The sequence below is a fragment of the Platichthys flesus genome, chromosome 10 (assembly GCF_949316205.1).
Source record: "Platichthys flesus chromosome 10, fPlaFle2.1, whole genome shotgun sequence".
In the NCBI taxonomy this organism is placed as follows: Eukaryota; Metazoa; Chordata; class Actinopteri; order Pleuronectiformes; family Pleuronectidae; genus Platichthys; species Platichthys flesus.
Window position 1 is genome coordinate 9,994,124 of NC_084954.1, and position 72,089 is coordinate 10,066,212.

The following is a 72,089-nucleotide window of genomic DNA, read 5'->3' on the forward strand; positions in this document are numbered from 1 at the left end:
CTTCTTAACTAAACTATACGGATGTTTAAAAATCTCAATGACAACACCAGTCTCTCTATTAGTACAGAATCTAAAGAAATTTGAGATGCATACATCACTGGCTCTACTAACAAATATAGAGTTCAACACAACCTCAAACAGAGTGAACTGTGAATTGAAAAATCAAGATGTGTCAATCCTCCAAATGTGATGTTATCTAAGCTTAAAACCGTCCTCCATTAAGAACTTACTATAGCTCTATAATGTCGGTACAGAGAACAGAACGGGTTCCTATAAAGGTTCGTGTAAATCATGGGGAAAGTTCCTGCGATTAAAACAGGGCCATAACACTTTAAATCTTTCCTGGCACTGTCATAGATTTAGCAGATAGTCTTTTAAAATCAAAGAGAATGACAGAGACAATACAGCTCCTGTCTCAATTTACATTATAAACGTAGTAAGAGACTTTAAGAGCAGTGGTAGACCAGTGATGTGGGGCACATTTCACCTCAACGGACCGCGTTGTCCCTTAAACAACTTTTCCCCTCTGCTGTCACCCTTTTGAAATAAAGTGTCTCACCCCCTCTCAGGAGAATATAGTGTAAGATGAACATATTCAATGAAAATGCTCCCCGACGAAATGCAGCCAAATACCTGTGCACAGGAGAGTTCTTCCATAGAGAACAGAGATTGAACAAGATAACAATAAAGTGAAAACAAAAGTCGTTAACCGAATCTAAACCATCATGACCTATATTAAATAAAAAGCTTAATTTTATACTTCAGGCAGCTGGAGCTCAGGACATTGTAGAGCGGACATTCCAGTAATCAGAAGGCCGGTGTGTGAATGATAGAAATTAAGGTGGTAGTTCTGTATAGAGGTTTGTATTGAAAGGGGAATGTAATTTAAAGCACTGTTAGGACCAGAGAAGTACTTTATGAATGCAATTCCATTTGCCATTGGCCTGTGGCCTGATTCTCCTCATTCCTGCTGTGTTTCCTATAAATTTACATTTATATTATTTAAATCCCTTTTCTCTGAAAATCAGTTATCGATGTTCATATTAACTGTGCAGCTCATATCTGAGGTCACTGGGATTTCAGTGGAATAAAGGTAAATTCACATGGACCAAGTTTTTTCTCAACTACACTTCTCTTCTACATTATACACTAATGTTCTGCAAAGTCACTGTTGCATATTTCTTGAACCTTATCCCCAGTTACTCATCAGAATATTTACGAACCACCAATTTATCAAACTTGTCTTTTTCTTGTCTTATCTTTAGCGTAAATGCAGAATCTCTGGGTTTGGGTCTGGTTGGCAGGACAGAAATCGACATTTGCAGTTTTGTTGGTAACGAAAAGAGTCATTAGCTGCAACCCTAAACCTTATTGTAAACCTTACAATAAAGCTAACAGTCAATCCCTCGGTCAATGGAACTGAGTCAAATTCATACTGTACCTCCATATTTAGTTGACGGCTTCAGATGCAGGCAACCTGTATCTCCAGGCTGCCGTTCCTGTTTGTGAGGATGGGCGTCTAGTACAGTAGTGAGATATACATAAATAGAGAGAGGGAGAAAAAGATAGAGATACTGATTGATTGATAGATCTCATAAGGATGTTAATCTGGAGTTGTTGTAATCTCTCTCGTGAACCACAAATCAAAATCTTTTTTGCTCTTTGTTGGGAAGGTTGGAAATGTCTCTACACGGTATCCAGACAGACGGCCGGGGACGTAGCATTTTGTCAGTGAGTCGGCCCTGGCTGTTACCGGCAGCCTGCCATGCTCCAGATGGTGACAGGTTTCCCCTCCAGTAGCCTGCCGGCCTTGGCCCTCCGCCACCTGTGAGTCAGGTAGGGCAGGTGAGGACGGCTTGGCAACTACACACTGACTGAGGCACACAAGCCCAGGTGATGCTGTGCGATCTGAGCGAGCAGGCTGATCTCTGACCTGGATCAGCGAGAATTAACGTTGGTATCTTCAGTTTGTGTAATGTAAAACTGTAAATTTAAGGTTGTATACCAGCTTCTTTATTTGTGTCCCTCCAGGACACTGCGTGTGTCCTTCCAGCATATAGTCAGTACACATTTACGACACTTTCTCCTACTTAAAATCACTTCACTCTGCAGGAGGATTTAAGTGTCATAAAAAGTGATGTCTTCCGTTTTTTTTCGCCTCCTTTAGTGCTTCAAATTATAGACCTTTCCTCGCTGGTAAAGTGAACACCTGGGCCTGAACACTCGTGCTGGCAGATCTCCAAGAACATCAACAGTTCCGCCTGTCAGGTCCTGATGAGCGCACATCGCTGCACCGTGGTTCACTCCAGGTCAGGGATAATGTGCATAAAATGAGAGAGGCAGAAATCGCTGTGATAATCTTTCAATATTACCGAGGTCACGGCACATTAAAGCATTCTACCGGGAGCAGATTGACAGCTGCTCTATAAACAGTCATTGTCACACTAGCTTTTATTTCATGTCATGGCATTATGTTGGTGTACATACAGTGTATATGCATCTCACGGCACTTTAAATCCTCACATTTAGGCTCTCATCTTGTATCTGATCTGGTTATAATCTCTTTGCATTACTTTTGCGTAATGGTTTCACTGCTGTGGGTGTTTTCATACATACATCGTTCTTCCTGTTTAAACATACATATTGCATCTAGTCTAAGTTTAATTGTTTGACATATTCTGATTGTACACTAATCTGAATTTGTCTTACTTTCTGTTGTTGTTGCTTGTTTTGGTTCTCTCTTGCAACCTGAATGGGACTTAAAGATAGAACGTGTAGCAATTATTCATTAAAATGTCTAAGAACGACGAGATCTATGTTGTGTATTTTGTTGACAATTAAATTTAAGTTATTCAAAATGTTTCCAACAATGTTCAAATCCACAGAAAGAAAAGGGGGTGCTTTGTTATGGTCGCCTATGAATTGCATCATTTCTGCTTAACTCTGGTAAAATGATTTTGGACTCAGGAAACTCACACTTCTGGCCTGTTCGTCTGTTAGCCTGTTAGCCTGTAGTCATAATAGATCAATATTATTATCATTATTGTAACCGTTTAGCTGTGCAATGTTAAAAAAACGTTAATACATGAGCTCATCCATGACCATGGTTCATGCCAGGTAGCTTTGCATCAACAATGGAGGTGAAGACAACGCCTCCCCTGATCCCACACTCCTTCACAACATCAATGAGGGCGAAACGTTGAATTATCCGTTGTTGATTTAGCAGGGGGTGTAGACATCTCCAGAGCTGAGTGCTCAGAAAAAACTTGTTTGCATACCTCCACAGTCTTGTCCTCTTTGTACATAGCATACTTTTTTTGTTGTTAATGGATTGAGGTTTACTATACTGGGACTTCGAGCCAACTGTGGATTCCACGCCTGATTTCCCTCAGCAGTGTCAGCTCAGGACAGAGCAACAGATCCGGCTGAAATCTCCAAACAACCATGTCTGGTTTCGCTGAAATCGTTCCCCATTCCCAAAACAAACACTTGTTTACAGCGGTCCTTGGTGACTCACGGCTCCGCCTTCACCTTGTGTAACATCAAGATTTAATACTCTCTGTGTACCGGGAGATAAGCTACTACAGCCAACTGTTACTAGGAGTACGAGGCCAACCACATCAAAACAAAAGCACTCATCACTCAAACAGGAAGTAATCCATAAAGCACGTGTATTTTTTTAGGTTGACCCTTTTTTCCTGCCCGTCGAAGAACAATTTAATTCTGCGTCTTTTCCCACAAAGGAGCTTTGCACTCTCGTACCCCTTCCCAGATGTAATCGGCTCAATGCAGAATAATGAGAATAAAGTCACAATTAACACAAGGAAAATAAGGGTAACTCACAATAACCCAACATAAAGTTCAACATTAAAAAAAGATATGTATAATAAAGAAATGTTATATGAAAAAAATGTAATTAAAGTAAAAAATTAAAGTAAAAGGGACAGCGTGGCCTAGGGGATAGAGTGGGTGTTCTGCAACAAGAAGGTTGCTGGTTTGAATCCCACTCTTTCCCATCTGCATGCCTAAGTGTCCTTGGCAAGATACTGAACCCCTAAAATGGCCCGTCATAAATGCTGAGTGTTCTAAAAAATGTAAGTCGCTTTGGACAAAAGCGTCAGCTGAATGTAATGTAAATAAAACTTGAACATTAATAAATACACAAAGTTTTTTGTTCCTTTTATTTTTATTTTTAGATTCCCTGACATTCCGACAAGAGAAGCGCTACTATGTACACGTGACCACTGATGCTGTGTAGCCTCTATACTTTCTCATAAAAGTGATTAAGTTGTAGTTTTGTGTCTTTTTTAGATTTATTTTTCCTGCCATTTTCCAGCTGCCAGCAGCAGACTGAGTCACACGGTGTAAACAGAAGCCATTCCTGCTGCAGCCAGGGCTGTGGATAGATCTCTAGTTAACGGTGGATCGCCATGGAAATGATAGGTGGCAAATCAAAATAGCTCTTGTTAATCCAAGTTGTTGTAAATATAAAATAAATCCCTTTGTACTTCGTGAAGTATCCTCTCACAGTCATATTAATGAGAATGTGAGAGAAGAGGGTTTCAATGAGATGAAGGAGGTGTCAGTTTGTGAGATGGAGGGGTGATCGAGAAAGAGGGAAGGAGGTAGGGGGGTGGAAAGAGAGATGGTTTCACACAAGAATTCACCGGTGCCTTCACCAAAACACACACACACACACATACACACACACACACACACACACACACACAAACACACACACAAGGGAGAAAGTAAGTTATTACGGTGCAAATCTTTGGGGTCTGATAAACATTGTGCTCCCATGTGCAGCTTGTGTCACACTTTTCTGTGTGTGTGTGTGTGTGTGTGTGTGTGTGTGTGTGTTTGCACTCATGTGGTTGCTTCAGTTATTGGATTGAAGTTGCAAGATTGGACCAACAAGCTAGTCACCTACCAGTTTACAAATCACATCACGCTACACCTCGCTGTTCACAAACAACCCTCCTTTTCCCCCTGTTTCCCTCTCTCACTCTCACACATGCACATAAACACACTCTCAGTTGGGAGATTCTGTATTGTGTTAACTAAGTGGGAGGCAAAGTAGGAGGAAACCCGAACAACAGGAGACTTAAACAGAGGCGTAGAGAGGAGCAATCTGTATAAAAAGCGCAAACACAAGAGAAACAACATTGTTGTTAAGAGAAAATAGTTTTTAATGAAAAGTATTTGGAGAAGCAAAAAAAGGAGAAAAATCCACAGGAACTTGCCGATCTTTGAAGGGAGATACAATATATACTTCCAGTGCTGGGTCTTTCATTTCTAATTCCAAAAGCATACTTCCAACACCGTGCCACTTTTTGCAGATATTTGTGAAAATGACTTTGTCAAGGCGTTTCATCATATTTGGGGTGATCTCAAAATCTTCATCCTCGATTTCGATCCATATGTTTTCTATCAACGCTGAAGCCCCCTAAAATGTTCTTCAGCCCCCCCAAATAATTATTGGGATTTGTTTTTTTTTTAAATTAAACTATTGTTTTACACATGGACAAGTTATTTATAACTATAACATGCTACATATGTGAGTGTGTTTCTGGTTTGTATGTTTTCTCCCCCTTCAAATGACAATAAGTTTGGGGACCTTGGGGAGTCTACATCGCTGCTGCACTGGCTTTCTAACTTTGCCAAGTAACGTCTCTCATCAAGACTGCAGGATTACAGCCAAGGAGTTTAGCTCATAGTAAATGATGCACAGAGTAAAATTGTAAGTACAGGTAGTTACAGAATGTGGCTATCTGTAGTTGTTAACGATTGTTACCTGCTTAAATGTAAGTTTACTTGAGGCAAATGAAAGGGAATATTGTAATGAGCTATGTTAACACTAAGCTAGCTAGCTAGCTATATTGATAGAAAATGTCTCCAGTGAGCAAGAGTGTGAACGAGCAAATTTGAAATAACTATTGACAGCTCTCTATTCTTTGCATTAATATCTATCTCTAGTATTTTAAAACAATAATATCAGTGCCTATAGAATGTTGTTGTTTATAATCAGTTAATGCTAGTGAAAACTAAATGTCATAGTGTCCCTCATAACGCTATTGTACCGGTATATCATCCAATTCATTGACCACTTGGATATAAGAAGATTCTTTAGCAGAGGTGACAGCTTCGCCCAGTCAGATGCGAGAGAGAAGCAGCAGACTGACATACTAGTATATCCGTCTTTCCTTTACAAGCAGGAAAAATATTTCTCTCAGGAAAACTAAGTTCATATTTGTGTTGTCAAATTTCACAATGACCCTGAAATCTGTCTCTTCTGTTATCTCATACTGAATGAATGCAAGAAAAGATACAGAGAAAAATCACACTCTTTCTGATTGAACCAATGTGGGAACTGTCTGAAATAATGTTTGCGCACATTGCACATTGAACATTGCACATGTATTCAGCATCCTGAGGGGCTAAGCCCCCCCTTTCTTTCAATCCTAGAAACGCCCCTGCTCTCACCCAACACATCATCATCTTTATCGTCATCCTCATCATCCCCTCCCCATGCAGCACCACCCCTTCACCTACTTAGGTTCCTCTGATAGCAGCCCAGTGGACAAACAATTCAATATGCACGAGCTTGACAAGTCGCATGGAGTAGAGACAGGAGTAGCTGGGCGGCTGTGGTGTAACATGCAAGCAGGTGAAACCCAAGACAGAGCCATCACGTTCCAGGTTCACACTCACACTCTCTGCCAGCTCCTCAATGTTGCTGTTTCACAATGTCTGCATCACAAAGGAGGGACAGATATAATAACTGCTGCCATAAAGCTGTGCAGCTAATGGACTTCAACAAGTATCTCTGACCATTTGAAAGTGATGGGTGTTTATTTTAAATGCATTTTTTCCAGCGTTAAGATCATTCTTTGAAGAGCCTATAGCATTAAAAGATATAAAGTGCGATTTGAAAACTTAAACAAGTGGACTGCATGTTGTTGGCTGTTGAAAACTTACTGCTTAGTGAAAGTTGTGCCAATACTCCATCAACCTGTCCTTAACACTGCTTATCCTTTGAGGGTCTCAGGGGTGTGTGTTTGTGTGTGTGTGTGTGTGTTTGTGTGGGCACGAGGTGGTATGCAACGTGGACAGGTCGAGAAATATCACAGGCCTTCTTCTTTCCAGAGACAGTTTTGTGGAACATGACAATTAGATGTACGTCCTTTTTGCAGATATAACTCTCAACTTTAATACTTTCACATGATTGATAATTAGCATAACAACTCTGACACAAATGGTGAATTCAGCAGCTGTTTGAAAGTAACTTTGTGACTTTATTACCTGTGATAATTACCTGAAAGTGAATCAGGAGATTGAGAATCAACTTGGAATATTTGTTTCTGAATAAGTCATGTCTGCCATCTAGTGTTTGGAATGAGGAGGTGACACATGAGTTCATAATAAACTCTTAACTAGGCTGACATCTGTCCAGTGCAGTCTTTACTGCGGGACTTATAAAATAATCTTATACTTGTTGGTCTCTCTATGTGCACCAACAACTAAAAATACAGCCATTCAACATACAGGTGGTAAATTACAACAAAGACAACAACAACAATCTAATAATGTCGTTTATTCAATTGAAATAAAAAGGCTATTATCTAGCATGAGATAGAATCATTTTAATCCTTTCTAGTCCAGTATAATACATTTCAGCCCATTAATTAATTGGAAATTCTATGGAATGCTTTATATATAGAATTATATATCAATATAATAATTATATAGAATTTCCAATTAATTATTTTTAATTAATGGGCTCTAAAGTATATGTATAAGCATGTATATCGTGATAAATATATGTTTAATTCAAGGATGTTTAAATGTACTTTTACTCTGACAGTTGGTGCTAAAGTGTTTAAACGATCCTAAATGTACTGTGTGGGCGATGTGGTCTAGTGGGCCAAAAAAATGAATGTAATGTGACATGTAATTATAATTGTGTTAATGTAAGTATTCTACACCCATCAGGTCTTTTAATGAAATTAGACTCCTTGATATTCTTGATATACAGCACACAGCTTCCTTCAGTGTCTAAACATGTTCAGAGAAAGAAGCAGTTTACTTTCAGTAGTTAATAAGAGTTTAAGATTTAGGGACAGAATACTCTTAGTATTACTACTCAGCCTACTCTACCAGTTTCCCCTGATTTTGTTCAGTATTGACTAACTGACTGTTGGTCGGTATCTTGATCAACTGATATTACATTTTTTCTATGAAATACAAGACAATTTAACTCTAACCCTCTTACATTTTTTCAATCCAAATATATTTAGTCTCAGGGGTTTTGATTATTATTAATATTTTCAGTTCATCAGTATGTGTTTATTAATCCAAAAATATCCTATAAAAAATTGTGTGAGGGCCATCTAAAGGTAAAAAAAAATATATATTTCGAAACTAGGTCTTAATATTATTAGAATAAAGTTGTACATTTATGAGAATAAAGTTGTAATATAATGAGAAAGAAAGTCATACATTTACAAAAATTAGGTCATAATATTACAAGAAAGTCATACTTTTATAAGAATAAAGTCATAACATTAATCATAATATTGGTATTTGTTGTATAAAGAAGTTTGTGATAATGATATGAAAAATAAAATGTGCAAAATTGTGCCTTACACGTGTTAATGTGTAAATGCGTTTCTACTCGATTCTGCACTACATGTATGAACAGTTTTGATGTTTTTGATTTTGTTGAACGTCACACATACAGGAGGGATCATCTGGTAAACGACTCATAGGCCAAGTTATAACAGTATATATTTGGTTATCAAATGTTTATCAAACTTACTAAATTATATATTGATAAAATGATTATTAAAAACCACAACCTTCTCTCAGGAGTAAAAATCATTTTCAAAACAGAGACATTTATTATTATTATTTGTGATAATTATTGATTTTGACTGAATGAAAATGTATCTTGATATAGTGTATAGACATATCGCCCTGTCCCCGTTTCTGGTAGGAAATCAATAGTCGCTGATCATAAACATGTGTTTTGATCCAGAGAAGAATCTCACCAAATTGGATCAGTTCAAATCATTTCACTTTAACTTCACATCACAGACGAAACATCAGTTTGCTGCTGGGGAAACCTGGGGAATGCAGATCTACAAGAAATGACATTTCTTGTAGATCTGCACTAACAGTTTAAGCTACAGACGTTTTTTTTCTCCCTGTCCTAACACACGACTGTTAGTAAATGTCCATTCACAACTATCTGGCTCCCCCTTGTGTTGAAAACAGTGCACTGCCATAGCTGCTGCTCGCCACTGAATCGAAAACCAAATTAGTTGAACACAGAACTCGGAGTTCAACCGCGTGTTTGATTCAAATTGGCTTTACCTCATTTCAGGGCTTAACTTCACAAACACAATGTTTATAAATAATATTTCAAAATGTTGAATTTTCCCTTCATATAAATGATTGCCTTTATTCTTACTTACCCCCAAATATGTTGTTTTAATAGAGAAGAGTAATGATAAGATATTATGTATAAAATATTAAAAAGTAATAAGTAGTTTTATAGAACAAATTATGATTTTCTTTTTTGATGTGGTATAAGGTCACAGATGCATAAACACAGATCTATTTCTATTTGAATGTCTACTACACTGACACATCATACAAAACATGTATTCCCTTCACAGATGACCAGTTATTGAACACATTTACTCAGTTCTTACCTTTAGTTTTCGTAGTTAAAGAATTGTGCAGAGTAGTTCTGCTTGTCATTTGTTTTTGGATAGTGTTTTGATTCTTAATTTATTCCTGACTACATTTCCTCTTACGTTGTGCTGCTGTTCCTGAAACAAAGTGCTCCTATGAAGAATCAATAAAGCTTCATCTCATCCACAAAGAATGAACAGTAAATAAACTATGTTTAAAGACATTAAGACCTCAAAAGGGGTGTTGCAGCATGGTTAGACAACGCAGGCACTTTCCTGGTTGCCGCCATTACATGTTTGTACTTAGTTATTTCGTAAATAGATTTTAAGATGAGAATAATGTGGTTTGGTGAAAGTAGGGGTTGAGTTTGGTTTGATACCAAAAGGGACCCGGAGGTACGGCCTCCGGGTCCCTTTTGCCGGAGTCCCTCCTCCCCTCCTCCCCACCCTTATAACATATCCTAGTGGACATGTTTGGTGTTTGTGAATGTCCTGGTACACAAATCAATTCTACAGCACTCACCGACAAAACGCACATGTAACCATGACTGGATGCATTATTTTGTACCAGGCCCCCAGAGGCCACACACAGAAGATCATTAGGTAGGAGAAGTAATAAACCCCAGAGGTTAGGGTAGATAACCAGCATCTTTGGCCTTGTTCCTTTAATGGCCGTGTCATTTCAGATGTCTGCCCTTTCAGTTAATTAAAGCCAAAATGGATGCATGGTTGAAAATATATATTCAAATAGTCTCTTTATTCGTTCTACATAGTTGTACACCACTAAAGACAGTGATAGGAGCACACAACGGGCTTGAACATGTGTCAGTTACTTTGAGGATGGAGGAAACTTTGCAGATTTTTATTTTTAAGAAAAATAAGAACATTTTCTAAACTGTGTAACTGAAAGTATCCGGCCGAAACAGGAGAAATCAGACAGTATGTGCCAGATTTACTTCTTTAACTTGCTATCGATGTTTTTTTTATTCTGTACAGAGGGACAATTTGTACAAAATTAATCTAGATATATATATATTTATATATAACACTACATGAAACAAGGTAAATCATATATACAATATTAAATGAATCATATAGTACAGGTCACATACAAAAGGACACTTTAAGTTATGTTTTGGAAATAATGTGTTAAAATTAAAAGATCTGCAAATATCCTGCAGAGTGACAAGAAGCCACCAAATCATCTTGAAATCATCTCGTTATTTGTGGACGACTTGTCATTTTTTTAAATAAACCTCTAACATCTTAAACTCATAAAATCCATAAAACATATTCTCCCAGCAAGCAGGACTGTTTCATAAACGCAATGACAGAAATCCGTTTGGTGAATGGCATTCCTCCAGGGTAAAAGGTACATGTTTAACATGGTAGTTTTAATTTACATATTTTTGCATTCAAGCAAATACAGTATTAATACAGTTAACAAGCCAAGTCACAATGTCAGTTTATTTTCAGCATCTATCTGGCATTTTGTGGCCATATTTGATACCAGTCTGTTTCAGCGTCGGGCATTCTGAATGGCCAGAGGAAGGAAAACAGAACAAAAAGAAAAAGAACACCTGACATCCACGCTACTCACCTCCAGAGACAAGACAAGGAAATACACCACGTCAAATATGAAGAGCAGACCTCCTCAGTTTAAACAATGGTACTGACTGGAAGATACTTTCAAACAAGCTCCTCACTGAGAAGTGTCCGAAACACGGAGCCCACGAACCAGGCAACTGAATTCATGAATGGTAGCAACACAAACATGCCACACGTCTTTTATATTGGTTGCTCTCAGCAAGGAATTTCACTGATCATCTAACGTGAGTATGTTCACAGCTACTATCTGCTCATATGTTTGTTAATAAATTAATTTATTTTTAATTTATAATGAGGATATTAAAATCTTTATCCCATACAATACTAATACACCGTCATGCTCTGTAGAAGGAGACGGTGAACAGAGGTTCTAACTCGTAACGGCTGCTTAAAACCATCGGTTAGTGAAAAAAAACACACGACGCTGTGTGACAGTACAGATCTGTGCCCCTCTCCCACCCAACATCAAGATTATATCTCCTGTACACAATCATTTCTATTCCTGTTTACAGGAAACATATTTTTTTATAAAACCCAACACTCACCTTAAACACGGCCATGCTCTCAGTCTTTCTGCTCATGTGCATGTTTTATAAAACCAGAACATTATCACTGCAACTTAGGTAGCAAATGCAGCTTTTCATCCAGGCTTACCCTCATCAGCTCAACTCAAACCCAGCGAGTACCATTGTTTGAACCGTCTCGGCATCACTATGATCTGGTTTTCTCAAACATCGCCAGTGAACATAAGGAAGCAAGCATATAAAAAGAGCGGCGTATGGCACAAAACAATAAAGTGGAAAAGTGTCAGATGTCCACAGGACAACTTCCCCATTTCCTCGCCATCTTTCCTGGACGTTGCAAGGCTAAGGACAGGCCTCAGTTTGGTCTTAAATGTGCTAAACTAAAATAACAAACTTTCAAACACCAGTGACCAGAAACAAAGGCAGGTGTCCCAGATAAAAACATGAAACAAAACCAACAAAAAACACAAACGTCTTGGCACTGATAAGATGTCCATCAGATTGAGCAAAAAAAAACAAAACAGAAAACATACAACAGGTGGCAGGAAAGTCTTGTCTTTCATTTGACCAACAGGTTCTGTTTTTGTTCCCTTTGACAGAAAAGAAAACCAAGCAGAGACCAAGAGACGATCCTTAGACAGTGAGTCAGTCGCTTATTATTAAACCACGTCTCATCCTCAGTGAACACGTTTGCAAAAAGGAATGAAGGAACCAGGTGAGAGGAACCGAAAAGGGAAAACAAAAGTAGAACACGCAGATTGTGGCGAGGGCTTAAAGACACACAAACACACACCCGCTCCTCTTCCTAAACTGAAAAACAAAAACCTGAGAAAGCAGAACTCTGAAGGAGGTGAATATACAGCTTCTGCACTGGGGCAGCAGGGAATGAAGGAGAACTAAGGATTCTGGGTAAACAGATGGGGGGGACGGGGATGAGAGCCCAGCGCGGGGGTCATAAGTGTTGTTCTGGCGAACGGGCCGAGTGGATGTCCATGGCTGTCGAGGGTAGAAGGGGCAGTTGAACCAAGAGCCGGCAGGTGGCGGGACCTAGAGTCCATCGTGGGTGGTCAACATGTCTTCAGCTCTGCGGTGGGACTCCAAGGCTTTTGTGGTGTAAAGATCCTGAGGCAACTCAGATTTACGTCGCACCATGGGTCGCTCTTTCCGCTGTTCATGCTGCAACTGTCGGAGAAGGAAGACGAGAGAAGGACGTTTCATTCACTTATCTATTTCACATATTTGTGGTCAAGCACAACAACAAGTTAGTCACAATCCAACAAAATGTAATAAACAGAGAAACGGGAAGGACTGAGTCAGTAAATCAAAAGATAACGTAACATTAAAACAAGATTAAATCAAATTAACACAACATCAGACCTGTGCTACATGTGTGGAGCCTCCATGTGTTCAATATTAAATAAATGAGACTCAATGAGATAAACAATCTAATTAACGACTGTGTGATACATATGAACCATGTATCTTTAATAATCCAGGAAAATATTGAAACTCAACTTGTTATCACATTTTTACTATTGTATTGATTAAGAAACTAACTCCAATAAAACTTTGAAGACAATTTAACATTGATTTTTAACATTGACAGCATCTGAAATGATGTAGCAGCCATTGAGAGAATGCAAATTGATTTACCGATCTGAGATTGTGTCTCAAGTAAATCGTTTCACGTGTGTAAAACTGCCATTTTCTCTTCGCCATTCCAAAACAGCAGTTGTGCCGTACTGCCACTGTCAAATACTGTTTTTTAGAGCGGCGGAGGAGGAGTGATTTCCAGTAGTGCGTCAGCCAGAGTTTGCTAAAATGTCAGCAATTTGGCAAAATGTCCCGCTGGAAAGTTCCAGGAATCAGAAGGCTTCATGTGCTGTATACTAGACTTCAACTTTGAGGGTCTTACAATTACTGCACTAGTAATCACATCACGCACGTGAAGAACCACGAGGAGTTCACCAAGTCATGACCAATGTGTTTAACCTGGACATACAACAATGATATCGATCATCACTTCCATACAGGGTCAGTAACATACAGCTGCTAAAATATGCTATATAAGTGGCAATATATTTTAAATGCACTGGTATCTGGATGAGAAAAAAAGTTTTTGAAATATCGAAATTGTTACATTTGTTATTGTTTATGTCAATTTCTTATTTATGTTGAATACTGAACACTTTGGGGCTCTGACCACTGAGACATCAGGCTGGGGACATAAAACAGAAAGCTCTTGATTCCAGTGTTCAGTCTAGATTATTTTATACTTGCTTTTATAAAAAAAGTCTATAACAAAGTCTAATATTATACACACAGTATAGAACTATTGTTGTACAAATAGATTTAGAGTTTTGGTCAAGAACAGATCTATCAATGTAAAGGTTTTCATTAGAAGAGGAAAGATAACAGAGACAGAGAAAGTCAGGTTTACCTGAGTCGCGCCCTCCTCAACTGTCTCTTTTAACCTCTGAACATCTTCTATCAAAGGGACATCCGTCTCCATTGCTACAGGACTATTGAGGTCAGAGGAATCAACATACATAGAGAACTATGTTGAAAAGAAAGGGAAAACAAAAACAAAAAAAACACAAAAGGATGGAGAAAAGACTTTCAGTCGCATGCAAGAAGAATGAATCTAGAGGCTCTGGATGAATTAAATCAAGCAGCTCTAATCTATGGCAGTTGTAAGCGTGATGTGCTTTAGTTGTGGTGTAGAAATAGAAACGATTAAGACACTGTATGATAACATTATTTGGTATTTATTGATTTTGAAACACACAACTTGTGTTCAATTATATTAAGTGGTTGTCAATTGCGAGGACATAAGAGCTGATTTCAGACATTCACTTTTGAAAATGTCATTTTCCTCAGTAGAATATTGTCCTTGACATTTCCAGAACATTCAGGCGAGGGGTGGGGAGGGTGGAGCATGCAGGGGGCAGGAAATGTTGTTTAATTTCTACTGTGGAAATTACGCTCTCTTACGTTTGTTTTTTAGAAGTGCCATTGAGATTTTATTTGGTTGAAAATATATATTTAAAAAATGTGTTTGACATTTTGCCACTTGGACAGAGGCGGGTCAATCATTCCCTTGGCTGAAGCTTTACATCTACAGTAAAGACAGTGACTTTACAGCTGGTCATCAATCAGTTAACAAGGAAGTGATTAAGGGTAGGTCAAAGGTTAAATAGGTTAAACTAGTATTTTTAAAAAATGAATAAAATAAATAATGTTTGACCCAGAATTAGGATACGAGGGGACCGAACCATCACAGCAGGATTTGAACCCGTGTGTTGCTTGTCGTCACATCACTGATTCCTTTCACCACAACTAAGCACAGTTTTAAAGCACTTCATTCCACCTGAACTAGGGACAAACAGTGTGAGCAAAACCTACATGGGATAAGATGGAAAGGGAGCCACAATTCAGCAACACAACTGGATTACAGAAAACCCAAGACACTTCATGCATTTCATCTATAGTCCTACACACACACACAGAGACAGAGAGACATGCGCATTGGTATGAAGGGGAAATATAGATGTGTTCCAGAGACCACACACACTGCTCACCTGTGGATTTGACTTGGCGAGGTTCTCAATCTTGATCCAAGCCTCCTCACGTTCTTTTGACTTTGCCTTCTCTCTGTTAAACGAAGCACCAGACCTCCACTCATTAGTCTGCTACACTGACAAATGTGAAAACCAACACAACTATTCAGTCGCAGTCTTACGGCCGATTGAAACAATGTGTCACTCAGACGTTGTGTATAAGAAAAGGATTTATCGAGTGGGAGAAGAGTCTGTCTGTGCTGCTGCCTACTTGTTTTTCTCAGCCCTGAACTGCTGCGTGCAGTCGTCAAAGAGCTTCTGATTCATCTCCATGAAGAGCTTCAGAGCGTTGTAGATGAGGCCGTGGATGGTCCTGTGAGCAGACACACACACAGTCAGGATTATCACAAATAATCACAGACAATAAAGTAATAAAAAAAAAGATGTCATCAACCCCTGACCATTTTTTGGTTTACTTGGCAGTTTACCTGGCAAAAACGACAACTACTGGTTGGATTTACGTACAATTTTAACTAAAATTGAAAGATCCTATAATATTTTTGGACAGATGTGGAAAGTCCCCTTATGAAACCACATGTTAATTCACTAGATCCAGATTTCGATTGGCTAAATTAAACACTCTCCTTAACAGGCCAGACTTTTATTTTAATTTTTAAATCTATAAAATATACGTACACAATATCAATAAATGTTTGTAATATGGTACATATGGAAATAAAAAATCCATACCCAGCAGATTTAATAGCAGTTTCAGAACGGGCAGGTGTTAGTCAGTTGCTGTATGTTAATGTATCTGGCATGGATCCAGAAAAGGAGGAAATGGTATCACGCTCTTTAACAGTATGAGAAAAGGTCCTTAATGGAAGTATACATATAAGTAAATTTTTTGTCACCAAAACCAATCAACTTTAAATCCCACATTAAAGGTTTATCTGGAGCAATAGGTGCAATAATAAAAGGAATTGCTGATGATTTAAGTGATATGCACGTTGTGTACATTCTGTGACCAAACCCCATCTATATATAAATGTTCACATGCTCACTTCAGAGTTCGGAATGTGTCAGCAGTTGTGTCAGACGGGTGTTACATACACTGTGAGGTACATACAGGGCGTTTGAGGACACGAGTACACGTGGAGCTTGACAACTCGAGTGTCTTACTTGTTCCAGTGGGTTTTCGAGTTGCGGTACAGAGCCGGGAACATGATGGGCAGAATCTTGGCTGCGTTGTCACTGATCAGACTCATGATGTACTCGTTGTTCCAGTAGTACAGAGCTCTCTCTGCCACCTACAGAAAACAAACACCTCAGTCAGACATTTGAATAACTTTTTGGTAGGAACAGTGTTCTCAAACAAAAACAACCTCTGTCAACAGTGTTTTGGCTCTGCATCAATTTTAATTCCCATCAAGACTGAAACGCCTGAAAACACATTTATCACATGACCTCTCACATACACTGGGCATGCTTGTGCTAATGTAAACAGGAAGCATTTGGTAATAAGTTGCAATTTGCTCCATAAATAAAGAGCAATCTGCAACTCCTACGCATGTAAGCAGTTGTATAAATGTAAAATGTGAAATTTAGCAGGACACCAACAGTTGGCAAAGACAACAGGGTCAGCGATACTTTGATTATATATCAGATTATTCGTGTTGGGTATTACTTCGGTAGTCGAGGCTTATGCCAGTTTTTCTCTTCTGGAAGGGGGTCATGTGATAAGAGCCTGACGGATCAGTGAAGGCTAATTCAGGATCGAACAGAACTAATCAGCAAGCGGATGTGAGGGTTTATGTCATGTTTCTGCTTGTCTGGACGTAAACGCTTCCCTGGAGTTTTCAAACTAAAATGGGATTAGCAATGTTTCCAAACGTCTCCGTTATAGCGGCTCTAAAACTTCTGGGGAGTGTGGACGATAGGTGTATCCAATGGTCTGAGTTAAGAAGGAAATGTTGTCAAAACACATCAGTTACCTGGAAGTGCGGACTGGACACACACTTGGCGAGCTGTCGGAACAGAGGCTCCTGCACCTTCACAAACTCAGACGGCTCGATGACGTCCAGGATCTCCTCCAGCTCGTTGAGGAACATCACTTCCTTGGGACTGTGAGTCTTTGGCCAGTACTTTAGTAGAGCCATTACCACCTGTTGTGATGGAAAAGAGAGAAAAGATGTAATGAATAACTGTCCTGCTAGGAGAAAAGGGGGAGCGCTGCTGTAGGGCTCAAAAGAAAAGTTTAATATCCGACCAAGAATGAGCCAAATGATTAATTCATGAACTTGTGACCTTGCAAGAAAAAAAACCAATGAAGGATTAAACACGAGCTTCACATTTTTAAATCAATTTTAAGCCCCAAATTTGAAGTTTCAGCAAGAATTAGAATGGGACGTACCGGCTCAGTTAGAGTGCTGTCCTTTTCCAAAAACTGCACCACACAGTAAGCCAGCTACAAAACAAAGAAGTACAAATCATTTCACTGTGAAAGCATCTGAATTTATCCACAAGCAAACTTAAGGTAACCGACCGACAGGCCCGAGGCTCCGACTGGCTGAAACATGCAATCACAGTTATTTTTTTTACAAAAGCTGCAGAATGTCCTGCTGCTCTTGTGAAGAAAAAGAGGTGTGTTCTTAAAGCAGGTTCGGGCACGAATAATCAAATACATTTTAAAAAGAGTTTCCCCTATAAATAATGTATCAATGTTAAAACTGCTTTAAATAAGAATGTTAAATCATGCTTCTCAGGGTTTGTTTTCTTCTCAACTTACCTGTGGATGGTAGACACTAAGTGATTTGACTTTGTGCAGAGGCAATAGAACCTTCAACAGGAATATTTTGTGCTCTTCTTTTAGTGGTAAGGCAAAACCGTTGATTATGCTGGAATATAAAAAAGACAAGAATTATCAGAAAACTTGAAAAACAATAAAAAACAAACCATCTTACAGACATGTATTCACTTAAAGAAGACTCTGTGCAAATTTTTACATTTGATTAAAAAAAAAAAAACTGCTTATTTATCCCTTTTGCAGCCTCTCAGTGGATCCTCTGACTGAAACAGTACAGCCAGCCCTTGTAAGCACCATCTCATCCTCTTAACGGTGGGAAGGCTTGATCGGTGAGCTCAATCAATTCTTAAAAAAACATCTCATCGTGCTGCGCTGCAACATCCTGCAAAGCCAACCTGCTGACTGCTACGTCCACCACTCTGCCAGCTTGCTAAAACAGGAAACCGTTCTGAGCAGTGACACCCAAGCTCGTCTCACAGGGATAATTACTGTCACATACGTTTACTTTGTTATTTGAAACCTTGTCTGTGTTGAACATGAACATCTAACATCATAACATCTTTCTATTAATTCCAGAAATCTCTGTCTATATGTGGCGCGTATATATCTAGTTAAATTTTCATCTCGTCGGCTTGACACTTGACATGTGAATTGTAAACGGGTCAAGAAAGTGCAGTATCGAAACTGGCGCGATTTGTAATGATAAGGCTCATACCTTCCAAGTATTTCCAATAGTTCAGCTATACCATTGTGGTGCTCCGTTTCATAGATAAACCTGTGGGGACAAACAGGAACTGGATTCAGTGGCTATACGCAGATTCTATATTTGATGATTCATTGGTCGACCATTCATCCTGGTATACATGATTAAGACAAACAGCAGTGGGAGGGCTGCACTGACCTATAGAAAATGTTATTGATCTGTTTTCTGATGTACGCTCTCAGCCCCAGGAACTTTCCATAGATCCGGTGGAGGGTTGTTTTGAGGAAGTCTCGCTCTCTGGGATCCTCGCTGTCAAATAGATCTAGGAGCTGCGACGTCGAAGATGTGAAATGTTACCTCAATGAAAAGTCACGGTGAAAATTCAATTTCTAATTCAATTTTTCCTAAATATTGTTACCTTACCTGCATAACAAATTTCTGGTCGATGTATTTCTTTGCTATGTTGGGCTGAAAGTCGGGCGATTCTAAAAACCTAAGGAAAAACTCATAGACGAGCTGCAATAGAAACAAACAAGACAAAACAACAAATGAGTGAATGCTTTACAGATACTTTAAAATCGAGTGTATCAAGCTGTTCTGTTCTTTCAGTTCTAGATGTGTGTTAACGTGGTTATTACTGTCTATTTAATTCTCTTATTTTTATACGTACATAAAATGAATTCATACTTGGAGGCTTTTCTAAACTGAGAATCATTTATAAACCTCTCAGTTTGGCAGACGATTAAATCATTAAAAAGAAATGTCAACCTGGAGGTGTGGCCACGCTGCTTCAAGCGTTGGCTCGTCCTCTTCTGGATCAAACTCCGCTCCGGTGGGGTTGGATGATGGAGGCAATGTTCTGAACATATTCACCGCAAACTGGAAGAGGGGAAATGAAAAATGAGTCGCTGAATGTTTACGACCCAGGACAGAAAACCATTCAAGTCAACTTCCTTTTGTTTCAATAACCTAAAGCCACAGTTCGTGCTTCAATCAGAGCAAATATCCATTTAAGTTTGAGAAACAATACAGCGGCTCTGCCCAGGTTGTGTTAGGATACGCTACAAAAGAGTCTTTCATCAAAAAAAACAGGCCCGAACTTTCCCCACTCGTGAATGAATGTTTACCGTCATGAAATGAGGTTAAACCAACAGTTAAACCACATCAAACTGGGGTTAGGACTGCTTCTTTGATTTGGTGATTGTTTCTAAGAACAATGCAGTGTTTTAAAATTAAAGTAACAGCAGCATCTCTGCAACCAGTTCAGCACACAGAGCGAGTTCAGTGCCAGATGCCAACATTTTGCACATGCACTTGCTTGTGGAGTGTTTGCCTGAAGAGGTAGTTAAAAATGCTGACATCATATGAGGAGTACAGATTATTTATTCATATCCTGGGCCTCGTGTTAAATGATTAGGAGCCGTGTTAGTGTCGCATTACACAATTTAGTTTTTCTGCCACTATTTAATTGGTCCGTGCTCAAAAATCAGTAAGAAAGACAATCATCTTTAAAAAAAGGTCCCTAGAATTCTATAAGTCTAGAATAAATTAAAAAACCTTCATGACAACTCAAAACGCATAACAAATGTCACATCTTGGTTATTCTAAAATCAGTTTTCTTTATAAGTTAGTGTTAAGTTTGCAAACTAGCCTCAGAGCGAATGGCCCACAATAATCTGAGTGTGTTGAGTTAATGGTCTCTCACAGTGTCAACTGACACCCCTGTGGGCTGCTGCTCCATGCTAGGCAGATCATGGGACACTGCAGGTGGCCTACTAAAACAGCAAGGGCCTTGTTTGAAAAGACAAGCTACAAGGTAGACCGAGATAAGACTGTCAGGGCCGACCTGCACTTCATCACAGAACAGGCTGCAAGAGGAAAAGTCATAACAGTGATTAGGACAATTCTGCTCTAGGCTTCGAGGATGAGAAGATAATGACAATGGAGGGAGAGAATCTTTCTAAAACTCCTGTGTTTTCATTATGTTTACGGCAACGCTTCTGTATCCTGATCTTCCTAATCTTTATAATCTCCTTGTTGAGTGTCTGTAATTAAAATGAAAGCAATTCTTTCATTAATTCCACCATTAACAAATCAATGAAGCCTGTGGTGAAAATTGTGCCATAGTCAAAGTTCTTTGCTCTGGGGGGGGAGGGGGGTAGTACTAGCTTTCAAGTTAGAGTGTTCAGAAGGAATGTTTAAAATTATATTTTCACATTAAACCTGACAGCTTCTTTTTATGAGCTTCTGAAATAAATAACCTTTTTCATGCCCCCCCAGTGGTTTCAATCAGAAAACGAGAACATCCACACACCAGTTGATGCTCCAATAAACGTATTTATAACAATTTCCGGGTAAAAAGTAAATTATGACGTTTATGGGAGCAACGACTGGTGTGCGGACATATTGGTCTTTTCATTTTTAGCCACTTCTGTCCGGCCCCTTATTTTTATCAAGTTTGGATGATTGTGTGCGTTTGTATACTTTCTGAATCCCTAAATTATGATTTTAAAGAAGTGGATTGGTTCAAGTTTACAGCTTGAACCAACTATTTTGATCATGATTAATCTAGTGATTATTTTCTGGATCCATTCATCCATTAGAAATAGTTAATACAGCTTCACTTTTCACACATGTTGTCGTGTTGCTGGCTTATTCTACAACTGTTCAAATCAATTTTTATAGTTTTAGATTTTTTTCTTCTTTTTTTTTGATGAGGAAATTTGTAACAACCAGGGCTTTTTCTAGAGATGTGAAGGAAGAAAGTGACCAAGAACTTGATCATTCTTGCTGTGTGGAGATGGAAGAAACTACCAGAGGGGCGACCATTGCTCTAGAACTCCACTGATGTCTGCTTTATGGCAGAGACAGAAGCCTCCCCAGTGAAAGACACGTGAAAGCACCAACAGGACTTCCAGACTGTGAAAAAAATGATTCTTTGGTCTGATGAAATTAAGATTAAATTGTTTGGCCTACATTCTAATCTCCAAGTTTGGAGGAAACCAGACACAGCTTGTCACCTGCTCGTCACCATCCTGACAGTGACGCGTGGTGATGAAAGCATCAAGCTGTGGTGGTGTTTTTCAGCAGCAGGCGGAAGGAAGACAGGTTATGGCTGAGCAAAAGCCTAACAGAGAATCCCTTGAGGAAAGTCTCTCTCAGAGAACCCAGCACCTCAGACCAAATGTTCACCTTCAAATGACCCTGAGCGCACAGCCAATACAAAGCAGGAGGGATAGGGACAACTCTGAATGAGACAGAGAGTCACAGTTCTGACTAGAAGTAATAATAGCTGATCTCCCACAGTCTCCATCCAACCTGACAGAGGAACTGCTGAGAAGAATGGCATATTCATCAAATCTGTTATACCCGTGGTGTTTTGCATCTCTGCTAGAGTTACAGGTCAAACACATAATGATGAGAAAAAAAACTTAGACCAACAACAGTTGGCTGTTTTTCCTTCCACTGTTTGTATTGGTCTATCGTAATGGATACGTATTATTAATTTGCAGTGTGTTCTGTCACCTAAGCTCTTCCAGTAAAGCCCAAACACAAAAGGAAAACAAACAACTCAGAGAGATTATGGGGCAAACAATGGTAGTGAAGACAACAACTCCCATGATATGACATCATCAAAAAGGTGTTTTGTCATTGTAATAGCTCTAGTGGACCTTTTAGACCTTTGGGCTTATTTGTATTTTAATTGCAAGATAGAGGCAAGACAAACACAAAATCTGCTAATATGTGAAGCTACATCCAGAATATACTTTTGCCCTTCACAAAAAAGGCTAATACAATCAATTAATAGTTTCTTTATTTTTGGATCTAGTTTGATCCTTCGTATCTATGACTCTAACCAGCTTCTCTCCAAAAAGATACGGACGTGACGAAACATGATCTCAAACCTCAGCTGGGACACAAACCAATAGTTGATTCATAAAATAAAATGTTTTCTTATTAGTCCTCCAAACATCTCTGCCCCGCAGCTACAGCTGGCCCCTGCTCTCAACCAGAGTTTCACTCTCATCGTAAACTTAAATCCCTCCGGCTCCACTCACCACGTGCACCACCTCTGGGTAGATGGGCTCTGTGATGACATTCCTGTTGTGGGTGATGTACTCCACCATTTCGCTCAGCGCCGCCCGCTTCACTTCCTTCCATTTTAGGTCGCTCAGCGGGTCGGACAGGAAGTCGAATAGAACACAGCACTGCCGTAGCTTCTGGATGAAGAGCTTCTCCTGCTCAGCGGGGGCCACATCTAAAGATGGACAGAAAAGGGAAACAACGTTAAGCGGGCAAGTGAGACAAAGTCCAGTGGCAAAATGAGTTGCAGGTGTAACAAGGCTAAACAGTGGTAATGAAAGATACGCCAGAGAGTATCCGATAAAGGAGCCATGACCAAAGCCTGATGGGTCAAAAAGAGAATGTCGGTTCAGCTGTGATGGATAACAGTTTAAAAAGCAATGGAAATAGAAGGTAGCAGGAGAATGATGAGGAGCGGCAAATGAGTCATGAAGACTGAAGTGCATTGAGAGAGAGGCAGAGATGGTGAGAGCCCAGGGGGAGGATAACGACAGAGCGGAGAGGAGGAGAGAGCGCCGAACAGGGGGGGGAATGAAGGATGAAGGATTGGGGAACTTGGTGAACGGTCACAGATCTATTCATAAATAAAACAGAGCTATTTAAGCCTGTCATTGTATTTAACCATGGTGGATTTTAGGATTTCCTTATTCTCCTGATAAAGGCTGATTAACGAAATAGCACCGTGATTCCAAAGTGTCGTTGTTATGTGACACAACTTTGATGTTGCTCGTTTGACTTAATGTCTGATGAGTGATTTTATCTTTGCTTAGAAACCTTCACTGTCCCTCAGCTACCCGAAATAATCACTGTTAGATAGGTGTTTGAAACAGTGTACATTTCTTTTCTTTCTTTCTTTGTCAGACCGATTACGGAGAAACCACTTAACGGATTTCCACGAAACTGGGTGGAAGTATGGAACATGGGCGGAAAAACAACACATTAATCCAGGAATTCAATTTCACATTTACCTTAACATCATGAGATATGGCATATTTTTGTGATTTCCCCCAGATTTCTCTGACATAACTCATTGATCTTGATGTAAAAGAAAGTTGCATTTAAGAGGCATACCAATGAGTGACTGCATTAATGATCGAACCAAAACGGTCAACTATGTGATTGCATTTGCACAGTTATAAAAACTGTTTAAGCAGGAAGTACTTCTGCCAAGGAGGTTACGCTTTCCCCCCTGTCCTTTTGTCTGTTTGATTATAAACAGGATTAGGCTGAAATTACAGGATGGATTACCAGGAAAGTTAGTGGAATGATGCTGTGTGAGTCAGAATAACTCATTAAAACTTGGTTTGTATTTGGATTGGGGACAGATCTAAGAATCTCTATTCACAAAGTTGTGCATGTTCGATGCAGTTACAATAAAATGTGGCGGGCAAGGCAGTGAGAGAAAGTACATCATCCTTACATCAAAACCATAAAGAATACAGCAAATCCTAAAACACAGGTGTATAAACCTCTGCAAGTCACGTCTGTACAGTAAAGACCTCTGCCTCATAATTACTTGTCAGTGAAGGGTGTGGCTTTAACAATAGGCTGGCACTGAGGCTCGAAGCTCTGCACACAAGGAGGATGCTGATGCCATGGGTGAGATAAATTAGATCAGATGTAGACAGTACATTGTGTAAACATCAGAAGGGGAGAAGGATGAATCCCACTCATCCTCAATGATTCTACTGTAACCTTTTGGCAGAATGCTTCCAATTACTGAAATAAGCAAATTAGGCCGGGAGACAAATTGTGATTTATGAAATTGTTACAGGGTTCTAATAGAGAAACGATAAATAATAACCAACCGATAAGGGCAACGAAAACATGTTATGTGAATGCAGAAATATTATTCACATGATTCTAGGATAAATTCATTAAATATTTCTTGCTGTCTTCCATCTCGTTAAATTAGACTGAAAGTAATGAGGAAATAAACAGGCATCAAATTCTGACGATGAATCGTGCAGAAGTTCGAACGGAGGGAAAGCACTAGAGGAAAAGCTTGGTATAAGAAAAAAGAAGGAAGTAACAGGCAGCTACAACTATTTGGCCATGCCCTAATTTAAGTGAATGTACTTCGACAGTTGCAGAGGCCATGGCACGGAGGAGAGGACGGTGCACACACACAGACACACAAACTCTTCTGGAGTGTCAGTTTCAAGTCGACCAATTTATCTTGATGATAGTGAGAGGTTGGGAATTCCAGAGGAGAGAGGGCAAGTGTGTAAGCTGCCATTATAGCACACATTTCCATAAATTATTTGGCACCCAACTTGGCTGTCACTGTCACAACAGGAAAATGAGTGTCCTTTACTCCTGATTAAAAACACATAAGGTTATTCTCATTGTTATTACGTGGTAAAAATCAGCTTAGCAGTACTTTTCATTTCCAGATAGAGGCTCAGTGGGGCATTAACGGTGAGAAACAGCAGCAAGGATTAAACTAAAAGTAATTTATTAGGTTGTTTACTTTGTAATTTGCAATTGGTTGACCCTGCCTGGGACATGAAGCTGACCCGTAACGCGTTGCCTCGCCTTGCACCCCTGACCGTGTCAGACTTAGCTTGCTGCTATTACATAAGTCTGTCTGCTCGTGTCATAAAGTTTCTGTGCGCTCCCAAAATACCCAGCAGGTTGTTGTGTAACAGAGAAAGGCCTAGTGTTGTGATCCCAAAACCGATGTTAAGCACAATGTGACTTCTATTAATGCTGCAAACAGACGCCGGCGGAGAGCAAGTATGCGCACGCACTCACACTCCCGGGTATCATGTCTTATGGAGAACAAAACACGATTTATCTTGATGCCCCCTATTCAAAACAAAAATAATAAAGTGGGATCACATTGGAAAAAACGTTAGCACTGCAGCCGCTGCAGGTCTGAGGTTTGAACTGGTTTCGCAATCTGCTTTATGACCAGCATATTATGCTCAATGTAAACACTGACAAACTTCGATATGTAGCGGAACAGTGTGTTACAGTTTGGTATGAGAGGTAGGACTCCGGCCACATTGATCAGTTATAACTGATTGGGCTGCATTGTAAGCATCAGCAGGGAATACTTCCTGCATATATAAAGTTCTACATCATTGACACAAATGAGACACACTCCTAGTTGCACTTTGGCGGATGCTATGATACTGATAATGGCAAGAAAATGCTTTGCCAGGCTTAATATTTATCTGAAGCCTTGTGTCTTGAAGAAAGATTATCTCCTGAAATATCTGATGAATGTGAAGCTCACTTTAATAAGGGCAGGAATTGAACATTAGATCATGAGAAGATGTTGAGCACGATTTAGAGACGATCCAGGATTTCTGGGAGCTCATGCAAGGACACCAAAATCTAGTCACTTTTGTGAAGATGTAAAAAACAGTAACCGAAACTAAGCAAATTTGCATGAAATAAACACAGTCCTGCAAACATCCACGCAAAAATGTACAATATCTTGTATAGTTCATGCAAATCACCTTCTGACAATATCTGTTTTAGATCTTTGGAGTCAGAAACGTTATGAAGGACAACACAAGTAAGCTGGAGGAACTTATTCTGGGTAGAACACAAAACAACATATCTCAACAACAAGTTTATTCTCAAAAAATAAACTTTTGACAAAGACAGTGTTGACACACGAGTAGACAATGTCCGGACAGGACAATATCACATACAGTAACATGTGCAGAGTAGACTTCAAATGCACTACAATAAATAGATGACAGTGTTCTAAGGAATGGATTTGCCTGAATTAAACAACATTATGTTGTTTAATTATGGGTCCTGAAGCCACCAGGAGTGAGCCACCACTGTCCTGTACACATCCATGCACACAATGTCCATTAATCTGCGTAGTAGCAGTTTAGTTTCCCCCAACAAGGAAACACACAACACTGACTCAAGACATGGGCATGAAGTGCAATCTGTCTCAACTTGATCTCGAGTGAATCCGGTCTTTAGATGTAAACAACAGAGAAGCCCAATGGGAGGAGGGAAAGAGACCGAGTGTCCAGCTTGTTCTCCCCCAGCACTGAGTTGTCACTCTCGGCAGTCGCCTCTGTGGTTTAATAGAGTGTGATCAATAATCGCCAGAGGCTTCATCTAACGCTGGGCTGCACCCGAGTACAGTGGTAACAGGCTGGGGCCTTTCAAACATGACTGAATGCATTGTGCACATATTAAATAGGCCGAGTCCCGCTTGTTGTAATCCTGAAACATTGCTGCTGCTGCTGCTGTGACACGGCCGGCTGGGGGTCATATCGACGGTGTGTTGACACAGATCCGCTGCACTTGAAGAGGAGAGACGTTCATTCAAGACTTCACGAACATGAGGAGTGGTGGTGGTGGGAGGGTAACAAGGAGGGGAGGAGAAGGACGAGGGGAGGGGGGCTGCTGCAGAGCTGTGTCCGTCTGCTGTGACCAGTTTGCACCCAGAGGAACTGGAGTGTGGCAAAAAAAAAACGCTGGGACCGAGCAGAGCAGCAGGGGTGGGAGGGTGAGCAGGACTGGCAATGTTGGAGACAGCTTCTAGCATTAGCCTTTAGCTCCGCGGGCCACGGCTAATTACTGCACATACATACGCGAATGCCGAAACGCGCAATTCTCAGCGAAACGTAAATGTAAAGCCGAGGACAGGACCCTTCCCTGGGCTATGGCCTCACTTCCTTTGACATCACTAGCTCGGCGGGGGGATGGGCAGCGAGCAGCTAGCTAGTAAAACCTGATTTTTTTTTTTTACACAGCGTCTCGCAGCGAAGCACACGAACCGTCCCCCCCCCACCCCGGTGGATTCCTCCAGCGAGCCGAGACGGCGAACTCGTCTCTCGGATTCTGGACGCGGTGTGAACCGAACGGTCGGTCGGCGGAGGAGAACCGGGGCACAGCGACACACACACACGGCTACCTCTCCCCGTAATTCCCCGGGACAATGCAGGCGGAATAATTCGTCCTTACGTACCTCTGAAGTGCATAAGAGCCAGCGGCGGAAAGGGCCCGTTGGAATTAGGCGCGTCCACGACCATCCTGTCTCCGGGTTTATTGCATGTCAACATCTAAACCTCAACCAGGAAGGCGCATCGACTCAGGGCGAGAGGCCAGCCTCCATTTTAGCACAAAAGCGGATCAGAAAATGAAGCTCTCCGCCGCTGGAGGGAACTGGCTGCTCGGTGACGTAGGCAGCGAATGAAGCGGCTGATTGGCTGAGCGCGGGCAGCTTCGACGTTTTCAGGGTGTGACGGGCTGTGGAAGAGGGACAGGGATTTGCTGAGAGGGCGAACAGGGGGCGGGACGTGTGTTGGAATTTTGGCCCCCCCCGGCTCCTCCTCCTCTGGTGACGCTGTGCACATCTGATACAGACCTGAGATCAGATTCATCCAGATCAGCTGCACAGTGGAACCATCAGCAGGGTTCATAGGAGAATCTGATTCAGGATGGGTGTCAGTTCCTGGATGAATCTTCAGAGGCCCCTCCTGTCGTCTCTGCCTGGGTCTTTATAAGAAGGAGGTGGAGGCCAGGGTCATGAGGGGCCGCGAGTCCTCTGATTCAGCGAGGAGGGGAAGGAGATGAGAAGAAACCACACAAGGAGAAAAGGATGGGACGACATCCAAAAAGAATAGCCCCCGAAAAATTCCACTGGAAGCTGCAGTGGGCTAAGATCTTATCAGATAATCCTTTATTGATCGCTGTGGGGGAACTTTAGTTAATTCAGCAGCCCAGGTACACAGAATACATACAAATAAGAAGACTAGATTAAAAACAGAGTAGAACTACAACAGCACTTAGTAAAGTGCACACCTCCGCCAATAGTCCCCTTCAATGCATTCTAGCGGCTTCAAGTTGCAAACACTCATAGATATCAGTCGACTTAATGTGCCAGATTTTTTCAACAAGAGACATTCATTATACCCTTGCAAATCAGGTACAATTAAAAAATCTGCCCTCCGATATGATCCATATTTAATGGGTTTTTCTCAGATCCCATATTGTGTCCTTTCACCAAGTTTTGTGATAATCCATCCAACAGTTATTCCGAAATACTGCTTACAGATAAACACAGGTAGATGAAGACATAACCTCCTTGGCAAAGGTAATGAAATAAAAAACTATATAAAAACAAGGAGGGCCAGGCCGACGCCTCTCTATGTTGAGGTGGAGTGACTGCCTCTGTATGTTGATCCCCTGCGATTAGCTGGTGACCTGTTCAGGGTGTACCCCAACGATTGCCCAATGTCAGCTGGGATTGGATAAGCATAATAGATGCCTGGTTTGATGGATGGATGCACAGATTAACGATTAGAGGTAGTACACAAAAAGTAGCCGCAGTAGCAGTACAGCCACTGGCAATGTGCTGTAAAACCATCTCAAAGTGACACAGTGATGTGGAAAGTAGCAGTGGGTCAGCAAGTATGTTAAGTAGAATGTTACTGTAAGCAGTGGCAGTTCACACCAGACATGATCATGGAATTAAACTCTATCCTATTGAGATATATATATATATATATATAGATCTCATCAATCTATTGTTTGGATTAGGTCTCGTAAGACAGCTTTAATAGACGACCGTGTTTTCATCAATTAGAACAAAATCAAACGACAGTCCATCACCTCTGGTCTTCCCTTTTTTTGTTTTGTGAGTCAAAAACGTTTCGGGGCGAAGGTAGAGTTTGCTGCGTTATGTTTTACTGAGTGACGTGCATATGCGTAGCTAAATTAGCTGCAAACAGGAAATGAAAGCGAAAAGCTGGAAGGTTTATCTGATGAGGCCCACTCTGTTTTTAAAGCAGATTTGGGGGGTTAAAGTAAGGTGTCATGTATGTATGGTGCTGTAAATTAGACTTTAAATGATATAGGTTATTTTGGAAATAATGTCTCTAACCCTCCAAAACGACAAATTGAATCAGCATTTTAATCTTTACATAACAAAGCAGCTTCTCCGTGTTTCATGTGATTTATCAGAGGACACGCTGAGTGAAACCACATTCACGCCACAAGGCCGAGTGGAGTTTTCTTAACAGTGGGACTCATCATTTCATCACAGTCCCTCCACAGTCTTTTAATAAACAGAGGGAGCAGGCTGTCCTCCAGCAACGGATACAGCCAGACAATTAAATACAATTTAATTAAAAGAGTTCAACAGGGAGGCTGTGATGTACAGCATGTCTTGTTACAGTCTGGAATTACCCAATAAACATCACATCTAAGGGAACTTGTGGAGGGCGGACTATTCTGATTAAATGAAATGATCATCCCGGTGCACAAAATAGGTACAGTTATGCAAAAATGTATAGATCATACATCTACAAGTAAAATGTCTTCTTGGCTGGTAACTTTAGACTTGGTAGTCTATGTGTTAATAATTGATCTAGAGAGAAAAAGAAAGAAGAGGAGAAGAGGAGAAGAGGAAGGTCGGCAGTTCTCTCTGTTAGTTTCAACCTTTACATTCCACAACCATGACAACTGGCGACTGTATTTGCAGAAAGTAGCCACTTACTTCCAACAAGCAGAACAGGCGGGCAGACAGAAAAAAACTTAAATCATGGGCAATATTCTAGATTTATTAATTGTCAACGCTAATGAAAATACCAAATCTGAAAATGATCCTATCCTGTATTATCTGTGCAGCCGGACCTATCACAGCAGGACAGTGCTCAGAGGTAAAAGACCCCATCGAATCCTATGTTCAATCCCACAAAGTCAATCCATCCATCAGAGAGAGTTCTTCCTCTGTGACACAGAGCTCACATTGTTGTCCAAGAACTATTTAAAAAAAAACACACAAGCTGACACGCTCCTTCATCACCATGAACAGTCATTTATTTTAAGTGACCCACACACAAACACACACACTTGTCTCTCTATAGTTGTGAGGACACTGTGGATATTGTGACATAATTCATTTCCTAGCCCCCAATCATAACCCAATTATAACCCTGAACGCAATAAGCCTTAACCTCCAAACAACCCTTTGACTTTGTGAGGATCAGCCAAAATGTCCTTGCAAAGTCAAAATGGAAACACACAGACACACACACACACACACACACTGTTTTCTGCTGCAGTAGAAACTCACTAATTCCGAAATCATGTGTTTTCCTGTGGCTGAATTTAGTCCCAAACAAATACTATTTTGTCCCAACTAAGAAAAGGTTTCTTGAAAAACCCCAAGCTCAGCTGTTGAATGGTTTTATTCAACCTTTCTTAAAAACATAGAATTAAACTTTTGGCTTTAGTTTTTTTTTAAAGATCTTCAGTAGTGATGGATGAACTTGGGGCTTAGTGTTACAGATGTCAGACAACCCCCTGCTGGTTTTCATCTTTTCATGAAAATTCCTATTTTTTAAATCCAATAAATCAAGTGTTACTCTTTAAATAGTCTGACATATATGAAAGCATTACATCATATATATTAGATATTGTTTTAATGCTGACTGAGATGACTGAGGATACTGCAACACTCCCATCTTGAACCAGAAGATGGCAGCGCAGTCAAGTGTCCTCAGCGACGCTCTTCACTAAATGTTTCATGGCAACAACCCACTGTTTATTCTTCTTCAGCAGACACACAGTGTAGCTCTGCTGTCAACGTCAAGTAAACAATGACGTTCTGTGACCATGTTTTCAACTGGGCCTGTTTATTTGTTTGTTTATTTAGTTTGTTTATATTAGCAAGATTAGGGAATAAATACCAAACCAGCCTTCATAAAACTCGCTGGACCGATGGAGCCAGAAAAGACAGAATTCAGGTTAACTGGACGGATCAGGGAATTTTTCTCCACTTTCTTCACATAAGGACTGTTTCAACATTTCGTAACATTTTCAAGGGATAACATACAGATCTTTATTCTATTTTATATTTCTCTGATAAGAACTAGACCATCGTGAGTAGGATTGTTCAGCCATGGTGGAGACATTTGCGCCACTGAGTGTTATTCTAGTTAAAGATTACAACTTAGATTAAATTTGTCCTATTTGTTCCCCAATTAAAATATTAATTACTTTTGTCAAGCAAAGCCATGTTTCCATTTCTCTCTTTCTCTCTCTCTCTCCTACACACACAGAAACACACAAACAGACAAACACACACACCAGTGTTGTGCAAGTTCACACCTCTCATGAACTAGTTCAAAGTTCAGTTCATACAAGTAAACATGAATAGTTCAAGTTCATAGTTCAACATTTAAATTCTGAACTAGTTCATAGTTTAGTTCATTTCATAGTTTTTAGGCGGAAACTGAGAATGAAAGACTTAACTTGTTAAAGAAAACCTTATCCATCACTACCCCTTTACTGTCGGAATGCTTATCAGACAGTGTGTAAAAATCCCTCAGATAATAATAAGGTGCATCGGATCTCGGATGTAGTTGCTGAGTCTGCGTCTCTGCTTTCTCTTGCCCTCTGTATATGAGACCGAGAGCTGTTGTGTTGCAGGTACGGTCTGCCCCTTTAAGGAAAGTTTGTAGTGTGTGACGTAGTGCACCAGAGTATTGAGGGAAAATACGCTAAAAGTGTGGGTTAGGGTTAGGGTTAGGGTTAGGGTTAGGGTTACAGGTGACTGACCTACACAGGCTACATGCTTGCGTAGGTCAGTCACCTGTGAAGACCAGCATTATTTACCCCTGAACCAGCGCGGAGAAATAATGATGATGAAATGTAATATACAAAATTTAAATATAAAATTAAATATAAACAAATTTAATTAAATTAAATAGATATTTTTTTAAATTAAATTAAATGGGGGAAAAAAAAAAAAATGCTCGCGCAGATCCTGCGCCCCCCTGCGCACATTCTGAGCAGAAGCCCATTGCGCAGATCCTGCACAGAAGCCTACTGCGCACATTCTGTGCAGAAGGCCACTGCGCACATTCTGCAGAAGCCCACTGCGCACATTCTGCGCAGAAGCCCATTGCGCAGGGGGGAAATATTTTTTGAGAGAAGATTCCAGATTCATTCACTATATGGCTCAAAAGATCCATGAATCTTCCTTGTACCAAGTTGTGTGGTTCGGGGCCGAGACCCTGGCCAGAGAATAAAACACTTGGAATACGTTGCTTGTTTGGTCTGCATATGTGTGCCATGAGTGATGGGTAAAGCCTGAAACATGCTTCTGCGTTTTCACGGGCCCGTAAGCGCAAGAGCCCTTCCGGGTCCCTTACGTGCTTATGTATCCCTCCTTACGTGCTGACGGGTGTCGACCCCCTTTTCTAAAATTTACGGCAAAGCTCCGCAAGCTCATTCGGCCCGCAAGGCTGTGATTGGTCTGCTCTACATCCCTTCTGGAGCTGCGTTTCCGGTTTCATGCCCCATAATACCGGCAGAAATCACGGAAGATTTAGAAGAACGAATATGGACCAAATAGAAGAGCACTTGGCAGAAGATATCCGATAGTATGATCACTTGTATAACCTGTCACTGACTGGCGGATTTGTCCGCCAGAAAAAGGCTACGAGGAGCCGCAGTGGCTATGTAAATAAACAATCGACGAAGAAGAAAGAAGGCGTCTCTCAGGTCGTCTTCGACAAAAAGCATTACTCCGCCTAGTGTTCTGGCGCGGAATTGCTTTGTAAAGCCTGAAACATGCTTCTGCGACTGCGTCTGCGTCTTTTCACGCCGCTGTGGCGCAAGACTCGTTTTCATTCATGCTTCCCCAACCGTTGCGCGTCTTACAAAGCAATTCCGCGCCAGAACACTAGGCGGAGTAATGCTTTTTGTCGAGACGACCTTAGAGACGCCTTCTTTCTTCTTCGTCGATTGTTTATTTACATAGCCACTGCGGCTCCTCGTAGCCTTTTTCTGGCGGACAAATCCGCCAGTCAGTGACAGGTTATACAAGTGATCATACTATCGGATATCTTCTGCCAAGTGCTCTTCTATATGGTCCATATTCGTTCTTCTAAATCTTCCGTGATTTCTGCCGGTATTATGGGGCATGAAACCGGAAATGCATCTCCAGAAGGGATGTAGAGCAGACCAATCACAGCCTTGCGGGCTGAGTGAGCTTGCGGAGCTTTGCCGTAAATTTTAGAAAAGGGGGTCGACACCCGTCAGCACGTAAGGAGGGATACATAAGCACGTAAGGGACCCGGAAGGGCTCTTGCGCTCACGGGCCCGTGAAAACGCAGAAGCATGTTTCAGGCTTAAGACGCGCAACGGTTGGGGAAGCATGAATGAAAACGAGTCTTGCGCCACAGCGGCGTGAAAAGACGCAGACGCAGTCGCAGAAGCATGTTTCAGGCTTAACATAGTGCGAAGTCGAGTCAAGCCTGAACATGCTTCTGCGACTGCGTCTGCGTCTTTTCACGCCGCTGTGGCGCAAGACTCGTTTTCATTCATGCTTCCCCAACCGTTGCGCGTCTAACAAAGCAATTCCTCGCCAGAACACTAGGCGGAGTAATGCTTTTTGTCGAGACGACCTTAGAGACGCCTTCTTTCTTCTTCGTCGATTGTTTATTTACATAGCCACTGCGGCTCCTCGTAGCCTTTTTCTGGCGGACAAATCCGCCAGTCAGTGACAGGTTATACAAGTGATCATACTATCGGATATCTTCTGCCAAGTGCTCTTCTATTTGGTCCATATTCGTTCTTCTAAATCTTCCATGATTTCTGCCGGTATTATGGGGCATGAAACCGGAAATGCAGCTCCAGAAGGGATGTAGAGCAGACCAATCACAGCCTTGCGGGCTGGGTGAGCTTGCGGAGCTTTGCCGTAAATTTTAGAAAAGGGGGTCGACACCCGTCAGCACGTAGGGATACATAAGCACGTAAGGGACCCGGAAGGGCTCTTGCACTTACGGGCCCGTGAAAACGCAGAAGCATCTTTCAGGCTTTAGTTGGTTTCGGTTAGGCTAAATCGCGGACATTTCACGGGCACTGAGCAACGACATGGTGAAAGCATTCGATTTAGACAGCGTCTCTCTTGAGGAGAAAGTATTGAAATGTCCCGAGGGTCAGTGAACAGGTAGGGGTGGGGCACGTGGCAGTTCTAGGCCAATGGCTGTAGGGTATTGTGGGATGCCAGGCTCTCATTGGCTGATGAGTTGGCGTATCAGGGGTGAATGAGGAAGGGGAGTGAAGAATACACCGGTGGATGATAGGAGTGTCGGAGTTACGAACAAGAAGTGTGTCGTGTTCGCTGGACTTTAATAAAGTTACACATAAAGAGAGGTTTTCTGTTGTCTATACGCGAGGATGCTACAATATGAACGTGTTCACGTTCATATTGTTCATACCGTTCACCAAATTCATTATTTGTCATTGAGTTGCGTTCAGTTCATCGTTCTCATAAAAGTTGAAGTGTTCAATGTTACTCGTTCTTTTGCGTTCGTTCATGCACAACACTGACACACACACACACATACAATAAAAGATAACTTGAAAGCCTGTGCTACTGAACAGCCATTTTGTAAATTCTGCACAAAATAAAACTCTTATACTACGAATAATCGTCTCTCTGAACACTGATCCGGTTTTGGTCATTTCACTGTAGCTGTTTTTTGATGAACTGCAGTTGTGAGGATAAGACAACGTAACATCTCGCATGTGACATAATATTGCACACAGAAGTGTCTACAAATAAAATCTGCCTCAAAACATGCTCCATTTAACACAACTCCCCCTTTATAATCATCCAAACAACTTTCACTAAAAAGAACATCCAGTAAATTATATCATCTCTTCCGCGTCACATAAATCACAGAACAAACGGATTCTTTCTTTGAGATGATTTAAGTTTATGTAAACTGAAGGTCCTGCAACTCAATATAAATGTTTGTAACAGTGTAAATATCTGTTTTTGAGAAAGAACGATCACACAGAATAAAGTTCTCTCCAGTTCAGTGACGTTAATGATTATTTCTTTTGCTATCAATTAGTCCAGACGGTTATTTGTCCATTAGTCAATACACTGTTTGGTGTATAAAACGTCAGAAAACCTATTTGTTAAAGAGCAATAACAGGAGAAGCTGCTACTCGGTGACATTAGGCATTAATCAATTCTTAAAATAGTAACTAAAACAGATAACTATAATACTCTACACAACATACTACACACTGTACACTATAACGTCCTATGTAAGTGGGTGACTTAGCAGGTAGTTAACTTCACTGTATCTGAACTTTAGAGTCTGAAATATCTACAGGTCATTCCACAGACTCTCCGGAGAGTAATTTATGATCAGATTCAAGCCTGCTTGTTCATTCACGTTTCTATAGGTCAACTTCAACCATGGGGTCAGGGAGACCATGTTCTTATCTCTCTACACTCGGAGCTCTACAAACCTTCACCATACCCGTTATATAAAGATGGACGACGCATGTCCACTTCCACGCAGAAATGAGGTAAAATATCCAAGATGCCATCTTGGGCATTTGGAACCAGAGCCTGCTTAGTAGCACTCAGGAGGATGAATCCAGAGTCGGTCTTTGAGATGACGTTTCACACTGTTTTTATTGAATCAAACAAATTGAAACCAAACTTACACATGAACAAACATCAGTTATATAAAAAACTACCAACAGTGACAGAAAACCTCTTTGAGAAATGATCTGCACGTGCTTTGGCTTCACTTTTGGGGAGCTGTCATGTCGTCTTCTTTATATACAGTCTATGACCTCGAGGAGACACATGCAGATACACAAAAAAGCTGCAGAGGCACACAAAAAAACCATGTGCACATATCTGCTTTTAATCTAGCTTGGCCCTATGCCTGTCTCAGTCGGGTTCATCACTTATTTGTGTCCCCTGGAAACCCTACTGTTCTCCTTTTATGCTACTTGTTTCTGTATTGAGTTCTGTTGTTATTATTTTCAGTGTGTGTGTGTGTGTGTGTGTGTCGTCAAATTAATGTACTTGTGTTTTGACGCTTAGCAAATTGCAGTGCATTGATCTCTCTACATTGCCCCTCAGCTTCCTCCAAAAAATGACCCATATTAGAGCATTTTTGTTAATACACAAGTGAAAAATGAAAACTCGTGATACACGGTGGCCGCCATCAAACTTGCAAATCCTCGGACCATGCACCTCCATTGTTGCTCCATCGTGTCACCCGGCTCATGCAGGTACGTGAACAAAGCAGGGCTGGGTGTACTTTACAGGAAACCACTTAGGCCTGATCCTGTCTGTAACGCTGTGTGTAAACAAAGAAGCCATGAAACATTGATGTGAACCGCAACCTCACTATCCCGCTGAAGAATTTGCCGTCAGTGTGGTAGAATCAATCATTACGGTAAATAAAAAATCCGGTTTGACCTGATTGTTATTTTAGTGGTGAGTTCAAATCTCTTGTTGCAGTTGTTTATTGTTGAGAGTGTATTATTTAACAATCATAACACTGTGTTGACACAGTTGATAACAGAGAGCAGCACATAATGAGCTGCTTTAGGAATCAGGGACGTCTCCTACTCCAAATTGCACTAACGTTTTGAGTTATTAATGGATTGGCCCAGATTCTTCCATGTTCTGCTCAAGGCAGTCTGAGTTAGGGTCATATCTGTTTCCTCCAGTCACGGCTGGAGATGCAGGTGATTGCACAGCATTGGCATTCAAGATAAAGTCTGCTTAGCGATAAATTATGTAGTGAGGAAAGTCATACAGGTTAAAAAGGAAGTTATAAGGATCCACCGAGGCTATGAATAGTTAATAAGATTCCCTTCATACATATAGGCCAAACATGCAATCGTGGATAAAGGTCGTCTGGCGTCTTCCAGGAGGAAGTGTACAAACATGTAAAAGAAAAGAGTGGCAGCTCCTATAGAGGGACTGAAGAGGCATACCTGCCAGTGCAGGAAGCTTCTGTAGTTCTCTGTTAGTACTGAGGGGGAAAGAGGAAGTGCTGAACCTTTTCTCCTTCCTCACGGCCGAGTGTGACCCCGGCTGCTTCACCCTCATCAGCTGAGTTGCAGGAGGCACTTTCTTATTGGAGCCCTGCGGAAACAAAAGAGCAGCAGAGGAAGGTCTCCCGTTACCGGAGCAGGGGTAGGGTTAGGTGGTTCCTGTCCCGAAGGAAATGACACAGGAATCTTTTTACTCAAGTGTCACAGAGAGAGGAGAGGAGAGGAGAGGAGAGGAGAGGAGAGGAGAGGAGAGGAGAGGAGAGGAGAGGAGAGGAGAGGAGAGGAGAGGAGAGGAGAGGAGAGGAGAGGAGAGGAGAGGAGAGGAGAGTTGTGGTTTACGGCCAAGTTCCTTTCCGAATCAGATCAGATGATTCTGGGTGAAGCAACCTGATCTCAGCCGCTGGTGTACCGACCTGCACCGGCTGACAGGGGGTGTGACAGCCCTCGGTGGCCAGAATAATTGAGCGGAGACGGAGCTGATAAAGCCGTCAGCGAGGACAAACCAGCACGTCCAGTAAGTCAATCAATCAGGTCTCCTCCAATGGCAATGTACGGCATTGTACAGGCAGAAATGATAAGGGGATAAAAATAGCTGCAACAAAGTCGGGTATTATTCTCGGAGGCCAAACGAGGCATGATGGGGGAGAGCTGAAGGATCATTTCGAGAAAAATAAAGTCATAAGATCATGCCACGATATCACATGAGAAACTTCATGAGAACAAAAGGTCAAACACAAATGGATGATTAGTCACATAAACACGTAATTGTAGAAATCAAGGATTTACACCAAAGGAACATCCCTGCATCTGCAGATTGAGTCTTCTTTTTTAAATTGCTGTGATGTTTCAGTGTATAGAATATAAAGGGAAAGGCAAAAAGATAATTTCAAACCAAACAAAAAGAACAACTTAAATGCACAGAAGCAATTCAAATATGTAAAACCACAAATACTAGTCAATAAATTAATACTTAAACTTTTAACTTGAAATTATCAATTTCTATCCATGTAATTTAAATTTCAAATAATATGAATATTTCAATACTGTTTTACTGTTTATATTTTGTTTACATTGTACACATTTCTATTTTGTATAGTTACTTTTATTTCTAATGTATTTCTTATTTTTTCATGTATATATTTATCTATATTGCATTGCATTTTCATTCATTGCTGTGAATCTTCTCAGTTTTTTGTGGTATGTGTTGATCATTCTCATGGTTATGTAAAATAATAATAATATTACTTAAACAGACCATTGATCCTATTGGATGTTGTTTTAAAACAAATAGAGAGAATGAAGGATATTCAGAGGTCTGGAACCAGAGCAGAGCAGAGCAAAAAGCACCTCAGCATTGAATCTACTTCATCTAGAGGGCCCATTTTAACTTCCAGATTTTTACACAACAAAGATAAATGTATATATTGTTATAATATTATGAAAAAAGACGAATTAACAAATAAGCAGGTGTATTAAAAAGGTCACAGTACCTTGTCCTTTTTGCTCTTGTGAGGCATGCTGGGATGGAACTCCTCTCTTCGGTGTCAGCAGGTCAGTGTGAGCCTGTGGGCACACACACACTGTCAGCAGAGGGCTGCTCAGCACGTCTGACTGTCACACGGACACACACAAACGGACACACGCACACGGACACACACGGACACACATACACGCACACACACACACACGAACACACACGCACACACACTGTAATGTTTGGTAACCGCCGCAGGAGGTCAGTAATGTGACTGGGAAAAAAGAGAACTGTAGAGGTTGTGGGTTCACCAGGGTCTGACATAGCTTGTTGACACGTGGTGATGATGACTGGTTGAGTGATGATAATAATAATATTAATAATAATAATAATAATAATAATAATAATAAGAAGAAGAAGAAGAAGAAGAAGAAGAAGAAGAAGAAGAAGAAGAAGAAGAAGAAGGCGGCACATGCAAACAAGACAACATTTCCAAATTTGCAGGTATCTCTGACTCCAGAACTGCAAGATCCATATCTGACGGCCATTTTTACTCTGGGTTTAGAACAAGAATAATAATTTCTGCAGTAGAATGTTTAGATCTTTGTTAATGTACTCAATGAGTTATTGTTTTTTCTATTTTAGGTAGCCTATCTCCCCTATTTCAGCACTTTGGTCAACGCCAATTGTTTTAAAATTTGTTCAACAAATAAATTGACTTTGTATATCTAATAACCGTGGTTACAAGTTTTGCAGGGAGATGTCATGCCACATTTAAGCTCTACACACAATTGCTTACAGGCACACAAATGTTGGATGCAAGTTTGGGAGTGAGCAGTATGATAATCAACATATATGTACATGTGCCTGGGCGGAGCGTGGACTGAATTGTCTCCCTCTCTGATCAGGGGTTGTTCACTGGTGCTGGTGTCAGAGGAGCAGTGGCTGACTCACAGAGGTCACTGAACCATTCTCAACAGAGTGTGGATACATGGCAGGGAACGCTCAACAAGAGGGTTTGATTGATTTTACAATGAATATCAATGACTGATGAGACTAAAAGCTTCACAGCAGCGACAGCGGCCCTGAGCGACTGTAACACAGATACCAAACGCTCTGATTAAATGTGTGAAAAAACAATCTTTATCCTGGTTTAACTTTGAAGATAGTCCTTGTGTTTGTTTCCAGCAGGTTTCACTGCTCATAAGTGAAAATATGGTAAACCCACTCAAACATAAAGTACAGTACCTCTCCCAACATGTGTGTGATTCTGCTCACCAGCATATGCAGGTTATTTCCCCAGACATGCAGGAACCATCCAGTCACCCAGAGCTGAAGCCATGAATCACAAATCCATTTCAATTTGTCCAAATGTGATTACATTTATTTTGCGCCTTCAGCTGATTGACCTTCAGCTATTCCATGGAGAACACAGCAATTGGTTGTGATTGACTTTCTCTGGGTATTATTTTCCACTTCCATTTGTGTTGTAGTAGTTTCTGAGTCAGCCCATATGGTGGCAGTGTTGTTCTCTTTTTTAGTTTTAATTGACATTTCCTCCTCCTGATTTAGTTTTCATTTATCTCCAGGCAGATGAACACAAGCACATCAATACGTCTTCCATCAGGGAATAACTCTTCCTTCTGGGTGTTTGTTTTTAGGAGTTTGTAGGAAAATGATTGGAGAAAACTGCAGTAATGAAAATGTAACATTGACAAAAATCCAAGACAAAATGTGATTATATGTTTTTTTAATAAAACTGTGTGGAAACATAAACCATCAGTATGATGCTTTATGAGATTATGATTCTGGTTGATTCTTCATCGCCTCCTCCAGGTCAAGAAACCTTAAAGGAATTAAAACTAGTGTGTGAAAAACAGAACACTCCAAAGAAAAAACTTTCCATTGACAACATACAAATGAACTAGACATAATGAGATTAGCTGCACTCAGTATACGCGCATAGCACACATTTTTTCAAGATCCATAAATATTTCTATGGGAAATCATTGGAGTTGTCTAAAAACGTCCTCTCTGGAAAGAAAGTTATAACAAATTCCGTGTCTGCAGCAAAATGTGATGGGTTCTTCCCTGACCGACAACACATCCTAACAAGTTTAACATAGTAATCCGTCAAGTGTTTTTTTGCATAATCCTGCTGAATAACAGGCGAAATGATAACCTCCTTGGCTGACGTAATTAAGTTCTATCAAATGAAAATTAGGAATTATATTAGCTTGAACAAACTCATTTCGTTTTATTTGTTAATTCCTGAAGTAGTTTTTTAAGTCGGTTCCGTAGTGCTCTGTTTTCATTGCTCATGATTAGATTGACATGAGCGATGACTGCATGTGTGGGCTACAAACAGAGTGGGATTGCATGCTATTCTGGCTGTCGATGCACTGGTGTTTATTGATTAGGTTGTGAGAGCGTTCTGTCTTCTGAATCATTGTGTTTCCATCTCTGCCTCTGTCCATGGCCAGAGCCTCATCATCAGCACGCCGTTATTACTGCCTGATACTGCTCCTTTCATTTCCTGTCCCCACAACAGCACCGAATGCAACAACACCGTGTGCGAGCGTGCGAGCGGCCGGGCGGACGAGCGCCTGCACGCATGTGTGACAGCACAATATGTCCTTTCTTTACAAAGAAAATGCAATAAATGGAGTGCAGGCAGCTGTGATGAAGAGTACCAGTGATGTGAGGGCGAGATTTGTTGTCCCGTCGTCCTCCAGCAGACGAATCAAATAGTTCCCTCAAACAAATCTGCCGATAGCTTCACTTCAGTGTGATTCTCAAATATTTTCTCTTTACCCAATGCATTCTTCAATACTTTGACTTATCTTTCTCTCTTTTTGAGAACCATCTGCCTTGTGCACCACAGTCCTTGAATCGTGAGTTGCCATAACACACCGCTGCGATTTTATAAGAGAGCTGTTTAGCCAATCAGGCTAAGGTGTGGGGGCCGCTCAACGACGGCTTGTTTACTTTTCCAGTAAGGGGGGAATAGAACGGAGTGAAAGGAGTGAGAGAAATGGGCAGCTTGTTAAAGCAGAAGGAAATTGCTGGAGAGAACAAAAGAGTGCGAGGGAGAGGGCTCGGTTGACTGAAATCACTGTGTTGTATCGCAGGTGCACGATCCCCAGTGATAACACGTGGACGTGTACTGCTTGCTGCACACAAGCTCACACTTAAATACAGGACAGGCTGTTTATCTGCTCTTATTGTGAAAGGAGACTGTCAGTGCACGGCCTGGTTTATGGGATATCTTCGTGACAGTGAAGTCACATGTCCATGTCCCATGTCCATGTCCCATGTCCATGTCCCATGTTCATGTCACATTCACAAGTTAACGTGAGAGGTGATATCTGAGGTGTCTGCTCTGTTTCTAGTGAGCTTATGTTTCCAGATCAAATCTAAATAGAATTTGTACATTGAATTAAAGTCTTAGTATTCCTCTATCATTAAGGCCTGGTTCCAGACCTCTGAATATCCTTCATTCTCTCTATTTTTTTACAACAAACCTTAAAAGTGCTTTACAGTACAGTGTGGCACTTTCTCTATTATACAACACTCATACAAAGCCCTCAGGGGCGCTTAGCAGATCACTTTGGCACCCGGAGTAAGGGAGACTGGGATCAAGCCACTGAAATACTGGTCAGTGGATTTCCTGCTCTACCTCCTGGGCCAAAGCGTACCAAACCACATGCTATCCACCGGCAAATGGAGCTTTTGTTTTGGCAGAGAAATATATTAAAAAATATAGAATGTAACTTTTTTTTATTTTTTAAGGTCCAACAGCTGTTTTTTTGTTGCTTGGTCTGCATGTTTTTTTTGTTATATCAATTATTATACAAACACAATGCCAAAACTACTCTGTATAGATCTGGATCAAGGGACATTTGTTTTCCTCTTTCTTAAACACAGAAATCTAACGAGACTGTAGGCCTTGGCAGAGGTATCCACTATAGTTTCAGTGAAGATTATAGTGGATTGAATTAAAATGATTGTTTCAAAATATTTATAACAATACAATGAGTATCTGCTGTCCATATAAAACTACTTGAACTGGGCCTGGGGCTGCAGGGACCAGAGGAAAAAAAAGCTCATTACCAATATACTGAAACCTGTTTCATGCACTTTAGCAACAGTTGATGTTCACATGCTTGTGCGTGGCGATGATGAAGTGCTCTCACTCTGCACACAGATGCTGGAGCCCTCACCTTGCCTCAGCAGATGGCTGTTTAATGGGTGTGGAAGCAGAACATCGTGTACCAGCAGCTTCTGGAGCATCTTCCTGAGGGATTCAACTTTCCAGTTTCTTCAAGGTGACCTTTTACGTCACTTCGCCCGTATCTACTTCTTGACGTCATCTTGTTGTTTTGTGCCAACTCTACTGGATCTCACTTTGTGTTCTTCTACTGGCTTCAACCTCTTTAGCTTTTCCCTGGAGGGTTGGAGTCGCTCCCCGGACTCATCTTCCCTGGGCTCCTCTTCCCTGGGCTCCTCTCCTTGTGCTGAAGTCTGATTTCTGACTTTTCAGAGATGTTACACTTTCAGACACTTTTTATTTGTCAATCTGAAAAAATGTACACTGACCACACATCTAAGCACATTTAGCTTTGCAAACAATTATGGAGTCATTTCTAAAGCTCAGATTTGAATTATATCCATAGTGTCTATTCTTTGAGGGTTGCAGGGCAGCTGGAGCCAATCCCAGCTGACCTTGGAAAAAAAGGTGAGGCACGGCATGGACAGGTCATGATTGGTTGGCGTGGGCTGCTTTCAGACACGCTCTGAACCCCACGCATTTTCAGAATGTAAAAATCGGACAAATTCAGAGCGATCAGATGGGCACGTTGATGACATTTCTAACAAACAATAGATTACAGTACTGATAAATGATCATCCCTATTAGTGCAATAGGTTGAGAGGACACAGAGGTGAGACCCTCACAGGTGAAGTAAGTCCATCGTACGTCATTATGGTCAACTCTGATCCAGACGTTCATTCAGAACATTCGGCTCTGACACAGAGTTACACAAACCTTTGTGCAGACTCGCACCACTCTCTTCTCCTCTGGCTGCCTGGAGCTGCTGTTGATCTTTTTCAGAATCAGATTTTATAGATTCCCCTTGGCGCCCCAACTCATCATTTATTTGAACGGCAGGAAAAGTTTTGAGAGACTCACTGACCATTCACAGGGTGTGTGGGCTACACAGTGGTGTGGTTATGCTTGAACAATACATTGTACTTTCTTTTGATGAATTTGCCAAGTCATTTTCTATAATAATAAAAGTCCACATAGAAAGAACAATTGTGAAAACCATAAACATCCTGATCATCAGTTTTCAACTTAGCCTCTCTCATCAGAAACAACATCTCTCACAGAGTCTGTATCTGTTGTGGGTCTGAAGGGACTGTCTTTCAAAGAACAGCCCTCAGGTTTTCTTATCTGGTTCTCAGGAAACACACATAGATACTCCACATTTTAAAACACAACAAGCTGTGAATCAGTAAAATACTGCCTCGAAAACTGAACCATGGAATCACGTTTGCCCAGTTAAGTCTCTGTGAGGGAACCAGAGACTTCTGCTTCTTCCCCTCGAGCCCTGAGTTGAGCTGACAATATGATTTAACTGCAGGTATTTCTCTCCTTTTTGCCTCTAAGGTCTCGAGACAAAGGCACGTCAGGGATTACCGTATTGAAATGAGCCTGTAGAGCTAAGAGCCACGTTATCAGTCAGCGGGTTATGAAACATTAAAAGGAACTGTCACTGTGCACATGTCTTCCCCTTCTGTGACACATACATATGCATGCACAGAAGCACAAACAGGCTTTAAATAAATACATGTGAGACAAGGGAAATGCACTCTCTTTCTCTCTCTAACACACACACTTACATTTTAAATCTTTACCACACAATAGAAATGTTTACATGAACATCAATATTTTAATATTAACCCATATTAACTCCAAAAAATGAGTTGTTTTTGCGAAATTCAAAAGAGTACACCCCAAACTGTTCACGGCAGCATCGTAGATGAAACTATTTCAGGTTTTTATTTTTTACATAATGTCATAAGTCTGAATCAGGCTATGCTCTGTATCATCTGAATCGAAATATGAATGGAGTATTCTATGAGCAACTCATGCAAACATCATAGTCGTGGTAATGTCTTATTCAAAATAAGGCCAATAGTCAAGATTTTGGTGTCCGTGTAGAGGTAGTCAATGACATTTTGTGGGATTTTTGTGATCAGTAAAATCAACCTGAGGTTATAGTGAAATTAAAAATACTACAGCAGGAAACTTTGCCCTGCTTTTCACAGCAATTATTAGACATTTGGAGAAAACTTATTTGCTTTCGGAGAGTAATAAAAATCAATGAGATAAGTGCTGGTGAATCGTCATAACAACAACACCCGCAGTTTAATGCATGGCAGTGGCAACATTGCTGCCTTGCATGCTAAGTTACCATGCTAGCTTTCATCAGATTGCTAAAGAGAAGATGGACACACACAAGGTTAGCCAGTTGCTTTTGCCTCCCTTTTTGGCATTAATGCGATTTGATTGGCTATTGCCGCAATGACCACATTAAATTAAGTCTCGTTTAGGACGTGAACGTGAGGAGAAAAGTAAAACATTTGCTTCCCGTGCCGAGACAAATCGCAGAGTGGCTTCGCATGGAGTTCAACTTCGGTGAACTTTGACCCACGATATTTGCTTTGCAGTCACATATGCGTGGCCGTGCCCTAATAAGAAAAAGGAGGCAGAGCCAGCTGGCTAACCTGGGGTGTGTTTATCTGGAAGTGGATTTTATTTCTTGTGTATTTCTTATAACAAAATAACATTATCCTGTTAAAGTCATTTGTTGGTATTTTAAATTTAAAATGTATTAACATAGCTTTAAGATTAGTTGTACAAAAGATTGAGAAAATGACACCCACACAAGCCTGCACGGACGCACACTGATCAACACATGCACCCACAAACATTCTCTCAAACACATCATCCCTCTGCAAGGCCCAGTGACTGCAGTGCATTGTAAACCTATCGTTAAGTTAGCTATACCAAAAACAGGTCCTGCCGTCATGAAACTGGTGATTTCTCTTCTGCAGCAGCAGCGAGAGGAGAAATCGCTCTTACAAGGAGCTATGAAGTGTGCAGGCTCTTCTTACACTGTGGGGGACATGTCAACAATGAGACTGAACCCCTCTGTGTGGTGGTAAGACATTCTTCTTCTCTTTTTTTTGGGGGGGGGGGTGTCTTTACCTCCCATTATCCATCATGAAATGTAGGAAATAGAAATGAAAAGGCTTATCACAGCTGCAGCTGTCAGTGCATTAGAGGGAGGAGTAAAGGGAGGGAGAGCTAGAGAAGGAGGGAAGAGAAGGACTGAGGACTCAAAGAGGCTCTAATCGGATTTAGCTGCAAACAAAGCAGAGTAGATTTCAATTTAGATTCACTTTTATACAGTACAATCCATCCAACCCTCCATCCCTCCAACCCTTCATCCCTCCATCCATCCAACCCTCCATCAATCCATCACTCCAACCAACCCTCCATCCAACACTCCATCCAACCCTTCATCCATTATCTAAATCTTTTTGATACAATATATATATATATGTAAATTACAAATTATAAAACAAGTGATGTTAGAAGCTTCATTGCCCTGTCTTTGTATTTGCTTTTTTACCAATAGTGGATTTGATTGATTGGTTTACACCTCACAGACAACTCAAGGCTTAAGTGTCTCATATATTCCTGCTGTTGCTCATTTATGGACTGAAATAATATGTTTTACATGGTGGGTGGGATGAAACGCTGGCTAATGTGGAACATCTGGACTTTAAATCAAACAGAGGAAATGGAGCCAAGTTCCCTAAATAAAACTGTCAGAAGTTCAAAGTACCCAGAATCGACCCAGACAGATACTGTTCCAAAATGTACATGAATACGTGGCGCAAATATTACAGCTTAATTGAGATTTATTGTGGCGGCCTCTTTTTTCCATCGTTGTTAAACCATCTGACAAGACCTTCATTTGAAGCGTACTGAAGCCTCAACAGCTTGTAGATGTCAAAGTCTGTTTACAAGGGTTGGGGAGTACTACTGCATATGTGTAAAAAAGTTGTATAAAGGCGTTTGTCAGCTTGAGACTGCAAGGAAGAAAACTAAAGTTTTGCAAGCGAGAGTCTTATGTTTTACCTATAATATGATTAGTGACAAGGAAAAGCTGTAAATCCTTTGAATGTATTTTGACACAGCATTGTAGGAAAGTTATGCAGTGTTTCTACTTTCAGCACCACATTTTGAGATTAAGTCCAACTGTAAAATGTACATCTGATAAAATAAAATAGCACTGTCCTTCTGTCAGCCTGTGGTTGTTCGCTCTCCTCTTTTCCACGCCTCTGACTATCTCTGTCTTTTCGCTCGCGCCGTCCTATTCACATTTCTTCATCCTATCTCTTCTCCGCTCCATCTTCAGCATTCCCTGTGCGGCTCAGCTCAGTTCCTCTCTGCTGGTGAGCCACCCGGGTCAGAAATTGAGCCGGCTGCCCGGGCTAATCTGGAGAGTACAGGCGGCTGGAGACCGAGACAGAGGTTTGACAGAAAGGCCGGCTTCTCCACATTGATAAAAGGCTGTGCTCTTGACTCAAATCAGATACCATCCAACTTGACCTATAAATGTACTGGAGTGCCACAGAGACAGAAACATGAGACTGCGTCACAAGACGTGAAGTTCAAAATCCCCCTGAAGAAGAACACATTTAAATTTCAACATCAGGACCTCAGAGTGATGGGAAGGATGAGGTTGCATATTTGGCTTTTTTAAGGATCGAGTCAAATTAATAATTTCCCCAACGCATATATATCTTTATATCTATATCTATATCTATATATATGTCATAAAATCCCAACATGATCATTGGGATGTCCTGGTTTTGTTAATACATGTTTTAAACATTTTCACTCAAACTGATTTTTTATTTTAGCATTACACACTAATGAATCCCTCTTACTTCAGAGTCTAAATACTAAAGCAGGTACGGAAAATTACTTGATTTTTAATCTCACCCTGTGGTTATATAAGGCAGAATATTACAAAGAGGAGTCTGATGAAATTATTTTTCTGTTGTTTGGCAGATTTCTGTTCCCCTCCAGGTCAGAGCAATGTTGTGATGGTGTCTTTTATGTGTGTTTTCTGTTTTCTATGTGTGTGTGTGCATGAGTGCGTGTGCGGTTGTGTGAGTGCACGTTACTTGGCTGGAAGGGATGACCAGATTTTCAGGATTGTTTAGAACATTGCTGCCGTTGTTGTTTGTGGAAGCTGATATTGGTGGAGAAAGAACAGATGTATTGTTATATTCATTGCAATAATTCACAATGTCTGCGTAGCTTGTGTACCCTGTTTTTTCCAGTGAAGAAGTACATTTTAGCCGCCGCAGCATTCAGCCTCTAGAGAGGGTGAATGTAGTGTATTTATATAATGCTTTTCCAGCTCTAAGTTCACATCAGGCATACATTCATACAGCGCTTTACATTTTTCTTACATTTTCATGCATCAGGGACAATTAGAGCTTCAATATGTTGGTGACTGGAGGAGCTGGGGATCAAACCACCGACCTTCTGGTTAGTGGACGACCTCCACTCTACCTCCCTTACTAAAACTACTTGATCCAAACTTACACATCTGGAGAAGTAGTTGATGTTTGTGATGATATGCTGTACAGACCTGTTCATGTACATGTCCTGGTAGACGGAGGCTTAATTATAACACGCCATCATTAATCCAGATTTTATCCTGTGAAATATCTATTCAATAGATTGACTCATTACTGTCTTGAGAGCAAATTGGTTCAACGCTGAGATATAGTGTGTGTGTAGTAAAAGAGCAAGATACTCTCTGAGTGGGTGCGGTGAATTTCTATTTAAGAGAAAAACTGCTGCAGTGAAGGTCTGAGAAATGAGAAGTTTGCTCTTTATCCGTGGAAAACGCTGGCTGAAGGAACAGGAGCTATGAAGTATTTATTGGAGCTGTCACTGGCCGGCGTGGGAGGATCAGCCGTGGTTGAGTTGTCCACTCAGCAGTGCAGATGCAGACGCAGCCCAACAATGATGGCTCACGTCCCATTGTACTTGAATAAAAGCCGAAAACGAAGGAGCCATAAAAAAAGAAAACCTATTATAAATGTGGAGCGTGTTTGACATAATTAATATTTTTATGATGTATCATTATTAACATATCATTCATTTTAAAGGGCTATTCATCGGAATTGTGTCTTTTCCAGGTTCTGAATTTTTTTAAATAAAAATCCTTCACATCAAGATTGTGTTCAGACATTAATTTTGCAAAACTTTAACTGACTTAACTGCCTCTGAATGATAAATTAAATATTTTCTCATATTACAGAATTGCTTCTTGCTGTTACGACATTCGGATCACGGGGCAGACATCTTCACCAATCCAGCAGTGCTTTAATGTGACATTATAATTATAATAATGTTTTTATTATAATTATAATTATAGTAAGTGCTCATCCTTTCTCCAAGTGCGAAATGTTATTGAAATAACAGAACATTTACATATGATCAATTTACATATAAATTGATACATTAATTAAAATCATATTTTCCTTCTCTGCAGTCAAAGAAGAATCAAAACAGATGGATTCATGAATAATAAATAAATATAAAAATAAAGGAATTTTAATTTTTTTTAATTTGTTTGGTTTCCCGAATCTGGATCCCCAGATTTTTATGTTTTTATTTTCTGCTTTAAATAATTTGATCATTGGAAACTTCATTAAATAAAGATGATTGGCATTTGGGTTTAACTCTGGTTCAGCTGCTCCAAAGTAGAGATCTGACTGGAACAGACAATCTCTTGGGTTAGTGTGTGTGTTTGTGTGTGTACTTTTCTTTCTATAGTTACGAGGGGCAAATTTGGTTCAATACCATCATTATAAGGACATTTTGGCTGGTCCTTACAAATTCAATTGGTTGTTTATAAATTCAAACTTTAGGGTTAGGATAAGCATTTAGTTGTGATGGTTAAAGTTAGGGTAAGAGGCTAGGGAATACATTATGTCACTGAGTGTCCTCACAACTACAGAGAAACAACTGTGTGTGTGTGTTTGTTCTCTCCTCTCACCTTAAAACCTAACAACTTCCCCGTGGCAGCTCCTCAGCAGTACACACTGTCACTGTGCAATTTTTATGGCAGCCAACACAGTTTTTTGCCTATATTTGTGCAACAATCTGTCTTTGTGTGTCTGTCTCTTTGAATTGTGCCCACAGCTCATGTTCTCAGGCCCGTGCACGTACACATGCTTGTGTGCTGTATGCAGACAACACTTCAATGTCAGTCTCAGTTCTTGTTGTTATGGTAGCTGACATTACTCTTAATCTGCTCCTCCATTGTGACTGCCCATTTCCTCGATGAAAGGCTTTACCTGCCATGTGTTTGCTAATTGGCGAAGCCTCAGTGACCAGAATGTTACGGAGACCTTTCATCACCTTTAATATCCCGAACCTTTTTTCATCAAGCACCTCACTGTTGTCCAGAGAGGAGAATATCAAAGCCTGATTTTGTAACTTCAAGGCTCTAACTTGAAAGCAGATTTACGCAGCTCGGTTGTGTTGATTCTATTGACTGTTTATAAAAAATGGACGTACGACGACGGGTCTGGTAAGTAAAGTCAATACAGAGCCTGATAATCTGTATTCTCTGGATTGGTCAAATTATTTTATTGAAGTCTATGAGAAAATGACTCTATGCCTCATTTGAATTATGCATAGCTTTCGTTTGGCAATTTTTTTTCTCCATTTAAGGTCAAATAAACGTTAAAAGCAGGGTAGGTGGACTGGATACTGTGTGATTGTAAGATTGTACCATTCAATGGGGTCCAGGAGAAGGTCACAGGTCTCAGGTCGCAGGTGTAGTTGGACATGCAGTCACCTCAATCAGGCTCCACCCACTGTTCCTCCAAATATGGATACTTCTCGTTCTGCTTCATGTGACATATCTTTTGTAAATGGTGCGTGTGTGAGACAACTGAGGCTGAAACAGCCACGTCTCAGGTCATGCAGGTTAAGAGAAGTCAGGGGGATGGAGGACGTCTCAGAATGGTAGAAGGTGGTTGTTTAGGATTTTAGTTTCAGCAGCTTTAAAAATGAGTGCAGCTTTCCAGATTCCCACTCATAAGCAGTTGCTGGTGGCAGAAAATCACCCTCCTTTGAGGATGTTAACCTTTTCAAATATGTTGTATATATTTAACATCTATAAATATCATGATGTACCAATGTCATTATGGGTTGGCTCTACGTAGACATTGCAGTACAAGGTCAAAGGTGACGCTATGAGCTGTAATTCCTTAGTTTCACCAACAATATAACATCACCTGCTGATAATAAAATCTCTTCTTTATCATTGAAGGCTGTACTATTAACATGTTATTAATACTTTGGCTCTCATACCACTAGACCTGTATATGTAAATATGACTAAATTCTATTCTAATATTGTACCAGTATGATTTATTACTTGGATTTACAATAGCAGGGTTTGTAAGAATGTTTTTCTCAGCTACATATTCCGCCCCTACAGCTATTTATCATGCTTTTAATCCTTCTGTCGAACCACCACGCAGCTCCTGCTGCCTCTGAGTCCATTTTCCTGCTTGGTTAACCTTCACTGCATTCTGTGGTTTTCCCTGTGAAACCCAATTCTTTAACTCTTTCTTTCAATACCCTGCCCAGTCGTCCGCTCAAAAATCGAAGTCTCCGTCAGCGCTATAAGTTTCACAGCTGGCGACTGGGTGAAACGAACATAGGCGATGACCTTGTTGTCGTGGTAGCTGTTGAGATCAACCATGACACCGTGGCAAAAAAGAGTGTGTCAGAGGCTCATACATGTTTTAAACAAATGTTTTTATGGACTCATGCTGCTCTGGTTTCATGCATAAAACATGAATTCTTGGTGTGTGATGATAAAACTGTTAGTTGTGTTGATACATAAAACGGAGAAGAGAGAAAGGAACAAAGTGTTCTTAGAAACAAACCTGCAGCATTAGATATTTATTTGTATTCTGAATAGTTCTACACGAAAGATAATGATCTTGCTTTTGTCTTGTTTTGAATCTCTGATCACAATTATTTTTCCTAGAGATGCATTTGATCCACTGGTGATTGATTATTTCACTTCTTGCGCTCATCACCATCTTCAGTATTTCTTTAGTTTCTGTATTAAAGCAGACTTTATCTTTTGCAGAAGTGTCAGAGTTGAATCAGTATAATTCATTTCAGTGCAATCTAATTGGAGCCGGCACCTTCTCCTTTGAGTTACCACCGTTTCCTTTGTGCCTGAACAGTTCATAAGGAGGGATTTGAATTAACTGTGCGGCACAAGACATGAAATGTAAAATATTCATCGAGCCTCTTGAATCATTCATCACCTGTGTTTGCGATCATGTATGTTAGCGGCGGTGTCTCTGTGTGAGGTGTGCGAGTGTGGATACATGGGAAGCAGAGGATCACATTGAATATGCATATTTGGACCGTGAGGCGGTTGCGAGCATCACTCCATCTCATGGTGAGACCAATGCATAAATTATGTACTGTTCCCTTTCTTTCTGACCTACTGCAACTCTATTCTCACACAGAGGAAGCCAGAGGGAAACACTCGATGGTCATATCTCTTAGAGGACATTAATATTGAGGTTAACGAGGCATTCTGAAAGCAAATCTCTGAAGTCAAAATGTGACACCTCAACTTGGCCTCTTTTTTTTTTGCCATGCTGAAGGGGCAAAGCTGAACCATGTAAATGTCTCTCATACCACTTTGGTCCAGGCTAAAATATCTAAAACATAGAGCCATGACAGGATGAATCAGCTTGATCAGCCGCCAGTGATTGGCTGCAGTATAGGTCTTAAACCATACCTCCTCCAGTGGGATATTGCCCAGAATAAAAAGTTAAAGCACAAGTCAAATGACTTTCTCTCATAGATGGTTTCTGTCATTTTTAAGTACATCAGGTTTGTTCATTTTCAAGTTTGGTTTTAATTAGTTATTTGATGCAGGGTGAAATATCATGATTGACTCTAAAGTCACAAGATTGTGGGGGCTGTATCCGGGACCTCTTAGCTTTATTTTTATGCAACGAGATGAAGTGGAAACGCATCGTCAAACTTTATTTACGCTGTGGTTGCCATGAAAGTTGATAGTGAGTATAAAGGCCACTTATTTTGACAATCTCCGTCTTTGACTCTTCCTCCAACCTGCTGTCGATACCAGTAGATTTAAGCTTTAACTGCCCTGATGGATTATCTTGGCATTATAGCTGGTTATAGTGAATTTATCTGTGGTTTGATAAAAGGACTGTTGGACATTGGGGTAGGTATCTGTGCTATTCATAGTTACTATTGTCCTATGTCCCTCACTGTAATGGTCCCTGTCTTTCACTTGTCATCATTTCTATTTCGCCTTATCGAAAACATTGGTAATTGTTTCATTAGTTAGAGCAAATCGGAGAAAACTGGTGAGCCATGCGGAAGTGATAATCCCAACTATGAACCATATGATAATTAATATGATGAGTGATTTTGGCTTCAACCATACATACATACATACATACATACATTGAAAATGATTGACAGGAGGTGCTGATTACTGGCTCACACTGACACAACCACAACAACGGATGTGAGGGCAGCTGTTTGTCAGTCAAGTGAAGCAGCGGAGGCTCCGACGATCCACGGCAATTAAACACTGCAGTTTTTTGATGAGGCTGCTTTGTTTTTCATATACATTCAGTCAAATGAAGTAGATTGGTATCCTCTCCTTTTACTTAGCTCCACTGTCTGTATCAGCGAAAAGCAGCGGATATGGAGTAGATCCCGTTAATCATTTACTCCCAGGAGACTAAATATTCTAAGGTTTTTGTGTAAGTGGCACCTCATTAGCCCTTGACCTGACTTGCACCCCCCTCTCTGATCCGTTGACTAATTGTGTTTGTTTGCTGGTCCCTAGCTCTCTTTCCTTCCACATCTCCTCCCCTGTCTGTTCTCCCCCGTGGTCCCGTTTGGCTTTTACTCCTGACACGAGTCAAGAAGTGACAGTCGCCGTCCCGCGATGTTAAGTGCGCCCTGACCTTTTGGTTCCACTGCTCAAGACGGCGTAGCATTATCTGAAGCCGTCTCTTACCTGCGATGATTTGGAGTGACAGGACTACTTTTGGCTCCCGTTCGTTTTTTAAGCGTCAAACATTTTGGGTGTTTTAACCTTTATTTAACGTGAAACCTGATTTAAACCCCAGATGTAACGATAGCGCGGCTTTTACTGAACAAGCTCCTCTATTGTAATTTGTTTCAGGTTGGTCTTGTTTTTCTGAATAATTGAGACACATCTCTGCGCCCCAGCTATTTCCACAGGCAAAAATCAATAGCTGTTGAGCTAATTGTGGTATTTTTAATGCTGTATTCTGAATAATTCGGTTTTATTTGTCTAACACTCACCTTTAAACTCAGAGAGCACATCTAATGAGCATGTTGCACTCATAGTGTGATAAACTTAACAGGGTTACGGGATAGGCTTAGTCTCTGTGTGTCTGTGTTTCAGCTCTTTGGACGACCGCTCATCCCATCCACTTCACACTTCCCCTGGGATCAATAAAGTACTTCTGACTCTGATTCAAACTTTTTAAGTTCGACTATGAAGTTTCTCAGAAAAAGAGGTTCTCCAAAAAAATTCAAACATTGCTTTTCTACATGTTCTACATCTACGAGTGCAGTGCTGCATCTGGTTAAACATGCCAGGGTTGTAGGAAAGTCATAACCCAGCTGCGACAGCACTTTCTACATGGTCTAACAGAGCAGAGAAGGTGACTCTATGTCACAGCAGGTGTTTGGCTCTGTAGCCAAAGAAGAGCAGCGTCGGTTGTAAAGTGTTTCGTTGATGCTTTCAAGAAAAGCTGCAAGCTTTCAGAACCCAGGTCAAACGATCAACCTCCACAGACGTGCACAGTTCGAACGTGCCCTGCATGAGTTTATGTAAAGTTTCAGCTGGTTTCCATCTATTATCTATACTGGCTCTTGCAGGGGGAGCTGGAGCCAATCACAGCTCACTTCCGGTGAGGGGCTGGCTACACCGTGGACAGGTCACCAGCATTCAATTTTTTACAGAGCAACCATTGAGTCCACCCTACGTTATGGTATCTAGAGTGGAGAGCTCAAATTCAGTCTGGTTCAAACAGCAGGGCCCCTCTCATGAGTTGTATTCTGAGTATGTATTAATGAAGACTAATTCATACCGCTGTCAGTTAAACTTATTAATGGGCAGCTCAACAGGAACAGCAGATATAAAAGCGTGGGGGGGGGGGGGGGCTCCTTAATAACTTCAGGCTCCACTAATTCCTTAACAGTGTCAATGTTCTCGAACTAAACTGCTTCGTTGTTTAACTTGATTTCTTGTTTGATGCAGCAGCACCAGAAATTTCAAAACAACTCTCTCCCATGGGAGACAATAAAGGAACCTTAACCTTACCGGCTGATTTGATTCTCTGAGACTACTGAATCTTAAATCAATAACATTACTCCAATTTATAGTAAGTAATAAAAAGACTCAACGTGGTGCTTGGGCAAATCCAAGCTGACGTGAGAGTCAAAGCAAACCTCAGAATGAAAGGTCACAGAACTCGGATTTCAACAAAGATCCCACTTCGCTGTGAGGTCTGAGATCTGTGATAACTCCAACATTTCCCGCCCCAGCAGGCGGCCCAGCTCCATCGATTTCAGAAAGTACGTGTGGAGCACATGTGTATCCAGCAGCTTCTCTGAGGGGCATAAAGAATCGATGGTAGAAATAGAGTGAGGTCCATAAGGTCACACTGTGTTGCTGCTCCACAGGCGGAGATGGTTGACTCGGTTCTAATTTAGATCTGTTGACCAAACGGATTCCAAACCTGCTGTGAGCTGCTTCTTTTATCATGTAAATGCAACAGCTGAGAAACTATATAGCTGCTCTCAGACGTGAACTATTGAAAATCTCGGTAAAACAATGTCTATCTTCTAATATGAAGAACGCAGCAGGAGATTGTCTGGATCAGATGTGTGGACAATGTGAGAAAAACAGAAACCTTCAGGTGAGGCGTGGTGTCTGCTGTGGAGCATACAGGAGCCGGAACAAAGCATATTCTCCCACTGTGGAAATCACATGTTTTTGTTTAAAGCACATCCAAACTGGCCCGTATCGCCACAGCTCTCGAATCTTGTTGTCAGCAAGTTGACATCCTTCTCGGAGTCGTATACAGCACCTCTTTTTCCTCCTGAGATATTTGTGGTCTTTTGTGTTTTTTTGTCAGTTTTGCATCCATTTAACGTCATCAACCTTCACTCTTTGGGACCTTTTACTGCCATGTTCTCACCGAGGGCTCACAAGGATATTCTGCAGATAGGTCTGCAGATTTACCAGGGGGTCTGGCAGGAGAAGTCCCGGGAAAATGTCTGGAGCAACTGACTCGAACACTTGCATTCTCACATACAGCAGCTGAGTTCTGTGCATGTATTGGAACAGTCCCTTTAAACTGATGCCTGTATCTACTGTATTGTATTGTTTGTTGTGTTGTGTGTTGGTGATTACACGGAAACTACTGTATAGGCTACCATGGAACTTTTTGAAGCAGATCCAGAAATTGTTTTTCACTTTCTTGAACATTGGGGGTTAGCTTTTAATCAAAACAATAAAATGATAACTAATATCACAGGGAACATTTCATGAACCTTGATAAAGAGATCAGGCCTGTTTAGGGGACTGATGTCTTTTTGCCATTTGGTGCAGCTTGATTGACTTCAAGGTGACTGCTAGAGGTTGGTGCATTTTATTAACCCAGTTAATCTGAGGTGGTCGGGAATAAACAAAAAACTGTTTCATCAGTTAGTCATTAGCTAATGAGTCTGCCGCATCAGCCAATCATTCACGTGGTAAAACAAACATCTTCATCAAGATATCAAATCTCTCAGCGCTCTCATCGTCACCTCGGGTCCTTTTGTTTCGGGGTCATCATCATTTTGTAGAATCTATTTTTGTTGCTGTGACACCTGGCGTTTGGTGAATATTCAGAGTTAGAGTGGAAATGTTGTATTTCAGTCTGTAATGATGAGAGCCCACAGAAATATCAAACAATCGACAATCCTCATTTGCCCAAACACAAATATATTACAGTAAAGTTAGTACCGTGACACACACAGACACACACACACACACACACACACACACACACACACACACCACTTAATATAATTGCACATTTAAAGATATTTTGACTGAATCTCTGGAGGTTTGAGTTCACGGTCTTTACTGGAACATTTTATGGGATCAGTATTGTACACACACAGAGATTAAGACAACATACATGTAGATCTCATGGCTTTTCATTTCCGCTGGATTAAATCCAGTCCCTCTGAGTTCACTCTTTACATACACTTACATCATTCGTCTTTAGTTGTTTTAAATCTTAGCTTTAGTTCAAGAAATATCAGCATCGTGCCTGTGACACGAAATAAACTTGAAATCTCTTTCTTTTATCTCTTGAAGCAGAGTCCCATAATCCTCGGGAATAAAGATTTGTATCTATTTAAGCATGCATGCATAAATCTATATGATGGATATACTGTTAAGAGCTATGGCATGGAACTGTTTCTACAAAATAAAGAACATCTTACACGTAGAATGTGTTCACACGATGGGACATTTAGGTGCACAGTACTTTCATTATTATCATTATCCATGATCTGATTTGTCTTTGTGTCCCGGTTTTCCTTGAGAGGTCAGTTCTAATCCGGCGTAAAGGTTTTTCAGGAGCACCGTCTAAATTTCATGAGTTTTTGAAAAGCCTGTTTGAACTCGTCGTTGAAGACGGTGTAGATCACAGGGTTGATGAGGGAGTTCAGATATCCCAGCCAGGTGAATATATCAAAAAGCACCGGGTCGAACCAGCAGTCTTTACATATGGCCGTGACCAGTGTGCCGATGAAGAACGGCAGCCAGCAGACGATGAACGCGCCCAGGATGATGCCCAGAGTTTTGGTTGCTTTCCTCTCCCGCGCCGCGCACAGACGCTTCCTCTCCACCACGCTGTCTGCCAGCTTCACTTTCACCATGTTCATGAACAGAGGCGACCCTCCTCCTCCTCCTCCTCCGCCCCCTCCCGCGCTGTCGGAGTGTAGGTGTGATTCCTGGTTGGAGGCCGAATTAAGAGAACAGAGAGAGGAGCCCGCAGAGGTCTGGATGAGCTGCGCTGTGGTGAAGCGCTTCCCAGAGGACGATGGCGTTTTGAAGATGCGGGAGCGGGCGGCAACATAGATCCGTCCGTACAGTATTATGAGAAGCACTGTGGGAACGTAGAAGGCTCCAAAGGTGGAGTATAGGGTATAGGAGATCTGATCTGTATTCACCATGCACTCCGTCAGCTCCTCGTGGGCTTTGGACTGCCGCCAGAAGAGTGGAGGCATGGAAATTGATATGGAGATCACCCACACCACCCCGACCATGACGGCCGCCCGCCGCATGGTTCGACGTTTCGTGTACTCCAGAGCGTCCGTGATGGCCCAGTAGCGATCAAGCGCGATCACACACAAGTGCAAAATGGAGGCCGTGCAGAAGGTGATGTCGGACGACAGCCAGATGTCACACACAATCTGCCCCAGCGACCACGTCTTGCTCACAGTGTAGACGATGCTGATCGGCATGACTAAAATAGACACCAGCATGTCGGTGACGGCCAGGGAGCCGATCAGGAAGTTGGCGGGCGTGTGGAGCTTCCTTGTCAGGAAGATGGTGGCGATGACGAAGGCGTTCGAAAGCACGGTGGCCAAGGTGACGAGAGCGAGCAGCGCAGAGAGGGAGACCTGCAGGCCGAGCAGCGTGGCCTCGCTCCAGGGCGGAGTGCTGGTGGCGTTGGGGATCTCTGTGAAGTTGCTGGTGAAGTAGTCCAGGGAGCTGTTATTCAGCTCCATCTCACCTATGCTCCTGTTAAAACCTTGTTTCTAGAAGGTTTGGTAAAGCCTCATACGTATTATCTGAAACTGCGCACAGATCAGTTCAGACATGGCGCTGAGGTAGTCCGGTGTGGCACTGCTAGTTTCGGCTGTAGAAGTTCTCTTTTATCCTGCTTTAAGTAGTTAACACAACCTTTCCCCTAAATTTCCATCTTGTGCATTGCAATGTGAAGTCACCCCAACCTTTAGCGACAGTTTACACTAATGTTCACGTAACCAAACCTACCAATTTGTCCCTTTCGCTCCTCTCTCTTGCCTCGCTGGCCGAGCTGCAGGAGAGATGAGTCCTGATTTATATTCAGCTCCCGTCAGACAGTCACTTAATTCCTCTCTTCCCAGCGCTCTTATCTCATCTCCAACCAGCAGCCAGCCGCCAACAACACCTTCAGACCAAACCCCGCTATCTCTCAAATGCTTTAATGGGCTCCTCCTCTTCAATAAAGCCAAGCAGGGAGCTGCATGTAGGAAGATGATGACGACAGATACACAGGTTTGCTTGTTGTTGCTCTTATCTATCCCGAAGTCTGCGTGGGAGCCTTCTAAATTGAGGTTTGTATTGAAACTTGGCCGCGCCTGGCGTCTTCGATGATACTGGGAAGCCAGAACAGTGCAAAAACACCATCGCCATCAAAACAAGACGAGCACATTTTTTTCGTTATCCAGTCTGCGTGTAGATAAGTGTTTGAGATCCATGTGGTTTTGTCAGGTATACAGAAACTTCCACTAAAATGCGATGATCAGCATATTGTTTTTCTCCCCTCAGTGGTTCCCTGTCTTTGAATGCGTGTGTGTTGGGGTCTCCGAGTCCGGACGTGGTCTTTCCCGTAAACTCTCAGCTGTAGTGTCCGCACAGAAAAGACGACTGTGGTCAACTTTCACGCAGCTTCCTCGGCAGCAGCTTCGCCCTGGGAGCCACAACATGAGAGAGAAAAATAGGAAGGAAGATTAGTAACTTGCAGCTTCACCGTCATCCCCTCCCCCATATTCTGCAAACACACACACACACAAACAAACAAACAAACCACCTACACATTAGGGGAAGTAAATACAATCCAACAACCTGTAAACTCAACCCTGACCTGCAAGTGGAGCGTCATGACTTGACACACAGACTCAACGCCCACACAGCCTCTGCCAGTGTGTTGGTTTATTGCAATTCTTGTAAGACTGGAGTTGAAATCTCCATGACAAGCAAAAGCAGAGTATAAAGGCACTTCATCGAAAGAGCAGTTATGTTAAACAATCAACAACAGAGTAACGGTTTCACTGGAAAATTTTGTGTACATGTTTACCATTAAGACCATTTCAATCAAGAATATAGTGTCAGATTACTGTCGTTTATTAAAATGTGTGATCTGTTGGTGTGTTCCTCCGCTGGCCTGTTCACTTTCAGTCCACCTACTTTTTTTCCAGACTCATATGAGGTCCAAATGACCTTTGACCCCTGACATCTAATTAGTTCATCTCTGAGTACCACTGGTGAAACAGTAGATTTGAGCTTTAAGTTCAAGAGGCCACAAACATTTTGTTAGGCAACTGTCACCCATGACCTTTGACAAACAACATTTGTATATCAGTTAATCTGTTAGTCTAAGTAATTTATAAAGGATTCTCTTGAGGTGTTCTTAAATACCTTGTACCAAAAAATTGTTTGGTGAGGTTTATGTGACCTTGACCTTTGACCTCCCAATTCTAATGTTCCTTGCACACAAGTGAATGTGTGTGCCAGTTGTAATGGCTGTTCCTGATATATCATGTTTACAAGAACATGGGGTCACCACGCCCTTGACCATTGATTCATTTAAAAAAAAAAAAGACAAAATATGACTAGCAACCTAAACTTGTTTCCTCACTGACAAGGCAAACGACAGACTGCTGAGATATAAACCGGATGAAACTAGCTTCACATTAACCGTTGGAGGGGCTCGGGAGCTGGATCACTGAGGTACAAAGAGAAACTGACCATGCTGCCTCCAGGTAAAGAAACACTATCACAAGGCTGGAAAGCTGACTCACTTTCAACTACACTGAGGGAGATAGGAAGTGAAATGTGGTGTTATGGCCCAGTGGGGGACGAGAACTTCAAATGTGTTAATCACCACAGAAGACACTCCCCCCCTCCAGCTCTGCATCTATAGATGAGGACGGCTATAATGTATTATTTAAAAGCGGAAGCATGAATAGTGACCCTTTGTAATTCAGAGGCAAATATGCATTAAGTGACACATTTAATGGACTCAGTGCAGCTGAAATGGGGATTTTTGACTGTTGAAACCACTTGTTGTTGTATCACAACCCACAGGGCAATCATAAATCATGCCTTAATCAGCAATGGGACAAATGGTAAATGGTTAACATAAAATATATTATCCTTTAAAAGTGTTAAAATAAATGACTGAGAGGAATAGGGATCCAAATTAACACACTGGGTGGTTGGAATGAGGTTTGACAACTTAATTTCTTGGGGGATATTTTGTATTTCACATATCTATACAAGCTATGTGTGAAGTGAATTTGGAACAGTAAAGAACAACCCCGCTGGGCAACAATCAACAAAATAATAGTAAATTAAAGTAATTAAAAAGTAATTGCCTCCTCACACTTAACAAATCACATCCTGCTGGCGTATTTTAAGTGTGAAAGACAAATAATTCTGAGCGCGTGTTTGTTCCTGATACGACTCTGCAAATCACATCCATTAGTTGAAGTGTTGACTGGCAGCTGGGTCCTTGAGAGGGATTATTGTGCATTGCCAGTGACAGCAAAAGAGGCTGCTATTTGGAAGAGACAGTGTTGTCTCAGGAGCAGGTCAACGTGAAGATTCTTATCAACCAAACTGCAGGACTGACCAGTTTGAGCCTTTTGTGTTCTTTGCAGATTTCGCTTTCTGAGGTGATGAGTTCCAATTACTGATGGAAAACGAATTGCTTCTTAATGAGTCACATGTGTAGACTGTATATAAAGACAAAGCTTACTGGAAAAAAACGCATTGTGATAGTATATTTTTACTTTTAAGTCTGGTCGATGTCCCATCCGCTAACCTGGAGGATTCAAGATTATCGACCTATACTACTACCAGCCACTAGGTGGTGAAAGAGACAAAATGTTTCCCCTTTTGGGGGTCCGTCATGTCGTCCATCTATATACAGAACTTTTAGTCACAATTTAGTTCCAATCATTAATAAACAAATAAAACAGGCAGATAAAAGGTATATAGGCTTCAATAGATATACTCATGCACCACTAGAACACTGTGGATTTGTCACCAAGGTCCATAATTAATCTCTGCTATAGGTGACAAGCTGTAACAATCTAAGATCTTGAGCTTTAGTTCCAGGATCCATTAATTGAACAAGGAAACGTTTTGTCTGTGCTCTGCCCTGCTCTAATATAAACCTGCACTGTGACATTCAAATGGCCGAGGGCAGAGTCGACTGCCGGCTGCCCTCCATCCAGGAGCTGCACATGTTGTTTAACAGCACAGCAAAGGGCACACAGAGCACTGATCATACCCACACAGACAAACAAGTGCAGCGCTGCTTTTCCCGACTCCTGAATCATAATGATGCTGCTAAACAGCAACAGAGCTCTCTCAGCTTGTTTTAGTGTAATGGTGTCCTATAGCAGTCAATATCTGCACTGCATGTTAGTATCGGCTGCTGAAGCCTAAACCACGAGCATCAGTCCTGTTTTTTTGTCTAGGATCAAGACATGTTATTTAAAGCCCTGCACGTTGATACAATGGGAGAGCAGTTACAGTTTGTTTAATACGTTATATAGAAATGACAAAAAATGATCAAAACGCAAAATGGTACAGAGAATTATGTTATTTATAACGTGGCTAAAATGCAAAGATCTGTGTGCCCAGCCCTTTGATTGTGGAAACTGGACATTCATTCAGAAGACACCAAGCAGATCTGTCCGATGTGCTGTCTCAGTGATTTATAGAACTGGTTTTATTTAGATTTCTACTGTTCCCCTTTATTCCTATCTGCATGGTGCATGGAAAAGATTTTAATGATGTGCAAAGGCTTACTTGTTTATGTACGAGACAAATATATATTAGCCAGTTATCTGGAGAAAGCCTGGGAGAAGAGAAAAAATGAAAAAAACTCTCTATCGTGTTAATTTATAGATATGTTATGGTTCTGCTTATTTTTCCACATGTTTTGTGAACGTTCTGGAAGAAGATGTATGGGTTTGTGAATTGAGGATGTCTTATAATCCCAAGAGGGGATGGGGAAATTGCATTGGCACGACACAGAAAGAAAATATATGCATGTATATACAAAAAGGATTATTATGGTGAATCCTACGAGATTAGGGTTGAGGCTCCTCATTGGTTTGAACCAAATGTAAATACATGCCTGAATGATGACACTTACTAAGTGTCTATTTCATTCAGCTAAAGACATTTATTTTCATGTATCCCCAGCATCATTTCCAATTTTAACTAATAATATCAGTTTCTAATCAACATGCGACCTATTTTGTAATGTAGCTCCTCATCCTGATTTTCACTGCTCAGAAGAAACAGATTCCACCAGGTTTTGTGATAATCGGTCCAGTGTTTTTTTTTTGCGTATTCCTGCTAAAAAACAAACGAGCCAACCAACCAACAAACAGGGGTGAAAATGCAACTTCCTTAGCAGAGGTAAACATCATGGGTCAAAAACGAAGTGAGTCGCGCCCTTAAATCCAACATTACCCACACTTCCTCTTCACAGCATCTTTCACAAGACCCCGCCGGCCTCCTACAGGCTTTCATCTTTGACTCTCCACTCTTATTCACGTCGAATTGAGCTCTTTCTGTCTCCTTTATCCTCTGGAGTGAACGTCAACATGTTTCTCTCATCATCTTTGTTTGGCGTGTGCTGTAGCCGGAACGAAGGAAACATCATGTGTGGACGCACGCCCGGAGATACTGATCGCTGAGACCACCTCGCGGCGTCCCACTTTATTGCATCAGTGCAGAGGAGATTGATAAATTACAGGTCTGGTGATAGCGCTCAGTGGCAGAGCTGTAATACAGAATACTAAGTAAGAGGACCGTCGAGGATCAGTCAGTCACTTGTCGTTGTTGTAAGCTGCTGCACTGCAATGGGTTACTTGTGCACATCACACACACACGTACACACACATATGCGCAGTAGCATGTTGGATAGATGGCTGAATAGCTTATCTGTTTACACATCAAACGAGTCAAGGCCGAGGCTTATCTCCTCTGGGTCTGGTTCACAGCACAATAGGATAATGAGGTTCATAATGAGTGGATGAGAGGAAGGATTTTCAATCAAGAACAGGACTTTTCTAAATTGGGCTGTATACTGTTTCTGAGGCCTATATTAGCGTCTACATCTGGCTTTGAAATTGAGGATCTAATGTAACCAGGCATGGATCGGCCTGGTAGGAGGTTAATTTATCTTACTTACTAAGAAAACTGGACCTTGAATTCAATCCTGCCCTGTCAGCTCCTTGGCACCACACCCCATGAACAAAAAATCCAATTTATTCCTCATTGCAGGTTCAGGCCCAATCCCAGCAGATGCTGCAGAATGTGTAGAAGCACGTGTGTCGTCATGGGCGTAACCTTGTGAACCCAGCAGGCCTGCAGACACTGCATGGCCCCACTGGAGATACGCTAATTGACTGGCTAATTGATTTAGCTCAAAGATGGTTGAGCCATCGCTACCTCCGCTGTCAGATACTGTCTTCTGTTTATCAAGCGTGTGCTATATGGTAGCTGAGCGAGGATGTACGGTGTTTGTGGGGCGGGGAGGGGGGGGGGTGTTGGAAGTTAACATCAATGGAGAGAGAGGATGGGAATGATGCAGTAAATTGAGTCAAAGGAGTCAAAAGAGCAGTTGAGGTTCAACTTTGTACAGAATCATGTTGTGAACCAATGAGGGTTTAAAATGCTAATTTTTGTTCCCACAAAAAATAAAGGTCAGGAGAGTGCATACCAACCGTCTCCTTAAATCCAATCACGCTGCACTGAATTGCACACACCAAGATATCAGTCCCCTGCTGGCAAAACAGGCCACATTATGTCAGCATGTGGCTCAAGTTTTCTGTCTGAACTCCTCAGAGCCTGAAAGAGCATTAACCAACCTGAACCTGACAGACATTCTGTCATCTGTGTCCAAACCCAAACTGAGCCCAATTTTTTCTCCTGCTACAGGAAATTGCACTGTAAAAATGTTTGTCGATATCCCAAACTTTTGTCTGCACTGGACCTGACAGGCCTTGGTTCGAAGATCACGCTTTCTGGATCTAGACCCAAGTTAAATGGGTTCTTTCTTGACTCATATCCCATCCTTCCACCAAGTATAGTGGAAATCTGTTCAGTACTTTTTTGTGTATTCCTGCTGACAAATACACAAACCTAACAACCAAGAAACAACAAGACGTGGAAAGGGGTGAAACACAACATCCTTGGTGGAGGTAATGAGTTCAGTTATCATCCTCAGATTGCTTTTACTTTGTGTTGAGCATCATTAGCCTGACAGTAAAACCTGCAGAAACAACTCATCCCCATCAATAATCATTGTTCAGTGGTTCCAAGTAGGTAAATGCCTTTTAACTGTCTCGTAGCCAAGTCAGCTCTGCCAGGAATGACTTTGGCTCACGTTGCTTGTCATTCCAGTCAATGTGCAATCAAGGAGTCTTTTGTTTAATTTGGCGACAGACATAGTTTTTTATTTTTTATTTGCATAGTGCCATGCAAATCCTGAAATACAGACGACTGAGCTGCATCATGAGAGGGAAAATTAAACTCTAATTAGTTGATTAGTTGCCTGAACAATCAACATGACTTAAGAGCGATTATTTGTTAAAGTATAGCCTACAAGTGCAAGAGTATACAAATCAAAACAGACTGCAGGGCGATGGAGACCGTGAAGTGTAACGCGCTGCCATGTCGCGCTGAGAGACAGAAGGTAGTGAATGGAATCACATTATAGAGGGCTCCAAGGTTTATCATATCTCAGTTGTTTGCAGGTGCCTGGGAGTGTGGAGCGTGGGTGTTTTTCTGAGGCTGTGTGGGCTGCATGTGTGCACAAGCGCGCACGTGCACAATCACCCACCCACCCACATAAACACACACACACACACAAATACAATGCAAAATACCAAACAATATAATCCTCCTAGTGGTAGACACGGGATGACACTGAAGGGGCTTCGCAAGTTCATGGAACTTATGGTGGCTGATTCCTGTGCCAACAAATGAGCTGTAGAGCGAGTGTAAGGGAGTGAAGTGTCATTGGTCTGATCAAACCACTGGGTTTCCAAACCTCAGGACTCATTACAACAGCTGGGAAGGATAATCTCAGCTCGTCCATAAGCCGATAAGAGGCAAACAGATTCTTGAAAATGGGACAATTAAGCATTTTCCGAGGCTCGAAACAGATTAGTTCCAAAGTTCTTCACAGTTTTAAGAGGTTACAATTGAAGACATTCTCATAAGTCAAAATGCAGCGTTCAGAAACTTACATCACAAATATGGCGACGCCTGCGAGCTAGTTCTGGCAGGCAACTCGAGCTGCACTGCGCCAATCACGTTACATACATCACGTGACATACATCATGTGACATACCTCAATCTCCACAACCATTTATAATACACACCCACCTTATCAGGTGGTCTATTTAACCAGAGAGACATTTCCCATCAACCCCTCTTGCTCGCACTGCTGTTGCAGTATTGCTACCTGTTGCTTCAGTCCCTCCACCACCCCAGCATCCACCTGTAGGCCCAGCATCCACCTGTAGGCTCCAACGGGGGGTTACAAGTATTTGCTCATCACTCCCATCATTCCTGTGTAATCATATGGGGGAGTGATTAAGTTGGAGCCTAGACGCCAAACACTAAATCTGTTGTAATAAATATATTACATGATCAAACGTGAGTTGTCTGACAGAAATTTCAAAACCCACTACGGCAGAGACTCTTCACACCACTTGTTTTTTCAAACTACTTCAAAGTAATAGACCAAGGTACAGGACCCCATCTAGAGTGGAACAGTTCAAGTGCAGACCTACGACATCTAGGAGATGCCGACTCTTAAAGAGTGGGACTGTGATGAGCTGATGCAGAGGAGATTGTAAGACCAAGCAGCCGACGAGCGTGGAGAGAGGAGACAAACCTGTGATTAGAACATGGTTAGTACTAAATGTACTCTAACAAAATTTCTGGCCATTGTCTTCAAAGAACTGTTATATCCAGATCCAAGAAAAAAGCAACGTAGTACAGTAAAATTGCAGCAGTTTAATACATGAAATCATCCACATTATTATTTTAACCAGAGTGGTGCCGGATCAAAAAATAACCAGATATCTTGAGTGGTTTTCATCCATAGACTGCGTATAAAGAGAGTGTTTTGCCCTCAAAATTTTAGCCTGATCATCTTGATTACCCCTTGGTGGCTGGCCACAATATAGGTCATAATCCCCATCCTTATTCCTAGGAGTCATTACTTCCATGTTAGTAGATGGGACATGGACCAAACAAAAGAGTCAAAGTGCATCTCAAATACATTTTTCTCAAAAATGGTTTCTGTGAGTTCAGGTTGTGAGGCCCTTATTGACGACTGAAACTGACCTGTGATTGGTCGAGCACAAATATCGGCGGAACCTTGAGACCACAGCTCCACGCTACTGTCACTCCTGCACAGACTCCAAATGACTTCAAAAGCACCGGGATATTTTAGGTTTTTGTAGAACAGGAGAAAGTTCAGTTGGGTTGTCAACATTTATTAGGTCGATGGTTTCTACTCATGGGTAGTGGGTAACTCTGGACCTGTTCACTAAAGCCACATTGAGTCGGAAATATTGTGCAGGGAATTTTGTCTACAGTGGTATAATACCTCCACGCAAACACAAAATAATCAGGTCTTCAGTGGATGCCATGACAGTGTTTAAGTGCGGAAGCTCTGCAGTTAGCATCCATATCACTGACTGATGACAAAGTGAAGTGCTTTTATCTTTAACTCCTGTGTTTGAGTGTGTGTGTGTGTATGTGAGTCAAGGCAATGAAGGGGCACTGATTCACCAGAGGTTGAAAGAAAACAGTCAATGTTTGCTGAGAACGCTGAAGAAGACAAAGCGTATAAGAGGTTTAGTTTCCCCATATGGACGGATTGTTATTATAGAAAGAGCATGGAGAGGAATAATAAAAACTAAAAATAACAGCGTACAGGCTGTTTGATGTAGAAGACAGTATGGAATAATAAAACCAGCACCTGCCTGTTTGAAAGGGACTGATTGTTTGGCTTGATGCTGGTTGCACCTTTCTTTCTGAAACTGTAAAAGTGGCCTGCAGAAATTCAACTCTATCTATCGTGGATCTGGCGAATTGATTTTACTGTCAATTAAGCAGGATGGATCCTTACAGAATCACAGAATCCCAGAGAAAACAAGTGCAAACTCATTTGTAAGTAAAGGGAACAGAAACTCGGACATCTTGACTTTAAAAGATGGCGCAGCCAATCAACTCATTAAACTTAAAAAGTCTTAAAAACCTTCCATTCAAAACCAGCTTCAGTCAAATTCTCTTTAATCAAATAAAATAATTCAACCATACCAAAGTATTTTAACACACAGGAGAAATTTAAATTACATAGAAAGTCACCAATTAAGAGAAACTTTAAATCCTGCTCTGAACCTCAGCAGAACAAGATGATGTCAAAAAGAGGACATGGATATTACGTCATGGTCTCTGTCCTCATTACAGCTTTGTTTTACTTTGCTCTGGAGCTTGTCCTAAAGCTCTGACATTGTGCCTGATTTGCATCTGTTTGAGGGTTTGAAATATAATTGTCATGTGGACCTCAAACAGGAATACTTCTTTTATTTTCATCGTAAATCTCTCTTTGGGGTTTACTGGTGCGAGCGTGTACATATCGGGTTAACCAAACGCTGGAGTAAATGCTGAATTGCTTGTTGCAGCCTAATGAATGCAATCTGGTAACAAGCAGGTGTCCGTTCATGAGATTTGATCATTAGTATAATTAACAATGCTACCTGGACTCTTTTTGTGGCAAAGTTTCATTTACCAAAAAGTTCCTGAAGAGTAGAGATGGGATTTAAAATTATACTGTCAGTATAGTGGTGTAAGGGAACATCTAGAACATATGACCCGTGTGTATAAATTGTTGTCAGAGCAGTGCTGTAATGTAACAGAAATAATGAGGGGTTACTGACCCAGCAGGAGAAACAAAAATACCACCAAGTTAGATGTTAGAAAGCATTTGTCCTCAATTAAAGGTGAAGGATCTAAGGGGCTCTATGGTGATCTATTTGAACCTTAGAATAACTGTGTTTCTGATCTTTTAGAAGGATCCCTTTATATCTAGAAGCAAGTCCTCTTCCACGCAGTTCGCCATGTTGCACCACCATGTTTCTGCAGTAGCCCTCCAGTCAAACCAAACACTGGCTCTAAAGATAGCCTTCCACGGTGTTGGGTCAACTGAGGGCCACCGTAGGATCTCCCACACACTGGAGGATGAGGCCAGGGTTGTTTGACTGTTTGCAATATGCAACCTCATCACTAGACGCCAAGAAAATCCTCAAACTGAACATTTGCAGTACAAGGAAATTAGTAAATGAGTCTGTTTCTATACGTGGCTCTTCCATGATACTTCTTATAGTTTTGACTTGGCCAACAGGTAGTGTGTTTCCAATAATAGGGAAGCGCAAAGTAAAAAATCAAGTAGGTAGCCCAGCGGACATGACAGAACCCAACCCGAACCCAGCTTGTCGGGTTCTTGTCGGGTTCATCTCAGAATGTGCTTGGGTCAGTCCACGTTGTGAATACAGTATGTTCAACCTTTCTCTATCTGTGTTGGAAAGTGTATGTTCTAGTTTTGTATAAAGAAAATTGGTTAAATGTATAATTACGCATCACCCTGCAAAAAAGCATGTTTCTCTATTAGCTGTGGCAGTACAGACAAAACACTGATTATCTGCAAGATAGCACAAGAGTTATTAGAGCTGGAACTAATAATAACGGTCATTTTCTATTGTGTTATCTTAACTTGGCTCATTTAAAAGCTGCTGTAATTACAACATAACATCTATATAAAAAAGCTCTAATTATGTTGTGGCTTTTGCACTCTGCCTCACATGGTTCATATAACACTGCTGATGTGCACTATAGTGTGCAGATCCTTCAAAAAACACAGTATTTTTCTCTATAGAGTTGTTTTATTTTTCTCTTTTGTAACATTTCTCCGTACAAGGTCTCAGTCAACAAATTACAGTGTCTTGGAAAATGTGAGATAGGACCCCCCCCCCCCCCCTCTAATTGCCTTCAAGAAACAGGCTGTCTTTCAACAATTTGAACTCAAAACATTGACCACTCATGGCCTGAGTGCATGCTTGAATGGATTCAGATATGACCCCTGCTGTCATTGTGATGGTGACTGACACATTGTCTTGATCTATCATTAGGACTGTCATCTGGAGGGGCCAATCTCAGGATTCAGCTGCAATTACGCAGGTATTGACGGCGGATTAGTCAGAGACAGGGAGGTGTGGGGCAGAAGAACATGAGAATTATAATGACTAAAGGGAGGAAGATTCAGGAAAATGGTAAACTAAGATGGATAAAAACAGATCTCTGAGGTTAAAATCAAAATTTGCAGTGTCTCGCTACAATGAAGTGGATCACACTCTCTGTTGAAACAGTGGTTTAGAGAATGATGAACAGAGACACACAGAGAAAGAGAGAGGGAGAGAGAGAGAGAAAAGGGCAGAGGGATGTTATTTAGTGAGTGAAAAACTGCTTTCTCACGCCGAGTCCAATCCCTTGGGAGTAATCCTGCCGGTAAATCCGACGGGATTACCACTGATATAGTCCCAATTTTCTGGATTGCTTTAATTCCAGTTTAAAGAGAAATCTCTGCAGCACAAATAGTGATGAGAGGATTTGATGAGAGAAGGTAAAGCACAGAATGAAAGAGAGGAGAGCACATTCACACGTATTTACAAATGTCCATGCTCCATATATAAAACCAGCTGTGGGACTTCCTTATATGTTACAGCTTTGGGGTTATGTGATGAGGTCTGGGAATTAGACGATTCTGCACACGTTCTTACAAATGCGTTTTTCTTGCCAGAGATCTTAGATCATAGATTCTCCAAAAAGGAAATTGGGCCCAGTCTTATCACGGCCATTGACAACTCCGGTCCAGCTCATCAGCACTTTGGCACCTTTAAACTTAGACCTGATTCAGATTCAGTTGGAGAAAAACAACTTAACTCCAGCTGGTGTTTAGTGCAGCGGTGAGTTTTGCTCTCACACATCAGTACCTCTGATTCTGACTGACAATGTAAAAAACTCAGCTTTTCTCTCCGTGATGATCTCATTATCTACGTGTGAAGCGATCAAGCTCTATTGATCATCTGCTAATCTGAGTGCCTTCATACATTTCAACTGGATTTTCATCGTTTTCTATGTGTAGCTGATGGTATATCGAGCTCCGAGCTTTGCCAACATGCAGTTGACATGAAATCAATACTGTCTGTAAACGCCCCCTGTGTGGACACACTGGATCTGCTGCTCTGCCAACATGCTGCTCCCGCTCCTCGCCTGGTAAATCTTTAAAAAAAAACTAATGTTTCTCTTAAAAAGGTAAACAAGTTAATGGTTGCTTCTGAAACTGGTGGAGGAACTCATAACTTGTATTGGAATGAGCTCCTCCACCACAATACTAAGCAGGAAACGCTGAATGTTCCCAGGGGGTTAG

The 72,089-nt window shown here is 41.2% G+C and overlaps 2 protein-coding genes across 4 annotated transcripts in view; both read right to left on the reverse strand.

The window, feature by feature from the left end:
- Positions 1-10,430: 10,430 nt before the first annotated feature.
- On the reverse strand, positions 10,431-28,133 carry ppp2r5ca (protein phosphatase 2, regulatory subunit B', gamma a). 3 transcript variants are annotated; one of them, XM_062396872.1, is made up of 14 exons: positions 27,937-28,133; positions 22,961-23,160; positions 19,671-19,781; positions 19,326-19,418; positions 19,101-19,231; positions 18,915-18,974; positions 18,182-18,290; positions 17,807-17,860; positions 17,388-17,558; positions 16,576-16,703; positions 15,665-15,766; positions 15,415-15,487; positions 14,274-14,390; positions 10,431-13,015 (listed from the first exon to the last, which is right to left on the reverse strand). In XM_062396872.1, exons 1-14 carry the CDS (start codon positions 28,028-28,030, stop codon positions 12,881-12,883), a joined length of 1,578 nt encoding a protein of 525 aa, XP_062252856.1. In that variant the 5' UTR covers positions 28,031-28,133; the 3' UTR covers positions 10,431-12,880. The 3 variants fall into 3 exon arrangements, with proteins under 3 accessions (XP_062252856.1, XP_062252857.1, XP_062252858.1); XM_062396874.1 differs by having other exon boundaries at positions 12,876-13,015; positions 14,274-14,355; XM_062396873.1 differs by lacking the exon at positions 14,274-14,390.
- A 29,502-nt stretch (positions 28,134-57,635) lies between these two features.
- Positions 57,636-72,089, reverse strand: part of htr1d (5-hydroxytryptamine (serotonin) receptor 1D, G protein-coupled) — an 18,464-nt gene continuing 4,010 nt past the window's right edge. Inside the window, exon 2 of the mRNA XM_062396563.1 lies at positions 57,636-60,245. Within this exon, the coding sequence (XP_062252547.1) occupies positions 58,138-59,298 (1,161 nt within the window). The 5' untranslated portion in view covers positions 59,299-60,245 and the 3' untranslated portion in view covers positions 57,636-58,137. The remainder of the gene's footprint in view (positions 60,246-72,089) is intronic.

What these genes read in the sequence shown, in the direction of transcription:
- ppp2r5ca (XM_062396872.1), bottom strand. Translation starts at nt 28,030, where the DNA reads ATGTTGACATGCAATAAACCCGGAGACAGGATGGTCGTGGACGCGCCT. An exon ending in ATCAATAACATTTTCTATAG is followed by an intron (nt 18,975 to 19,100) that starts GTCAGTGCAGCC and finishes TTGTCCCCACAG; the next exon opens with GTTTATCTATGAAACGGAGC. An exon ending in TCGCCAAGTCAAATCCACAG is followed by an intron (nt 14,391 to 15,414) that starts GTGAGCAGTGTG and finishes TTTTCAACATAG; the next exon opens with TTCTCTATGTATGTTGATTC.